The following is a 72,089-nucleotide window of genomic DNA, read 5'->3' on the forward strand; positions in this document are numbered from 1 at the left end:
GAAAAATGACTCTACACATCAGAACTGAAGTTTGAATACAGATGCCTGTTTCTTCTCACACACACGCCATTTTTCTTAGTATATACACACGGCTCTGGGAGTCACGTGCCTCTGTTGTGTTTGCATCTCTGCCCGGACCCTCTCCATGGTTCTCCCCACCGTCGCATTTAATCTGACAAACACTTCTCGTAAGCGTTTGGCTGAGGTCTGTAAGGCCCAGAATGACAGTACAAGTGCCTGCTTGCCCTGAGCAGGGATGGGGAGCAAAGTCCAGCATCTGTCTCTACATCAGTCTTCATGTTACCACAGCCAGTCACCAACCTAAGAGTCTGTGAACTTCGGGGTCCTTCCAGGCACGAATGTTGCCCAGCACTTAAAGATCACGTTCAGAAGAATACGGGAGCTAACAAGACATTGAGCATCTACCAAGTCAGGGTTAGGACTAGAGATGGCAAGACAGTGACACCATGCTGTTTTTGAAGGGACCGGGGAGACTGGCACAAGACACCCCAAGACCAAGGTCTGAGCAAAAAGATTTATTTGCCCCAGAGGGACGAAGGGCTGGGAATCAGACAAAGAGAGGAGATAGATGAGGGAGAAGGGGAAGGGAACAAGGGAGAGGGAGGGAGGGGGAAGGACGGAGGACTATCTCTGGATAGAGGGTGTGGCCCATTTACAAAATGGCGGTTTGTAAAGGGAAAAGGGGAAACGCCATGTTAGAATGAGTTGGTTTGTTTTGACTGGGCATGTTATTAAGTAGGTGAATGAAAGGGGACTTTTGGTTGTTAGAATTCAGTATTTTCATTGCTGGACCTTGGTAGCCAGTCTCAGGGGGAGGAAGTGGCCAAATGAGGGAATAGACCTTGGGGGCCAGCTTTGGGAATGTAACGTTAAGTGTTTTGAGCAAGGCTAAGGAAACAGGGGAAGGTTTGTCATGCTTGGGCGGGCTAGAGTCTTTTGCTTCCCTGTATTGACGTGAGATAAAGAGGAATGTTCTGCCTGATTACTCTGGGAGCTCCATAAAATTACCTGAGAGGGAGGCATCCTCCAGAGACTCCTGGAATGCGACCCTCAGCCCTGTGACCTCAAACTGTGGAGGTGAAGGGATTGAACCTTAGAGTCCCAGCCCCATAGGCATGGTTCAGACCACAACAGCTCCACATTCAGGTGGATGGAGAAGCCAGGTACTGAAAACTATGAGCAGTTGTCACAGTGAGTGTTGTCTCTGCCACCTCAGCTTTAAAAAGTGAGTTTTTGGCCAAGTATGGGATCCAATCAGTAGATTCTAATTCTAACTGACTTTGGTGTGTGTGTGTGTGTGTGTGTGTGTGTGTGACCTGTTCATGTGTGTTCATGTGGGGGGGGGTTACTTGACTGTGTACATGGATGTTGGAGATTGATTTAAGGTATCTTCTGCAACTGCACACCACCTCTTAGAAGTTATAAATTTATTCAATCACGTATTCATTTGGGAGGGGTGTTTTAGTATCTCTGTTGCTGTGGTTAAAAAACAACCAAAGCCAACTTGGGTATTTTATTTTATCTTACAATCTGTTGTGAAGGGAAGCGGACGCAGGGATTCCAGCAGGAACCGGGAAGCAGTCTCTGAAGTACAGAGGCTGGAGGAAAGCTGTTTGCTCCTCCTGGTTAGCTCCGCAGCCTTCCATACACAACCCTGGCCCACCTGCCTAGGGAGGGCGTGGCCCATTGCACAGGGCCCTCACACATCAATTAGCAATCAAGTAGAGGGCTCACAGGCTTGGCCACAGGCCAGTCTGAGGTAGGCAGCTCCTCGGTTGCAGTTCTCACTTCCCCGGTGATTCTAAAACCAAGCCGACAAAGAAACTAACCTATACAGTAGTGCACACGTGTGAGTGTGGGAGTGCACACGCCACTGCATGTATGTGGGGGCGAGAGGACTTGTGGGAGTCGGTAATCTGCCATCGTGTGGGTCCCAGAGATGGGATTGAGGTTGGCAGTGAGTGCTGTATATCTGGGCAGCCTTCCTCTTTATTTTCTGATATAGAGTCTCCTAAACCCGGAGACAGCCAGTTCAGCTAGACTGACCAGCAAACTGGGAATCCTCCTGCCTCCACCTCCCAGCACTGGGATTATAAGTGTGCACCACTACCAAGTATTCGCACAGATGCCGGGGGTTGGATTCATTCAGGTCTTCCTGCTTTGGATTTAGGAGCTGATCACCCAAGTTATTTCCCTAACCCCTGACGTTGGGTTTGTCCCCCACCCCATCCCAGGACTGAGGGAGAATGTTTTGTTTTCTAATGTATTCAGAAGCTCATTACCTCTCATCACCTTGGGGATACTTACAATTAGAATTCTTAGAAAACGTTGTATGTTATATATGTTCAGACATAATTCTCTGATGGGAACATAAATAGATGAGTACCACCCTTAATCACACCAGGGTTTGCAATCCTGAGTCCCCCTTCAAATGCTTGTGGGAAATCCGCTATTTACTGAAGCCAGTGGTGACTTCTGGGGGGAAGACGTTCACCTTGTAATGGGAATGATCACAGTCTACACATCTGGATCGGAATCCGAAACCTCTATTTATCTAAAGTTCAGATAACAGAATTTACCAAAAAATCCCAAAATGCAAGTCTCACAGAGGAACACTCCCCGCCACAGCAGTCTCATCTCAGGAGACAGAGCCCTCGGCAGACATGGTCAGTGGGTTTGAGACACTCCCACAGAACTAACCTCCACAGCTGGAGCTCCCAGCAGCTGCTGGATGACAATCTTCCTTCATTTGCTGAACGTGAGTCAGGGAAGGAATCCATTGTGTAATGACACACGTTTCCTATCTTTTCAGATGCCAAGTGTTCAAAGTGTAAAAATAAGCAACAGGCCACTCACAAGCTAGGCAGCCGTCCCGTCTTTAGCTCACACGAAGTGACCTCACGCTTCAGCCAGGGCTGTGCAGTTTATAACCACTTCACTGTGGAGCTTAAAATAAGTAGCCTCTCCCAAACCCCCCACCCCCACACTATCATCCCCCCCAACCCCCCATTCCCACCACCCACTACCCCACACCCTACCCCAGCCCCACCCCCCACTCCCTTCCCCACCACCCCACCCCATACCCACCACCCCCACACTCCCATCCCCCCCACCTCATCTTCCTTCACGGAGCCTAGAGTGCTTGCTAGCTCGAGTTGACAGGGAAGTTCAGGGATCTAGATCAGTCCATCAAGTTGAAGAGAAAAACAGGTTGGAGAGGGGGCCACTTTCATCTGCATAGGTGACAAGAACGGAGGCACCAGAGGGATGGATTACAGAAAGCCGACAGCAGGCAGACGCTTGCCCACCGTGCTCTACCTCACTACCTGCAACCCATAGGGAGAAAGGGAGCTCTTCTCTGCTTCATATTTTCTCCCCTCTGGATTCTAAAGAAAGAAGAGAATGATAAAACCAAGAGCTTTCATATCCCAGGAGACATTGCCGTTTAAGCTGGACTGAGCCCTACCCCCGAATCACAGGCAACAATTTCACCCTGGCCGGGAAAGGTCTAAGTGACTTAATGGATATTTTCCATCTCTAATTTCCATGATTAAAAGAAAGAGGTTGAGAGGGGTACATGTGGAGCCTATTGTGAGTTTGCCAATGAATCCTAATTTAGATCAAAGAGAGTCCATGAGACACCGAACCATAAACACCCTAGTGTGCGTTACTTCAAGGAAGTTGTTAGTGTGTTCCCGATGGCTATTATGTGATATAGTTGCGCTCCACGGCCTGCACCCTTTAATTACTAATACAGAAGAAAATCCCATATAAGAGCGAGGAATGTAAATGAGACCTCTGCTCTTTTGAACCTTTTATGCATTTGCCAAATTAGAGTTTGCCGTGGACTTTGGTTTTCCCTAATCGCTGTTGGCAGTGATCATTTGGCTCGTGGGATTAAATCTGACTTTCTGAAAGACTATTTCCGATCAGCGAGCAGATTTCAGACCTTTATGTGTGCTTTGCGCTGAGAGAGGTGTATCATCAGAACCAGATTGAGGACAACTTTGAAGTTTTCAAAGGTAAGGAAGAAATCCTCCTCTTTCTCATCTTACCTCATTGCTCTGCCTCAGGAAGAGCAGACGGCCGAGTCCAGGGCCACGTTCCGACGCCACGTTCATTCGTGCTCACGGCTTCCGGGCGGAACGCTAGGCACGTGAGTCTGGACCACTACGTACACAGTTTTAGAAGTTATGCACATCAGGCTTTCAAGCGGCACTCAAGAACAGCCACACACGTCAGCTTGAACAACTGGAGTGGAACGATCCCGCCTTCTCTATGGTTCTGGTGCCTGACACCCGTGCGCAGAAAAAAAGAAATGGCAAAGGCTTTGCGCACGCACTGAGCGCCGAATGTAGGACCAGGCCCTGTCTCAGAGCAAAGATGTTTATTAGCCTGAGTGAGGGCTGAAGTTTTAGCCATTCAGAGCCAGGCTATGCCCAATCCTGCATCTCGTTCAATAAAGCAAAGTCCTCTGCGATCTGTCTCTTAGTACAAAGAGATAAGAATAATAAAATCACTGCTAACGAGTAAACTAAGTACAGCCTAATTCCCTGGTAGGTCATTTTGGTGTTCCTGTCCTAAGATGTCGTGTTCTCAATGAGACAGAGAGCACAGGAGGAGAGATGCGATTGCGCGCAGAGATGCCTAAAATCAAAAGCCAAGGCAGCATATGTCGGCATTTAAAGCTCCATCAAAGAAACATCCAACTTTTCGGCTGTAACCCAAATATAAATTTCCCTTACCCTGTCAATTAGCAGATTACAAAGCTTCTGTAGCTGGAAGACTACTCTGCCGTCAGAGCCCGAGTGTTTGGAATAGGTCCAGGTCAGACAGATGGTGTGGGAAAGGGGGCGCCATGAAACGTTCGCTGTCTGCGACGTCAACAAACGGTCCTTCCCAGCAGTAAAGGTGACCTTCAGAGGGCCGGAGCACGAGGTGAAGACCTTCGGCACGTGTATGTCTAGGCGCACGCGTGAGAAATGCGGGGCACAACAGCCTGGGGTCGCAGAAGTACTTAAAGAAGCGACTGTGCATGGCAGATTGGAAGTCATGTTATTTGGCAACTAGAAGAGTCTCTCTTCAGTGAGCACTGAAAGTGGATTCAGTATCTTCCCCACGTTTAACATGATTATTGACATTAGAATAACAGAGAGTGCAGAATGTGTTTGGGATGCTGACTCTAACCACATACAAAAAAAAAAAAAAAAAAAACGGATATGATTCTGGGGACCATGGAGGATGTGGGTCACCTCACACCAACCCAATTGCACAGAAAAGTTTAATTCAGAATTGATGGTTAGTAAAACTGTTATACATAATGATAGCAGCCGGCTGGCTTTAGAAGACACGTTCTGTAATGGAAACATGAATTGACCAAATAAATAAATAAGTAAGTAAATAAATAAATAAAACCTTAAATTCCCTTTCACGGAGACCCCAAAAAGCAAAGCAAAACCAAGTCGTGTTGATTTGAAAAGAATCTTAGATAAAGAAAAGTGTGGCTCACAGCTCTGGAAGGCTCTAGTCCATGAGGACAGGGGAAGCATGGTGCAGCCTACAGCCAGGCTGTCCACAGCAAAGCAGACCAGGGATCTGAGAGAGAAAAGCAGGCAGCACCGGGATATAACTCATTTATTATCCTCGTGACTTTCTCCAGCGGCCCCTGCCTCCTGAGTTCTAGACCACCACCTCACATAGCATCACCAGTGGGGAGAAAGGCATTCAGAAATGAATGTGTGAAGGACAGTTCAAGTTCAAACTGTAACAGCTCTGAATTGGTATCAACTGATGACTTATTTATAGGTGGCCACAAGGCACAAAGTGCTTGACCTGTGTCAGCTCACTCAATCCTTTGAAAGTCCCCAAAGATGGAATCCCTCTCGTTATTGTAAAGGGAAGACATTAACACCCAAGAAAGTAAGCAGACCCCACTCTGACACTGGCTCACACCCCTCTTTCCATGCCAGGGCTCCAATTTAACAGCCTACTTTCTTAGGATCCTAGTGCAAGGCCCTCAATAAGAAAGATAGCTACAGGTTCCAGGTCAAACTCTGTCCTCAAACGGAAATGTGCCCCCTCGGGGCTGGGCAAAGCTGCTGACCCAGGGCCAAAGACTGGTGCTGCTCTGTCAACACGGGATGTGACTAGTGGAACTGGATTTTGAATATGAAGGGTACTGTGTCCATGTAGAAGCGAGACTCGAGGCCAGGCTACAGGAAGAACCTCAGGGGTACTCCTGCAGGACAGGAAGTTGAGTTTCACCAAGCAAGGAACCAATAAGCAGACACAAAGGGTGGTCCTGGCTCTTAGGATTTCTGCGCTGCCCTTCCCTCACTAAACCCTGAATCTTCTTTCCTCAGCCTTCCTTTGCCTGCTCCCCTATAGCAGCTGGCAGGGAGGGGTGCCTATACCGAGCTAGCGTGAGCCCCGAGACCATTCTCCAGCCAGGAGTTAGAATTTTTTTTTTTTCTTAGTTACTTTCAATAAAAGCAGACTCTGGTGTATCTTTGGATTTGTTTGACACGATCCTGACAGACAAAACAGAACTAGATGTCCTGCCGTCTACAGCAGCCCTGATTAAAGACAGCACAGACCCTGCCAGAGCACTTGATGCTGTATGGTTTCCAAAACCCAAACAAGGGGTGGCCTGCCACACCTGGGGAGGGATTTTATAACTAGAACCATTGTTTTCAGTTCTGAATGACCAATAAAAGAGGCTGATTGAGCAATTAAAACAACAATTAACTTGGTCGTTGGTTTAAAAGTTTCAACTCCCGGCCTGCACCCTATACCCACACCCTATGAAGAAGTGAGTTTAAAAAAAAAAAAAAAAAAAAAAAAAATCTCAAAAGCTTCACTGGAGTAACAATTGCCTATTTTAATGTTGGCAACTTAAACTGACAATTACGTTGTTAATTGATAGTTATTTCACTGAGTTGTCATCCATGTAGATTGTGCAGATTAGCGATGTTGTTTTTGCATTGTGATTAAACCTCTGGGTAGTGGCACAAAGCTGTTGTATTCTATTATGGAGACATTCGAACCGAGCAGAGGAAAGGGCCCTCCAGCCTTAAAGACACAGCTGACTCAAAGAAAGCTGGGAATTACTAAGTCCGGCTAAAAGGCTGTCTTTAGCAGAGCATGACATCAATGAGACGCAATGGTAGTTAAGGGAATTTCCTTCTGTATAAGTAAAATATTGTTTAGGGGAGTGAGAGCCGGTGGCAAGGCTGCTGAGCATGCCAAGGAATGCTATTCCTCCAGACCATGAAGCAGGTAAATCTCTGTGGTTCCCAGGCCAGCCAAAGCTACATGGTAAGAGATAGGTAGATAGGTAGATAGATAGGTAGATAGATAGATAGATAGATAGATAGATAGATAGATAGATAGATAGCCTACTTCAAATACGCAAGCCCCAGTGTAGAAACAAAAGCAATACCAAAAAAGTTACACAATGACAAAGACAGCAAGAAAACACACACACACACACACACACACACACACAAATACACGCACACACAAGGGCCTGAAGAGATGGCTCAGCAGTTAAGAACACTGACTGCTCTTCCAGAGGTCCTGAGTTCAAATCCCAGCAACCACATGGTGGCTCACAACCATCTATAATGAGGTCTGATGCCCACTTCTGGTGTGTCTGGAGACAGCTACAGTGTACTTATATATAATAAATAAATTAATTAAAATTTTAAAAAAAGAGTTGCCTTGGTCATGGTGTCTTTTCATAGCAATAAAACCCTAAGACATGTGTTCATTGCTCCTCTATTCATAATATCCAAGACATAGAAACAACCTAGACATATACCACTGGATGAATGGGTAATGAAAACATGATACATATACACAACAGAATATTATTCAATGTTTAAAAAACAGAATTATTAAATTTGCAAGTAATGGAATGGGCTGGCCATTTCATTCTGAGTGAAATAACCCAGACTCGGAGAGACAAACATCTTGCATAGTTATGAGTATTTAAGCTGGAGTACTCACCAGTGTCTGTAAAGCAGTAAAGGACAGTATCTCAGGGGGCGTGAAATACAGTGTGGGTAGTATGAAGGAGGGAGGTAAAAGTAAAACAAGGAAGTCTGAGTGGGGTAGAAGGGGATTATGGGAGAGATGACTAATAAACTCCAAACAAATCCTATATAAGCCCATCACTGTTGAAGCAATATAAAATGCATATATACACATATAAAAAGAATTTAAGTGGAATCACCCTATAACAAGGGGTCAGTGCCTTAACCAGATATACTGCAGGCTATCAAATAAAAAGCTCAATGCCGGAAATTTGCTATCCTTTCTTTTCTAGTTGTTGGTCATTGGGGTCTTATTGTGCTGTCCCCAAAATTACAGGCTACTGGGTAGTGCTCTTGATGGCAAAACCATGTTGCTGAAGACATCCCAGAGTTGAGTTACAGGACATGGGGAAAACAAGCCTGTACTGAACTGAATGCTTCACCCTGACTATCTATGTTTGGAAAGTTCTGTGTATGTCACCAGGACAGAAAGGCAATGAGCAGTGCTCCCCCAGGACAGAAAGAAAGGCAATGAGCAGTGCTCCCCCAGGACAGAAAGAAAGGCAATGAGCAGTGCTCCCCCAGGACAGAAAGAAAGGCAATGAGCAGTGCTCCCCCAGGACAGAAAGAAAGGCAATGAGCAGTGCTCCCCCAGGACAGAAAGGCAATGAGCAGTGCTCCCCCAGGACAGAAAGAAAGGCAATGAGCAGTGCTCCCCCAGGACAGAAAGGCAATGAGCAGTGCTCCCCCAGGATAGAAAGGCAATGAGCAGTGCTCCCCCAGGACAGAAAGGCAATGAGCAGTGCTCCCCCAGGATAGAAAGGCAATGAGTAGTGCTCCCCCAGGATAGAAAGGCAATGAGCAGTGCTCCCCCAGGATAGAAAGGCAATGAGCAGTGCTCCCCCAGGATAGAAAGAAAGGCAATGAGCAGTGCTCCCCCAGGACAGAAAGGCAATGAGCAGTGCTCCCCCAGGATAGAAAGGCAATGAGCAGTGCTCCCCCAGGATAGAAAGAAAGGCAATGAGTGCTCCCCAGCTGTGAAAGCCTTCAGGCTACAGTAATGACTGACCTTGCAAGACAGGGTCACCAACTAGTTTTGTGGAAGTCACCAACCACTTTCTAATTAGATTTGAGAGGCCAGCTCCACGGGCAAACCTCATGCCTAGTATTATTAACTGGAAAAAATAAATAAATAAATAAAAACAAAACCAAAAAAAAAAAAAAAAAAACCTGTGGCTGACTAGACCATCGGCCCTGCTGAGAACCTAATAATTGTATCCTGTTAAATGGACATCTAATGAAATCCTGCTAAGTTTTTGTCTCTGTGTCTCTAGCCGAGTGCACCTCCCAACCCTCATCAAATGAGCTGCTTGCTTTGTTTGCGGTGAATGGTGATTAATGCAGAAACACAAAACCGGTCAACAAGCAGAGGATGAGAGGCTACAGAGTGCTCATCTCTAAATAAAACACCCATATCACATTCACCACCCCCCCAGCTCAGGATCATCACAGGAGAGAGGAGCAGAGAGACTGTGAAAGCCAGCGTTAGTGGATGTCTGCCATGAAACAGTTGCTGGACGCAACAGTGCCATTGCATACGAGACTTCAGCAGCTGCAGCAAGACCTTTACAAGATCAAGCCAAACAAAATATCCCAGCACGGATAGGTGAGCGCCTCCTCGGCTGCTGGGAAAGGAAGAGTCATTTTTCTTTATGGGTGTAGAAAACACACACTCTCTCTCTTTCAAATACAAATAAAATAAATCAACCTTTTTTGTGTGCCTTTTCTGTGTTCTCTTAAATAAGTCCAAGGCCATTGTCAGGTGCGTTGACATGCATTCCGGAATACATGAGAACCAAAAAAACCAGGTCTTCCATGGCACCCCTGCACTGGAGTAATCCTTAATCACTTTTCACCACAGACGAGCAAGAATGGATTGGTATTTGCTGGTCACATGATCCTCCATTTGAAGACGTGGCAGAACTCAGCCTCCACTTGAGCTGTGTCCTCCAGACTACAGGTCACCCTCCTGACACAGAGGTGGCAAAAGACAGCAAGATCTGCTGTCCTGGAGCTTTTCTCATGCAAGAAAGCTCCTCCCAAACTGATGCCACCACACAGGGTGCTTGAAAGTAATGTATAAAGGCCCAAGGAATCCCAGGAGAATCCTCACTGAAACTCCCCCAAAGTCATCCCTGTCTCTGTCCTTTTCTGCCGAGTGATTGCTGCAAGAATGCAAAGAGTCATATTGGGCAAATCACTGTGACCTCTTAGGACTTTCTCTCTTCCACCCTATGGGCAGTGGCCATTTGCACGGCCACTTCTAACATCTTGCTGAAGAGAAAGGAGCATTCGTGTGTTCTCTCTAGAGCAGTGCAGACACATTCTCGCTCCTGTTAGCTCACTGACGGACGGAGAAAAGCCTACCAAGCCTAGAAAGTATGTCTCCTGATGGAGGGAAACAACTCATTTTACCTTTGTCTCTGGTGCGGCTTTCCCCAGCGCAGAATCAGAACTGAGGCTCACCCTGGGCTAGTGGTCATCATCGTCCCTCAGGATTGTTGCTGCCTTCACAACGCACCATATTTTCTCAGCGGCAACCCAAAGCCATTCAAAAAGAAAGCTTAGGATGGAAGGAAACACTTGCCTCCTCGGTGCCAAGAATCAAGGGGTTTTGAATGTGAAGCTTCACAAAATATCTACACTGGGTTAAGATGCCACCAGTCTCCAAATGGCCTGATAGCAGCATGTTTCCTTGTTGGGACAACACATTAATCCCATCTTAGTTTCTGTTCTGATGCTGTAAAGAGACATCATGACCAAGGCAACTCTTAGAAGAATGTGTTTAATTGGGAGCCTGCTTCATGTTGAAGAACAATAGCAGAGAACTATACTTTCTGATCCAAAGGCAGCAGGCAGAAAAAGACAGGTCTGAATGGGCTTTTGAAACCTCAAAGCCCCCCAGTAACATACCTCCTCCAATAAGGCCTTCTCTAACAAGGCCACACCTCCTCATCCTTCTAATCCTTCTCATATAGTTCCCTCACTGGTGGCTAAGCATTCAGACATACTAGTCTCTGGGGGCCATTCTCATTCAAACCACCACATAACTCATTCCTCAATCATACAAGTACTTATTGGCAGCCTTTTGTGCCAAAACAGATACCAAGACGGTCTGAGAAAATAAAATAGACATGTAGGCTTTCCTGACAGGGTCCCTCTAATATCCCAAGATGGCCTTAAACTGACACCATGCTGGCCTAGAATATAAACAACTCTTGCCTCCACAATCAGAATGGGCCACCCAGCCCTTTATCACCAGCAACGTCTCCCACTCACCCGGGAGGCTGCCAATGGACCCTGATCCGGTTTCAGCAGGTCCCTGTTCTAGCTCTTAGCACCCTCTGTACTGAAAGGGAATTTCTGGTTCCCAGGAATTCAGAGGTGCAATGTTATTTTGTATAAAAATCTGTGACATTCTCCTGTCAGATGTAATGGACTATATAAAATAAACCTTGCATATTCAGTGAACAAAATCTGGGGACGGGGGAATGGCATTGGTGTGGTGGTTGCATTTAAGAGACACCATCAATGTTGTTTTCAAGGGAAGTTTTTGGTTTTCCCCATTAAGTTCAGGCTCACCAAAGGAAGGTAACTGTGGTGAGTGAATACATGTGAGATCCACAGGGATCCTTAGCTGCCTTCATGCAAGCCAAAAGCTAGAGGCATGGATGAGCGCCACACCTCTCGGTCCAGCTGAGCAAGTCAAAGAATGAGCTGCCCAGGCAGACATATAGAAATCTCTTTGCTTTGAGCTGAGTCTGGAGATCATTATCTATTCCTGGTGCGGCCTTGGATGGGAACACCAGATCCACTCTCTGCCTCTCTGCTCTGTGAGGCAGGGCACATCTTGCCAAAGGACGCGTTGCTGGCCGGGGCTTCCAGTCTCATGGTAAGACAAACAGGTCAAAAGAATACAATCAGGCACACCTGGTGTCAGGCCAAAGCTCACCAAACATCTAAGAATCCAGAGAACTGTTCGTATTTTCATTTAAAATCAAGAGCACAGCCTGAGGCGAAGGGGGGGGGGTGCCTTTGATCCAAGCACTTGGGAGGCAGAGGCAGATGGATCTACAGAGTGCCAGGACAGCCAGAGCTACACAGAGAAACCCTGTCTTGGGGGAAGGGGGAAAGGGGGAAATCCAATAGCACAACAGATCCAGCAATTCTACTCCTCAGTGTATTCCCAAGATGTTGAGACAGAAATGCACATAAATACTTGTATGAAATATAGTAAGTTTATTTAATATATAGTAAATATATAAATGTACATAGCAGCCAAACTCACAATGACAAAAGGATGGGAACAACCCAAACGTCCATCAATTGAATGGATAAACAAAAGCTAGTAAAATTATAATTTGAATATGAAACACCTCTACATGTCATGTTTTCTTCTCCCCTCCTGCCCCCAGGACAGAGTTTCTTTACGTAGTCTTTGCTATCCTGGAACTCTCTTAGGCTAGCTTTGAACTCATAGAAATGCACTTGCCTGTCTTCTGAGTGCTGGCATTAAAGGTGTGCACCACCACTGCTCTGGTAGACTCACATTTTGAATGTGTAGGCATCAGTTGGTAGTGCTGTTCTGGAAGCTGTGGAAACGTCAGGAAAGCATCTTAGCTGAAGCAGGTCACTTCCATGGGGAGAAAAGCCACCTGATCTGGACACCCTACGTGATAGCAGGATTCAAAGGTTTAAGTGGTTTGTAATTCAGTGACAAGAGGCCACTGTTGGCTTCAATAGCATTTCCGATGTAACAGAGCAGAAACCAGAAGATAAAGTGAAATGCTCTGACTGGAAAAGGTAGCGTGTTGCTGATTCTTTCAAACGCTGGTCCAGAAGCTGAGACGTGGGTGATAATACAAGTCAAGCCTCTCATTCAGCTGCCTGCTGGTCAACTGGAGACCAAGGCAGGAGTTGCTAAAAAACAAAGGAGTTAGCAACCTGCAGCTGCTGACTTAAGAGCTCAGTGATGGGAAGGACAGAGCCCCTCTGCAGCTGTGGGGGCGGGGAGGGGTGTCTACAACCTTCGGGAAGCCATGATCCTGTTACTCCGCCTGTTCTTTGGGGCTGATTAGGAGAGGAATTTAAGCTTGCAGACTGCTTTGCTAATACCTCTCAGAGTTGTTGGGAAAAGCTTCAAGAACAAAAGAATGACCACAATGGATGGGAAGCCAGAGGCCAGCAGGACTTCCTGCAGGCAACAGGCAAAACTCTTCACATCTAGGTTGTCAAGAGATGCAATACCAGTTCAGGGTACCAAGCCTACCACCAGTCTCCAGCACATCCCATGCCAGTGGCCTCCTCCATGCCTGCCAATGTAAACTCTTCTCCTCCCTCAGCCTCTGTCCTCCCCAACACCTTCCCCATCCTGAACTTTCATTCTGGAAAACGCAATGTCTCAGAAACCCTTCAGAAAAGAAGCCACCATACAGAGCCCAGGTGACATACATCTTTGGTTCCGGTGGCATTTACACCTACTGACCTTTCTACACTGCATCAGCCGAATCTTCAAAGGTAGATTCCCCTTTCCCCTTCACCAGCTGATTTAAAAAGCACGTTTGTAACTATGCTGCGGCCTCAGGGTTCCTAGTTTACCTTTCAGGGCTGACACTGATTCCCAGTGAGAGTAGATTCAGATTTTTTTGGTATTGTTTCTTCCTGAATTTGGCCTATCAATTAACCATCAAGTTCAACACCAGAGTGTGTAAACAGGGAAGGCCCTCTGTTCGTCCTGTGGGTGTCATAAAAGTTCACTAGGTGACCATATGAACTGTGCCAAACAAGCAGCCTCAGGGATACACTTCAGCTCTCCCTGCTTGGGGGTAGACATTCCAGATGCCACATCTGTGGACAATTAGCAAGGTTATGCTGTAACTCCTAAAGGATCATGTTCAAGGAGAGAGGAAAACAAAAGCTAGCCTTTCCCTAACTTTAAATAAAGGGCTGTACTGTTATAATGAAACAAGCACATGAAACTAGAGAAACCGCATAGAATTTTGTTAAAGTCAAAAGGGTCATTGTAGTCCTAGCATTACCCTCTACCCAGAACGCTTAGGATAGGAGCCACAAAATTATCATTTTTTCCTAAATGCTGAGCATACATGTGCTCAAATGTCAGATGAAGGGAAGAATTTCATTAGTCCTACAAATTCTATGGAGCCTAGGATACTAGACCTGTATGTCTAGACTTGGTCAGAAAACATGGGGTCTGTGTTTCTTAACTGCTCACCTAAGCCAAGTCCACCCATTCCAGTGTAATCCAGTTTTGCTTGTGTAGGCACACCACATGTGGCAGTGCACTGAGGCCTTAACAGGGGCTCATACCTCCTGAAACTGCAATTACAGATGGGAATCAAACCATGGTCCTCCGAAGAAAAAAGTCAGTGCTCTGAACATCTCTCTTCCCCCAAGACATTTTCTTAAAAAACAAAATGGCCAAATTAATAAAAGTTAATACATAAAACAAAAATAAAACTATGGAAGCCCACCCAGCTTTAACCCTTTAGGGGCTGGAGATGTAGCCTGGTGACAAAGCGCTTGCCTAGGACACTCAAGGCTCCAGGTCGGATTATAATGGTCACAAAATATGAAAAATTTGTTTTGAAACAGGATCTCACTGTCCAGCCCTGGCTGGCCTTGAACTCAGATCTCCCTGCCTATGCCTACTAAGTACTGGGGTTAAAGCCATGTCATAACCAGCCTGAATGTTTTACAATACATATACTGGAGACTTGGACTAAAAATGTCTTTAAAACTTAAAACTGTTATAAGGAAACCACATAGTGGGTGGTAGCTTAGATTTATTTTGATTTTTGTATTATTTGTTCAGTCCTCAAGTGTTTAAAAAAAAACCTCTTCTCCAATATTAAAATTCACCAATCGACTCCTAACCTTTAAGACTCTCTGTCCTTGTCTCTGCTTTCTTCCCACACCCTCCCTCAAGCAAGTCTCCAACTGCTCAGTCAACTATGGTTGCCTGTGATGCCTCCCCCCAGTAGTGGAGTCTCCTTGGCTGTTCTTCCAATCCCACCATCTAAGTGCTCCTTTCCCAAGGTTTAGTCCTCAGTTTAAAAGTAGTGTTTGAAAATTCTGGACTTGGATTAGTTTATTTTTTCTGGGAAGAAGAAAGAAATGATCACCCAGAGTAGAAGAAATCATCAATTTTTTTTCACAGCACTTTGCAAAAGCAACAAATGCGCATGTGAACATTTGGTAATGTGTAAACACGAGCAAAGCAGAGACCAGTCTTTTTAACGTTAATACTGAAGATGAGCCACTAAGACCAAATCTGTTCCCAGAATATCGACTGCTTCTTGGACACCTAAGGCTTACACTAATCCATAGCTGTGTTTTAAGCACATTGGTAAGTTTACAATGAAAATATTTCTCCCCAACCTCATAAAATTTAAAGAAGTACACAGTATGTCAACTTTTAAAATCAAACTTCCAAAATTCTAATTCAAATATCAAATCCATCATAATGACACAAAAACTTTGGAAACTGAGGTTCGAGGGTAAAGGGAATACCCACTGCCCTTATTTGCCCCACAACTTATTTGGTCTTTACTTCTGCCTTTAAAAAATATACAATCTTTACAGGCAAATGTTTGCCAGGGTGCCAAAAGATTCAGAGGTTATGAACACTGGCTATTCTTCCAGAGGTCCTGAGTTCAATTTCCAGCAACCACATAGTAACTCAGAACAGTCTGCAATGAAATGTTTCCCTCTTCTGCTGTGCACAAAGGCAGAGCATTCATATATTAAAAAAAATAAATTTTATACATAAAAAATGTTTGTAATGTTGGCCAGGTGGACAGAGAAAAGCAGTTAAGAGCACAGAACAGCAGCAGTCAGCAGCACTTTTTTTTTTCCTGGAGGACCAGAAAAATTACAGGTTTGATACCAAGTATCTACACATTGGCCCACAACAGTAAACTCCAGTCTCAGGGGACCCAACACCCCTTCTTGCCTCGTTGGGATCAGGTATGCATGTGGCACATATATATATATATGTGTGTGTGTGTGTGTGTGTGTGTGTGTGTGTGTGTGTGTGTGTACATGCAGGTAAAATACCCATACACATAGTTTTTTCCCCCAGGACCTGAAATGGCTGAGGCTAGATCGCTTTTCACACAAACCCCAAGTTTGACCCCTAGAACCTACGGGTAAGAGACAGGCAGAGTGTTGTCCTCTGACACCTACTGTAGGTCACAGAGCACTGACACATGGATAGTTTCTGACCTGAAAATTGTTCTAGTGCAAACCAGTATGGTGGAACTGATGTGCAATTCCAGTACTTGGGAGGCAGAAGCAGGAAAAGCAGGTCATTTTCAGCTATGACAACTTCAAGGGAAGCTGGGCTAAATAAGGCTGTCTCATAAAAATACAACTGATTTCTGGGATCTCCTGGTGGACAACAGTGGTTAAGAACTATTTTCTTTTTACCTACTAGTACACATGTTCATAATGACTGTCAAAGCATGCATGTCAATCAAAGTCAGGAGGCAACACTATGGGGTTGGTTCTCTCCCTCAACCTGTACAAGAGTTCCAGGCCCAGAACTGAACTCAGGTTGTCGTGCTTGTAAGCAAACACATTGATATATTAAATCATCTTGCTGGTCCTAAGCACTATTTTCTATAAAATATGACACATTCCAATTTATCTAACATGTTTTTTTAATATATTAAAGCACTTTCACTATTTTGAAGGTCAAAGTTGTAAGGCTTTGTTGACTTTAAACTCCTTTTAAAGCAGTGAATAGTGTCTTTAAGGCACACTGGACATGCAGCTCAGCAGATTAACTGCACTTGTATAGACATAAAATGTAAATTCTAGCCACTTATAAAAACTGAGAAAACTATTGGAGGGTGTACATTGAAAAACAGTCCTGTCCACTAATACACATTTTACAACTAAGAACTTCACTTCAGAGCAATCCTTCAAATACTTTTCCCAAAAATTAGGTTAGGCCATCCAGCCTAATTGGGGAACCCCAGGTCCAACATTCAAAACTATAAGAACAGAAGTACTTACAATCATTACACTAGAAGTCCACAAACACACTTTCCAAGATGATCAATTCAATGCATTCAGTCTCTAAAATATGCTTGGGAATTCTTGTATCCAAATGTTTTGAAACTTACTGTCAATTTTCACTTGCCTAAAAATATTTTGGCACTGAGAATAAGTCAGCAAAGTGCTTACCTTACTGCGTAAGCATGAGGACTCCAAGTCTGAGTCTCCAAAACTCACATAGAGTGAGGCGTGATGGTTCTGGCACCACAGAAGTAGGGGTCCTCCCCAATCCCCAGGAGAAGAGGACCCTGAGACCAACCTAACCTAACTGGGGAATCCAAGGTCCTAGCAAGAAACCTAACACACACACACACACACACACACACACACGACCAATCACTCCTGAGGTTAGCCTGCCTATATCCCCCACTACAACCTCACACACAACCTAACTTCTGAGTATTTGGTTCAAGTAAGCAAGTTCTACTTGTAATCTTAATAGTAAACTATTTAAATAGTTCCTGTTTCACATTCTAAATTGAAGCCTCACTTAGATTGCCCATGATGACCGTGTGCCTAGAGTTGGCCTAGAGATGTGCACATGGGAAGAAATATGCTACTGCCTGCCCCCCATTCCCTTCCTCTACAGCCATTTCAGTCTCACACACATTCAAAACAACCTTCTGAATAGCTTCCACTTGCCATGATTACCACAGCTTGTCTAGATTATCATTTTCAGGAGCACTTATGTAAATTCAGAACTCTCATAAATCAAAAGGGAAACAGAGTAGTGTGCAAAACAGTGTTGATAAAGTTGATACAAATCAATGTAAGCTAAGAAATTAGACTTTTTCAAGTTATATTTTTCAAGTTTCAAGTTATATTTAATAAATTTATTTTTAAGTGAAAAATTAATTGCCAGCACCTCTATATACCTCTTTTTAAGTAAATATATTTATTTACAATTTCGGCATCTGAAATCAAGAATCTAAAAATAAAAGTCTAAAGTAAAGAAAAATAAGCCAGACTTTCTTATCCATACCATTGCAGTACTTTAAATGCATCGGACTACAACAAACTCAAAAGAAAAAAAAAATAGTGTTTTATTAACTGCCACACTGTTATAATACACTTTAAACGTACAATAAGGTAGCCTTTAAATCTGAGGTGATCTGAAAGATAACAAATGAACAGAATCCAACTTGTTGAAATAGATGAACGGCTGTAGTTATAGGTACATGTAGGAAAACTGTAGAGCTCTTACAAGACCAGCAATGTAATTTTATTTTGTACATTTTTAATTGAAAATATAAACAATAATTAAAAAATAAAAAGAAAATACAGCATAATAAAAAACATACGTTTCTCAATTAAATGTATTGGATACATATAAATTTGAAGGGAAGAAGCAAAAAAAGGAAAATGGTTGATATTTAAGTGCAGACTACCTAGATTTAAAAAAAAACTTAAAAAAATATCATGAAGTCTCTAGTTCCTATGACTACTGTCACATGGTTGGATAGTCACTGTGGACGTGACTGTTAGGTTTGCATATGTCATACTTTATTGGTAATTTACAAGGATGGCTTTTAAGGCCCTGGCAGACATAGTTTTGGGAAACAAGATTGGATTTAAAAAAAAAAAAAAAAAATCTCTGCTAAGACGCAATACACCTTATTATTATTTTTTGGTCCTCCAAACTTCAGGAAAAGGGGTAATTCACTAGAACATTTTACCACCCAAATGCTTCAACCTACACATTGAAACTTTTTAAAAACATCGGTTATATTGCCCAACTTCATTATTGAAAGAATATTAACAAGACATTATTTTGGCAAATTAAATCTTAAACATGGCTTTTCAACAGGATTTAAAAGGTGACTATCCCTACAGGTCCATGTTAAAATGTAGTTTTCAAAATCTTACAAGAGTAATGCTTAAAATATTGTACAGTTAACCTAATTAAAATAATTAGCTTCAAAATGACAAATTGATAAGCTAAGTAAAGCCTACACTATGTAACATTTGCTTGGAAACTTGATTTGTCAGTTATGCATAATAAAAATTCCAGTCATCAAGAAAATTACAAAAATTTATAACATGATTTCTTTCACCCACCAACTTTTTTTTTATCTTACAATAGATAAATACCAACAGTTTCTCATTTTTACACTAAACCACACAGGATTGATGCATTTGGTTAGACTACCATTCGCATTGTTAAATTCAATTTTCTCTTTATATAACTTGGTAAAATTTCATTTCTTCTAGATTCCAAAAGTACCTACAAAACCCATGCAAATTTTACCATTTTTAATATACTATGGAATATCATACAAAGTAAGGCATTTCAGTGTCATGTATAACCAAGTTACTGTCAATCCAAAAATTTTTGCACATCAATAAAAAGATATCTAAGAACTTAGGAACAATATTCTTCTCACTACTGTATAAAAATAACCACAATGAATAAGTATTTGTGTAATGTTTACTCCATTGTCTCATTTCCAGAAACTGTGACAAGCTGTAAAGGTATTTCAGTGTTGGTGAGGATGTCTTGATTGCTGGTGGCAGAAGTATTGACAGTTCCTATCCCTGACACAGACCCCTGTTGAATATTAGCAAGGATAAGTGTTGTTCCTCCTGCAGTAATCAAAGCATCATCTCTCCCAGCTTCCACAGACGCTAGCACTGTGCTGCCAGAATGAATGACTTTTTTATTCTGATGTGTTTTAATGTGTTTGGCAAGGTGGTCACTTCTCATAAAGCGTTTTGAACATTCTGGACAAACAAATTTCTTCTCACCTGTAAAGGAGAGCAATTAAACTGCTTAGTATTAAAATTCCACTTTTACAGATTGATGTTGTCTCTCCTAAAACAAAAGGTCTATTAAAACTGTACTGGTTTCATGAGCTGCCCCTGTAAGATTTCCCTTGTAGAAATAACTCTACTCAAAATATTTGTCACTCTTAGGCTTGATGAAAGCATACTGTATGACAGAAAGCTGAATATTCAAACAAGACTTTTAAGCCTTCATGCTAAAGATCTGGTCTGAATCTGTGGAACACTGGCTTCTGTGCCACTTCTTTACAGTCTAAACTGTATTCTTCTAAAAGGCATTAATGTCATATTCATAGTAAACCTTCGATAATTATGAATTCAAATAAAAATGAGAATAGTTGTAGATCAAAGCAAAGACAGACTTGAGTATCCAATGGGATTAAATTCAAGACCTATTGTGGTTGAATATCAAGGGCAAACTAACACAGCAAGGTCTACTGTTTATTAAAATACCCACCTTAACACGTTACCCCTAGCTTATTTTCTAGCTTAAATTCTCAAAAAGAAAAACACACACGACACTGAACCTCAATTATGTTCAAGACCTACTATGCAAGATTATTCACAGAAGGCAAATAAACAGCCAACCTAGCAGACTCCCTCCAAGCTGTAAGGCAGTAAGTCTAATAAAGCATCTTCTTTTCTCTTCAGATTGCTTATGTGAAAGGGTGACTCGCAGATAACTGGACTGTTCAAATGTTTCCTACCTAATTCATACAGATTCCTATGTCTCCGTCTTACTTAACTGAGGATATGTAAACTTAACTGAGGATATGAGACCTTCCTTGTCTCACCACTACAACAAAGTTCTCACTTCCAGCAATGTACCACCATTTCTCTACCACCATGTTTCCCACAGGCAGGAAGAGATGTCCCACCACACACTATCAGGAAATACTACACACATTACACCCTAACCTAAGCCACTGTGTTTACTGAACACTCAATATCAAAGTTTTAAGAAGTGCTATCTTATAGGTTCAAGCTCTCTCTTTAATCTATACTCACTAGGGTGATAAAATAACTCACACTTATTTGATCAGATTTTTCTTTTCCATATACATTATTCTTTTTCACAACCTACTGATAAAATACCATCAGGAAAAATTCTGTTGGGAGCCATTTTAGGGTCTATACTCCAATTACTCCATGTTACCAGAATGTTCCTGAGCATATTCAGCACAAATGTGACTTGTTACTGGTATACTCTTTTGTTAGTTTCAAAGAGGTTAGTTCATTTCATCTTCTATCTTTATAATAACAAGAAACAGAACTAAAACAAGCAAGAGGACCTAATGTGCATACACTGCCTCACACTCTGAGGTCATCTTGTATGATGTCTAAAGGCAATTAATAGTTGTGAAGCAGAGACAACTTATTTCCTTAACCTAATAGAAAAGGGAAAGGAGTATAAATGGATCAGACTTCAAAACCCCATATTGTTCCCTTGGCCATGCTCCTTCTAAAGCACTTCCTCATAGTGTCAATGTTCAATTCTTCAACACTGCATATGGACTGATGGGTGCTCAGAGGCAGAAGATGCTATATTGTAGTATGTTAAGACTTCACAGTTTGAGTCAGTCCTATACCCATCTCAGACAATCACCATATCAAACTATGTAAAAAATAAAAATGTGACAAGTCTCGAAATGCCTTTTATTCACCTCATACTCAACAGAAAAGATGAAATGTCAGAATTTAGCACAAGATTCTATTTGCTAGCATAAGAGACAACAGCAAATAATGTAATATTTGTCAACTGACAATACAAATATGTTTTATTTAACAGTCAATGAAAGCTAACCCAAGTCTATATAAATTAAAAACTATTTCACAAGAAAATCAATACTGGTTTGTTCTTTAAAATTTAGTTACTGAGTGAATTTTTTATATAATTAATCCCATTTTAAATGCTGGAAAAACTTCTATATATTTATATACAGTCTATACTTCATTTTGTCTGTTAAAACTATTAGAGACTACGGTTCAGTGTTCTTAGTATACACATAAATTCAATCCCTAACAAAGAAAGGAGAAAGGGAAGAGGAGAAAACATGAAAGTATTAGTAACCTGTATGTGTTCTTCTGTGCCTCTGTAATTCATCACTCCGTGTAAATCTTTTACCACAGAACATCCAGTTACAAATAAAAGGGCGCTCCCCAGAATGCCAACGCAGATGTGCTCTCAGATGTGAGGTTTTCCCATAGACTTTACCACATCCTGGTATATGACAAATGTGTTGCTTCTTTTTCCCAAGATTGGTACCTCTAAAAAACACACAGAATAATATACATTTATATCAAAGCATTAAAAACCATTTGTCATATAGCTTCTTGAATTTCAAACAGGAAATATTACCACCAACATATCAGAAACCAAAACCATTTTAAATCTATTTAAGTGAAAATTAATGGTTTTTAAACATACAAATTAATGTGTTAATTTAATTTTATCCCAGAACTGATTGTGGTCTGATATAGCTATACTCAATAATATAACTAAAGGGACACTGCATACACAAAGAATGCACAATAAAGCTATTAACTATCCCATCAGAATCGTTCGCAAATACTATGCACAGAACCAATTCAATTAATAGTACAGGAAACTAGTTTTATTCAAAGCCATGATGTCAGATATAATTTTTTATAATTTATTATCCAAAGAATAATGTACAAAAACTTGAAACAGGTACAGTTAGAAGGTAGGTAGACAGCGAAAGCAGGTTTTAAATTAACATGATTTAAGAACATGTAAGTGCTTCAACGGTCACACCCTGACATACACTGATTTCAAGATCCACATTTTTAAAAATTAGCTGAAGCTAAGTTAACTTTCCTAGTATCCCACACAAATACAAATCAAAATTATCTTTACTGTTAAAATTTCCCCCCAGAAACCATGCAGACACCCAAAATAATTCACAAGAGATATAACAAAATATTTTCTCCACAGTGCAAAAATTTACATTACACTTTAGGTATTTGATACAAAGGACAGTTTGGGAGACGATCTTAGATGAGTGAACAGAGACACCTTAGTCTAAGCAAAAAAAACTTTTTTGAATCCAGAAACTTTATCTCAATAGCATTAAATACTACAAAAACATTTCTTGAAAACAAAACTAAAATTGTTACTAAATTATTTTTTAAGCATGACTTTTTGGACATACTTATCAAAACTACACCGTACAAACTTTACAGTGTTTCTCTAAGATTTAAACAAAAAGGGGAAAAAAAGGGTACCCTTCCCCCAACTACCCACCTCCCTCAACTCAATTTAAGTGTAGTCTGTAAACCTTCCACAACTACTAAATCCTCCTGAACACAATATACCTATCGTTTTTCAAACTTCACTGGAAAATGCATATTCCCCCACATTTATATTTTAATGTACTCACACTCAGTAGCATGTGAAATTGCCATAGGACAAACAGTGCTAAACGGTGCAGTGCTGGCTGTTAGGTGCCATAGGTGTTCTGAACAGGGAGACATCAATGTGGGCTCCAGTAGTTAGAGAAGGCTTCGTGGAGGAGGTGGGTAGGATTTAGATAGAAAGGAGGGAAGGCATTCCAGGCAGAGGAATAGCATAAGTAAAGACAAGGAGGAATCATGCTGTTGTCTCAAGGGCATGGATGTCATAATCTAACACATTCTAGTTCCTGCTCCAGTCCACCCCCAATTTCTATGTCTCTTTAAAGAGCGCAGTTGAGAAAAACAGTCCTTTTTTTTTTTCCTGGCTTATTTCCAATGCTCAAGTCTTTCTATTAGTTAGCTTTTTAAATTTCGCTTTACTCTTAAGTAGACCTAAGAGAAAGAACAATGTCTTTATTGATATAAATATTGCGTTCACCATAGCAATTTCACAGGAAACCCAACTCAGTTCACTCATGACTTCACATCTCTCTGCTAAGGCTACCACTTGGGTGAAATGGTGTGATTTTATAAACTCTAAAGTGTAATTTCCAAACTAAGCAAAATTTAGCCTGTAAGCACCAACAAAATACAAGGCTGACAAATGAACAGCAACAAACATGGGTTCTCAAAGAACTGAGAAAAACAGTAGGAAGCTTGTTTCTTTCTGTTTAATTGTATGCCAAACAAAGAATAGTCATTACAAATGGGACATGCATCTAAGAGAAAAAAGAAATCAAGTTGCATACTTCTGTACCACAATTTAAGATAAATGTTTAACTTGCTGAAGTCCAAGTTAGTACTTAAGGAAATGTGACCCAAAGGAAGACCTAGATAGACCATTATGTGTTCACGGCCTATCCTATGAAGAAAGGGAAAGAGGTCTTCAGTGTAATCATGTTTCCATCCTGAACACATTAATGTCCACTATATAACCCCCATGTACTTAACAATTTTAAATTTCTGTTTCTGACTGCCTTTGTTTGTGCCCCAATAATTCAATGACAACACAGACTTAATCCAAATTCTGGACAGAGTTAAGGAAAGTTTTAAGAACTACCGCCTGTTTTGCTTATGGTGGCAAAAACACAAGCTGAAAAATGCTGACAAAACAAACTCTGCAAAATAATTTAATGGATTGATGCTTAATTCATGCAGAACTCATGTAACAATAATACCTTTAGATCATTTTTTCGTTATTACAATTGTTTCTTCAACTAGACTCTAGAGAATGGCTAACTGAACATTGTAATTTTTCTACTTAGGCCTATTATTTTATTTTCTATGTATGAGCCCTTTTCCTGCATGTAAGTATGTACACTACAAGCATGCAGTGACCACAGGAGCCATAAAAGGGTACTGGACTCCCTGGGATTCTATTTATGGAGGTTTGGGAGCTGCCATAGTGGTGTTGAGAACAACAAACCTGAGTCCTCAGGAAAGAGTCAATGCTCTTAATTACTGAGACATCTCTCCGGCCCCTGAAATGTTTCCTTTTATAGCTTACTCAAAAAAAGTTTTCTAAAAATGGATGAAATTAGTTTCCTAAAAATACTTATCTTACCCATTTATGTATATATTGAGAAAATTGTTAAGGGGGGGGGGAGGCCAATATTCTAGTCTTTAAAAACAAAAACGTTAAGTTGCAGAATGTCCTTAGACTATGTTAATGCTCCTAATAATTAGATGCTCTATTTATACAAGTAGGCCTGATACATTAATACTTCCTGAATTCTGTTCAAATCAACTCTAAGAAACTACTACCCTGAGAACCTTGATGATATTTGTTACTTAGAATTAGTTCACTACTAAAACAATGAAGTTAAAAAAAAAAAGAAAAAAAAAAAAAAACACTCCGAGAAGATTTACACTATAATTTCTGGTTTAGATAATTTTTAGCCTCTAAAAAGCTAAATTGTTTTTTAAATGAGCTCCTTTACTCATCCATACAGAGCCTTCTGCAGACCACTGACAGGAAGAGCAATGTACAAGAACTGAAAAAATACACTTGTACATGTGAAAGTTCACATAAATTAGCAGTTCCACAAGACAAGACAGACAATTCACAAAATAAAGTTTAAAAATAAGTACTGAAAATATTCAACCTCTTCAAGCAAACATTAAAATAAATGAGCTAGTCTTGCCCATCAATTTTTAAAAGGTATTTTTAAAAAGTATAAATAATTGGTTACACATGGTAACTAAGGCACTGCTAGTGTTAAGGAGAAAGCAGGACAGCTACTTAGCAAACAATTCCTTTTGACCCAACAATTCTTTTCTGTCAACATACATTAATGAGACAATCAGACAAATGTGCAGGATTATGACAAACCCCAAAGGAGAAAATTAAAGTATTATTTATCCACACACAATATAATACTATACATAGATTAAAAAAATGACACAGATCAGACTTAGAAATACAACCACAAAAACTTACAAGAGACATAAACAATGAGAATAAGATGATTCTACTTTAAAATATATGTTGCACAAAAACATTATGGTTGTGAAGCCTTGAGGCAGTACATTATTTGTGAGGCTTTTTTTGTGTTGTTCTCTGAATTTTGGGGACATGTTTAGCAAATTAATTTAAAATGTTTAACTTTAAAAAGTGACGCAAGGCCAAGTATGGACCTCCCGCAATTAGATTTGATGAATAATGTATCTTGAAAGTGCCTCTAAAAGAGTAAATTTCAGAAAAGTTACTTATCCAGAATTCAACAATAAGTATAAATATGTAACGGTCAGGTCCTCTGAGTTAGCAACAAAATGTAAGGGTTAAGATTTTAAAGTATAGAAATGGGTACAAAATCCAGTTGTGCAGTATTTTAGGTTTTTGCCTTCCCACTCTTGAGACATGGTCTTACACCATAGCTCAGGCTGGCCTCAAACTAGTGGCTATTCTATCTCACTGACTACACGTGTGTTTAAGTAATTCACCTATGTGTGTGATACATGTGTGCCACTTGTAAAAATATAGTAAGTTTTCAAATATTAGCAGCTATCAATCTCCCCTCTTTTGTGGTTTTCAGGCCTCACTGAGAGATATCTCTGTCCTAGTCATTCATTATCGTTACAAACTGATCAAATTACATATCAATCAATAGGATCAACCAGAGAGCTGAAAGATAATCAAGTTTAATAACCATGAGCGTTTGTATACAGTTCTACTGTTCAGCACATTCTGCATACTTAAAGTAGTAGTTCATAGGAGAAAGGTATTGTATGTAGCCTTTCACATCAATGACTGGAGACCTGGTTAGCACAACTTTAGGATTCTGTCTTTGCTTCATATATTCAAAAGTGAATAAACAGATACTAAGACTATTGAGTCTAAACAGAAATGTCACTGTTATCATTATGACATATAATCTTGACTAATACTTTCCAACTTAACTACATCTTGCTTGATACCAACATTGCTATCCGTTTTCTTTTTGCTAACATTTGACTAATCTTTTTTATTCCATTTTCAGTAACACTGTACCAATCAATTGAACTGTTTCTTATAGTAACACCAGGGTGGCTTTTGTATATTTTATGATCTAAGTCTATCTCTTAATAAGCTTACTGTAGCTATATTAAAGGACTTACCAGCCATCCTGAGCTCATTCTTACCTATCACAGTGTTTTTGTCTTAGAATACATACATTCTTACATACATGCATGCATACATACATACATACATACATACATACATACATACATACATACAAACTAGCTTTTAAAAAATAATGTGTTAAAATACTGCTAGGCTACTTTCAAAACAATAGATCCCTATCATTAAGGCCTTTCATCCCCATTTTTGTTGAAAACAGTATTTACACTTATCAACTATCTGTGAATATCTTATTTTTATATAGCATTCTCAAGCTATAATTTTTTTCTCTGTATTTAGGGCAAATTCATTGGTGGTTAGCAAACAGGCTAATAAAATTGCAATAGTTATATTCTTTTAAAGACTAAGCAAATTTAATTTAAAAGGCATGTGGATATAAAATTTGTATTTCTTTGTCTATCTTAAGCCACTCATATAGTCACATACCCAAAATGATCATGTAATGAATAATTTATCGTAATTAGGTGACATGGCATGCAATATCTTAAAAATTAGGGTGACATTAGCACTCCTTAAAACACATGGTCGATGTATGCATACCTCCCACCACCTTCTTTACAGTTGGGACAGGTGCAAGCTACCCTCCGGAGTCTTTTCCCTTCTTGATGTTGTTGGTCCCCTTCTTCATCTACCACTTGTACTCGTAAGTGTGTTAGGTCATTGGTGTTCAGTGTAGAATCACCACTGAGCTGCCACTCCTCAGGATCAGGCTCTTCTTCCTTGATTCTAATATCTAAAGAGAAAAAGGAATTGGCACACACACATGAGATGTAGCCTACTGCTTTAAAAGACAACTGTTAAGTTTTATTTAAACTTTTCTAAGTTAAGAGTATTACATAAAGAAAAAAATCAACTATTTGTAAAGCATATTCATTCTCCTGTCAAAGCAATGTATTTCGATAATTACCTAGTATGAGCCTACAAGCAGTCTGAGTTTCATCTGGTGGCTGAGAACTTAAAAAATATATTCAATTTGTCCCTGTGTATTTTTAATAGAGAATCAGACATAAAAATCTTTCCAGATGTTATAGATCATAGCCTCTGCCCTTCTGTAGTGTCCAGCTGTAACAAGACAGACATCACACAGATCTGCAGTTGTACAGTATTAGTTCTAACACTGAAATAAAGACAGCTTAGACAGGATATCCACAAACACTGAATGACAATTTTATCAGATAAAAAATGATGTCATTTAAGTCTCAATCTTCTGTGTTTACTCAACATCACTTTTTACACTTTCAAGAGGGGGAAAATGGCAGGGGAAGGCATTATAAGAATATATCTTAAAACTAAATGCTAAGATGGGATTGAGTTTAAGGCCACTATGGACTGTACAATGAATTCCAGGCCAGCTTCAACTTTGAGGCAGGTATCAAGGACTACACATAGCACCCTATCTCTCAAGAAACAGAGATAGATGAATGGAAAGCCTCCTGATTGAAAGAATGCAGACGTCAGAGCAGTGGGCCTCAGCCTTCCCAAGGCTGCAATCCTCTAATACACAGTTTGTGGGAAGCCACTGTATTCGCCATTACAAGATGGCGCCCAGCCCGAAGGGAGGGTGGCCAGTTTTGAGATAAACAATCTAAGTGCGCATGCACACCTGCCTGTTTTTGCTGAATCATGGTGACTCTGAGTATGTTAATTAGGGCGCACAGAATGCACCAATCAGGTGGCGGCACCGTCCTCTTAAGCATATATAAGGAGGGCTGGTTTCTGGGCTCGGGGTCTTTCGCTACTGCAATCAAGCCCGCAATAAACGCCTGTAGAAGGATCCTGTTGTGGCGCATCTTCCTTGCCAGTGAGATAGGCGATCGCTACAATTGGTGCTGAGATCCCGGGAACAAGAAACATCTGAGGCACACGCGAAGACCCCAGTACTCTGGAGGATTCAGAACTACACTGCATGGGTATAGTCCGGTAAGTATCACAGAAGGTGTACCGGACTGCTCTGAGAGGTATGCCTCCATTTGGTGTAGATCCGCTGTGGGTTGGGTTAGCTTTCCCTGTCTTGGTCGTAATTGTGCTGCTTATCTGCTATTGTCTCAATTGTCGTTGCCCTGGAAAAGAGTGTATTTGTTTGGTATAGAAAAGCTGGTAACACAAGTGTAGATAGACTCGCTAGCCCCATGTGTAAGTCCTTGTGTAGCTAAATAAGCGACATGGGAAATTCACCATCTAAAGCTATGATATCTGCTCTCGAAGCATTGCTAAAAGAAAGGGGATTGAAGATTTCGGAATCAAATCTTGGGACATTTTATAAAAGAAGTAGATAAGATAGCGCCTTGGTTTGTTACCACAGGTTCTCTCAATTTAACAAGTTGGTCTAAGTTGGGGCGCAATATAGAAAGGGCCGCAGAAGAAGGGACTTTAGCCTCAGGGATAAGGCCAATATGGAAGTTGGTAAAAGCTTGCATGCAAGACAAAAAATGTGAGGTACAAGTTAGACAGGGACAAAAGGTGCTATCGGATTACCAGGAGAGCATGTCAGAAACAGAGCGAGAAAAGAAATTAGGAGTGCTCGAGAAAAACCCGTTAAAGGGAAAAGAAAAAAAAGAGAGTGCACAAAGAACAAAAAAGACCAGAGGAAGAAAAGCGCGGAGCAAAGCCGCTTTACCCTCTGGCAGAGTTAGAGCTCCTCAAGCTGACGAGTTCTGAGGAGTCTGGGCTTTCTGAAAGTGAAAAAGAGGATTTAGAAGAAGCTGCCGCTGAATACGAAGTGGAGCACTATAGTCCTGAAAGCCTTGCTAAGATGGCGGCTAGCGCGCCACCGCCGCCACCTTATAATAAAGGCAGAAGTAAGTGTAAGTTCTCCTTCTGCTCAGAAAAGACGAGTAGAAAATTACAACAAATGTTTCCAGTGTTTGAGGATTCGAACAATGTTAGATTCCACCAACCTTTAGAACTTAAACAAGTGAAAGAGTTAGCAGAATCTGTGAGAACGTATGGCGTTAATGCTAATTATACACAGTCTCAAATTGAGAGGTTAGCAAGTACGGCAATGACTCCTGCTGATTGGATGCAAGTAACAAAGGCCTGTTTATCAATGGGTCAGTACTTAGAATGGAAATCTATTTGGCATGACTATTGTCTAACCCAAGCTCACGATAACGCGGAAGCTGGACAAGCTGCTTGGACCTTTGACATGTTAACAGGGCAGGGTCAGTGGTCCAACAATCCAAACTTATGCATAACCCCTATATAAAGTATATTAATGATTCTCGATTTTCTAGTGAAAATATTTCAGATTATCTGAAAGGAGAATGGTCTGCAGAATTGGAAGATCTACAACAAAGACTTCAAATACAGATCCTGACTTTAAATGGCACTCGAGTGGAACTAACTACCCTTGGAAATTTTACTTCTTGGCTTTCTTCTGCATTTTCTTACTTTAAAGAGTGGGTGGGAGTTGTTATTTTTGGTGCACTAATATGCTGTGGAGGTGTGTCACTTCTATGGTTGTTGTGCAGACTTATCGAGCCCAACAAAGACGAGATAAGGTCATCATTACTCAGGCTCTTATGGCCATTGAAGGTGGTGCTTCTCAAGGTATCTGGCTATCCCTACTTAAAGAATCTTAATTCCCGAAATGGTCAGCTTCCACAATCTCCAAAAGTAATCTAGGCCCTACCCTTCGTCCCTGGGTCCTTGGGAGGAATGAAAAAATGACCCAAAGTAGCCATTCTTGATGACGGGCAACTTCCTCTAGCCCCTAACCAACCTAAGACACGGAGCCTTGAGGACAACAAGGTAATCCTACGACAGGTAAGGCTCGGGTTCAAGAGGTCGATCCTAAGACAGAGATGGTTACAGATCGGTCACGTATTCCTCTACCCAGTTTTTCCCCAGAGGCCTCATAAAAAAGAAAAAAGGAGGAGATGTACAGTTCCTGTGCTGACCCCAACCATAACATTATTTGTTGCTACTGTTATGAATCACAATGTAAGTATAATATACAGAATATCTAATATGCCACCCCTGTGAGATGGTTGTCTGACACCCCCAAGGGGTCTTGACCCAAAAGTTGAGAACTGCTATTTTAGAACATTCCTAATGTTTTGTTACTAATTCCCTTTCTGAGTCTTCAAAACATGCTTAAAGATATGCCACTAAACTGATGTAACAATTTAGTTTTCTTTCTTATGTACAAACACAGCTTAGCCAAGTTAAAACTCAACACAGTTTGTCCATCCAAAACAAACCTCCTTGTATCTATCCCCTTGGCACTAATAACCACTCAAATCACCTGCAGCAAAGTCCTGTAGTGCATGCTAGGCCCTCTTCTATCTCTTAAGTCATCTTGTACTCGACCTGCCAAAATTTTGTTTCTTAATAAAAATACAATTATATCTATTAAGGTAACACATTCATTTTCTATTTTCCCCTGGATTAAGTTCCAAAAGTCAGGGAAGAATCCTAGAGGAGTAAAATATTATAATAAGCTAATGTGTTCTGTATCTAATGTGCACCACTAAGACACCTCATATAGAATGCATGACTGGCTGGTAATAATTTGTCAATATAGAAGTCACCAAACCTAACAAGTGTGCTACTCAAACAGAAGATACTTCCAAAATAGATAATAACTAGATATAGGAAGATTTATGTGCTGCTGGAAGAACTAATTTCTTGATCTGTGTTTAATGTGTTTATCTTTTAAGATATAAAGTTAAAGTTTAAAATGTAATTTTATTTGTTCAACAAATACATAAATAGCTGAAACATGTTAAGTCACTCTTCTAGCTTCGAAGGAGAAAAACTGTTAGAAAAAAAGTTAAAATTCATGTATTTATCAGGTTTATCTTTTAATTAGAAGAGGACAAATTAGCAGGCAGCACTTAGTAGGAATTAAGATATGGAAGAAGAAAGGCTAAAGAAGAATAGGAAGTTCAGAAGGGAACAATTACTATTTTTAACAGTGGACAGAGACAGTTTCTGCCAGAGTGGTGTATTTGACCTGCAGATGGTAATGGAGCAGGTGTGTCCAAAGCACAAAGAAAATCAAGCTGATGTCTGATGAGTTAAGGGGAAAAGACAGTCTGTATGGCAAGAGCATAATCAAAGGTAAAAATGGAGTAGGCAAAGGTAAAGAACCACATATGATATTATACATTATTATGCAGGCTAGTTTAAGAACTTTACGTTATTCTGTGAAGTACTGAAAAGAGTACTTAATATTAAACAGGATTTTATTAAACTGGATTGTCCTGGATGGCGAATAGAAGACAGTGGCAGACAAGCACAGGAACAGCAATTATATTAGGAAGTTATTATAAATTACTGCAAATTAGCAGATATAGTGACATAAACTTAAGCCCAGCACTATGAAGCAGCAGTAGGCAGATCTCTATGAATTCAAGGCCAACCTGGTCTATGTGATGAATCCTTGAGCAGCTAGAGCTCAAACTACAGCAAAAGATGGCAGTGTCTACTGCCTCGATGCACACCTGCAGTCCTAGCATTAAGGATGCTGTTGCAGAAGGATGCCAAGATCAAAGCCTGCCTAGGCTATATAGTGTATTTCAAGCCAATCTGATCTACTACACCGTGAGATCGGATCTAAAAAAAAAGAAAAGAGAGAGAGGGAGGGAGGGAGGATCAAAAATCAGGGTGTTGATAAGGAGGTTGCAGAATGACTCAGTCAAGAAATATTTTGAAGGCAAAGTCAAAGACAGCTGGGAATAGGTCTGATAATAGGCTACAAGAACACAAACAGGTTAACAACACTCAAGGGTTTGTCCTCAGTAACTGAAAAGATAAAAACTGCCACTAGCTGTAGATGTCAAGTTGTAGGAAAAGGGATGAAAATTTTAGACTCACAAATGAAGACAATGACAGCAAAGAACCCCAGCGTTAGGTTCGACACTGGCTCACCAGCCAAGTCTGACGGTCACTAGCAGACATAGTTGATATTAACACAGATGGAATGCAGTAGATAAAAACTGAGACACTACAAAATCAGTAATAGAGGGGATAGCTAAACATGGATATCATAAATTCCTATAACCCCAGCACTTCAGAGATATGGGCGTTCAAGGCTAGCCTGGGCTCAAAAACAAAAACTTTAGATCACCATGTACATATGCTTGAAGGACACACCTTAGAACTATGTGCTATCACACAAGAAGGCAAAGCACAGACCAAGACCTCTACATTTGTAAACAAACCTTTTCAAATTTGACTGTGCTAGGCATGGGACTAGAAACTAACACAGTGAGTTAGAAAATGTCAGGCCTGAGAAACAACTCTGTGGCTCATATTGTTCTTGCAGAGGACCTGAGTTCAGTTCCCACCACCCACATCAGGTAGCTCCCAACTTTAGGAAGTCGACATCTCTCACCTTGGAAACAGACACAAGTAAATATGTCAAGGCATTTCCCAGGCTAGTTCACAATAGTAAATCTAACATGTGAGATTACCCAAAATATTATACACTAGCTTTTTTATCAAGTAGCACACAAGTATCATACCTGTACAACATACATCAGAAGTTTTAAAAGTGTGCTTATTTAAATGATTTAGTATAGAAAGAAGAAGTTAAATTAAAAAAATTAAAAGACATAAATTCAAGGTTATTTTGTAACACATTTAAGAACTTTACAAAATAAGAGCTATTATCTTCTTCAAAATGTTTCCCTCTGGTCTGAAACATCACAGCACTGTATTTGTCCTATAACTGTGGTTGTTTTAAGACCTAACTACAAAACAAACTTATGAAGGATAGTAGAAAATGAATATTTGGTAAAAGTCCCTGCACACGTAAGAGCTAAAATGTCACATGCAGGCAGAGGCAGACACACACACACACAGGCATACAATATGATTGCAAAGATAAAGCTAACTTTCACTGTCAAGTAAGCACTAACTTACGCAGGCACATCTGGATTTCTATTAGAGGCATTATTTTTAAAGTTTTATTCACATCTTCCCTTTAATCATTCTCACCTGCTACAGACACCACTCATAATTACAGGATCTCCTACAAAATCTCATACATTTTTTATTTAGGTTTCAGATTCTTATGGACATTCCAGAGCTATCAAAAAACTTTTCCCCAATTTTTCTTAAGTGGATAGTTTTATATAATAGACATGGGTTTCTAGAAACTTAACTTCCCTAGTCTAATCAAAAGAATGCAAGATAGATTTGTTACTGTTTTGGTTTTTGTTTTGTTTATAAGGTCTCGTTCAGTAGCCCAGGCTGACCTAAAATTTACCATGTAGTCCAACTCCCTGATCTCTCCTGTCTCAGCTTCCCAAGTGTCTGACTCTAAAGAACAGATTTCAAAACTAAATTTTATTTAGGTACTTCTCAATATTACAGGAGAGAGATATATGCTGCATTACCTTAATTTTAAGAGTAAGCAATCTTCCCCCCAAACCCTAGCTAGCTCCTCAGATTTGAATCACCACATGCCTCCAACTACCTTTATGTTAATATTCTCTTCTAGATGATACCATAAAGATGTTGCCTAGCTGTCAAACATGGTGATACACCACACCTTTAATTCCAGAACTTAGAAGGCAGATGCATCTGAGTTTGAGGCCATCCTGATCAACAGATCCATGTTCCAGGACAGCCACAACCACAGTTGTCACACAAAGGGGAGGGGAAAGAAACAAAACAAAGAGCTAGTTTACCTTAAGTTACAGTTAAAGGTGATAATATAGAAAAATATATGTATTTAGAGGCCTTAATAAGAATTAATTTCTGGGGCTAAGAGATGGCTTGGTGGGTACAAACTTCATGTAGAACTGATTTCAAATCCTCAGCCTCAGGATGTAAAAGCCAGGTTCAATGGTATATGCCCATAATCCCAATGCTGAGAATACCAGGGGTTGGTGTGGGGAGAAGTGGGAAGCTGTTCTAGCGTGATCAGTATATTCCAAGTTCTTTAAGAGATGGTTCAGTGGTTAAGAGCACTGGCTGCTCTTCCAGAAATCTTGAGTTCAATTCCCAACCAGATGATGGCTCACAATCATCTGTAATGAGATCTGGTGCCCTCTTCTGGTGTGTAGGCATACATGTAAGCCGAACATTATAAACATAGTAAATAAGATTTTAAAAAAGAAGAAATACTATCTCAAAAATAAGGTTGCAGGCCATACCTTTAATCTCAGCACTTTAAAAGCACAGACAGACAGAGCTCTGTGAATTTAAGGCCAGACAGGAATATACAGTTAGACACTGCAGGGGAAGTGGGGTGGAGGTTTGGGGTTTGTGTAGAAAGCAACTGAATAAGATAGTTGTGATGGTTTGCATATGCTTGGCCCAGGGAGTGGCATTAGTAGAAGGTGTGGCCTTGTTGAAGGAGTGTGTCACTCTGGGGATGAGCTTAAAGACACTCCTCCTAGCTGCCTGAGGATGCTCAGTCCATTCTTGGCTTCCTTTGGATGAAGATGTGTAACTCTCAGCTCCTCCTGCACCATGCCTACCTGGATGCTGCCAGGCTTCTGCCTTGATACTGGACTGAACCTCTGAACCTGTAAGCAATTAAATGTTTTTATTTATAAGACTTGCCTTGGTCATGGTGTCTGTTCACAGCAATAAAACCCTAACTAAGACAGAAGTTAGTATTGCTGTGATAAGCCTGACCATGCTTTTGTTTAGAAGACTGTGGAAGGCTTTAAATGGGGCTTAATGGACTATCCTAGTAAGAATATGGAAGACTTTATTACTGAGAGTGATTTGAAATGTGCTGACTTGGATCAAGCAGTTTCAGTGGAGAATTTCAGTATGTGGCCAAGAGACTGTTTTTGTAGCCTTCTGGTGAAGAACATGGCTGCTCTTTGCCCTTGTCCAAAGAGTCTGCCTGAGTTTAAGATGAAGAGATTTAGATTAATTGCTCTGAAAAAGGAAGTCTCAAAACAGCCTGGTGTAAATTCTGTTGTGTGGTTACTAAAGCTCACTAAAAAGGAGCAAGTTAAGAAAGAAAAGATACAAAATATGTGGTTTGAGTATTAAAGGGACATTAAGAAGTGAAATAGAGCTGAATCCTGCATTCAAGAATTTCAAATTGAATTAAGGGACCTTGGGGCAAGACCCCACCCAGCTAAATTAGCTCCAGGCTCCCAGGAAGGCAAAGGTAAGCAGATCTCTGAGTTCGAGGCCAGACTAGAATAGAGCAAATTCTAGGTGAAGAAAGCTTAAACCCAGATGTGGTGGTACAGACCTTTAATCCCAGGAGACTGGCATACAGATCTTTAAATTCAAGGTCAATCTACTGAGAAAGATCCAGGACAGCCAAGTTAGGTGGTGAAGGAGTTAGAAAAGAGGAATCTGGTGATAATGTAACAGAACAAGGGGGCCATGTTCCAGCTCCTGCAAGCAGCAGAACTTGGCAGCTTTGGCCATGTGATTCTAGCCTTATATTTTAGAGGAGGAGACTCTGGGACAATTGATGCTGGTTAGCTGGAGCTAAGAAATAAGTGGTGATTAAGAAGAGACCAGCATCACTGAGGTGAAATCTTCTGGGAAGTGTTTTCTGAGAGGACAAAAACTGTGTTCCAGAGATAGCCAAGATGTACCTCATGCTGCAGCTGTACTTGGTAATGTGTAAGAATCACCCAGGTGGTACTCGTTTTGAAGGCATGAAGGTGTCATGGAGAACAGCTGAGGCTTGGGACTGTGGAAGGCCATGGAAAGCCATTGGTGAAACGTGCAGCCTCAGTTGTAGTTGATAATCCAAGTGATTTATTTGAAACCACCATAACTCACACCATTCAAATCCTAACAGAATCAAGCATCCCTATTAAAAGCAGATTCAATTTTTAGAAACTAGTGATCTGAAAGTGATTAGGAATATAAGGTTAAGTACTCCAATTTAAGATATAAGATAAAAGCTAATCTTGATTTATCATAAAAGAAATGGAATCATAATTTACCTTGCTTTCTTCCCATCTCCTCAAATGCCCACTTGTCAAAAAAAAAAATAACAGAATTAAACTGCTTTCTTAGTGTAAGTAGTTGAGAATAAATGGTCTTTTTAAAGTCACACCCACTATTAAAAACATAAATAGTTTATATTAAAACAGCCCTAAATTGTGTGATGTTTTGTAAATGTTCACTTCTCAAACTATGATCAAATATTTTGTAGTGTCTATCCAGTAGCTAGCCATCTTCCTCCAGACTCTTAGCCATGTGTTTCTGCTGCTCACCAAGAATATAAAAATGGAGCACTGGGCATGCTGGTGCACACCTGTACTCCTTGCACAACTGCAAACCCAGCACTCAGAAGGCTAGGGCAAGAGGATTCCAAGTTTGAAACTCTGCCTCAAAAAAAAGAAAATTTCATTATTAATCTGTTTTAATTGCACTGTAAGAACTTTTTCAAACCTAATGGTTTGTAATAACCTATTTAAAATATCTTTAAAAATAATAGATTTTAGCCAGGCATTGATTGGCATATACCTACTGTAATTCCAGCATTTAAAAGACTGAAGATCTAAGGCCAGTCTGGGCTGAGATCTGGTCTCCAACCAACCACCCAGATTTAGTAGTGTTCTCTAGGCATTGCATATTATTCTTATAATTTAAAATACAATGGCAATGACACAGTATATAAAGCCATTTTCTGAAACTAAAGTAACTAGGATTATTTTCCATAAGTTTAAATTACAAATTTTTAAAATCCAACACTGGAAGAGTATTATTTACTACTTCAAGAAATATCTTAAAGTACTTTTAAAATTCAAAACTCTCACGGCATGAACATAGAAAGTTTTGAGTAATATAATTTGCACGGAAATGATTTTAAAAAATCAAACACTATCTACCTTCTATATCAGGAAGCTCAGGATATTAATCTTTGTGTAATAGTCCTACTTTATTAAAAGTAACTTACAGTTATTACATAGGACTTAGCACTAAAAATCTCCAGATTCTAGGTTTTTTGTGGCTGGGTTTTTCTTAGATTTTTTAAAAATAAATGTGTTTTGTCTATATTCATGTCTGTGTATCACATGAATGCAGTGCCCAAGGAGATCAGAAGATGGTGTTAGATAGCTCTGAGCCCCCACATTGGTGGGTGCTTAGAATTCAACCCTGGTTCTCTCCTCAAGAACAAGTGCTTTTAACCCTGAGACATCACTCCAGCTCCTCACAACTATATTCTGCCATACCAAGTCACACACCAAGTCAGTACTAATAAGGTTGTTCTATAATAAACAATCCTAACATCCTGATGGTTTGACACACAAAATCCTTTTTTTATTTCTCACTAATTTTATACACCATCAATTCAAGGTAACGAAGATCTGCTCCCTTACGGTCCGTTAAGAACCAAGGCTCCACACAAGAGATTCCCTGACCAAGGATGACATAGGGGTATATGGCAAATTATACCCTTGTCTTAATTTTCACTCATTTTACTTGTCATAAAGAATGCTGCCACATCTAATGTCAGTGACTACAGGAAAGGGCAATCCTATCACGTGCCTACAAAAAGAAGTAGACTAAGAAGAATTTTGTCTCCCAAGTTCCTTTGCAGGCCACTCATTCAGATTCCTTCCTCCCGTATATAAACATTTATACACCACTCAAAAGCCAGGCTAGATCAATCTTGAAATTACACCTCTGAAAGAGGTGTGTCCAGGCCTGCGGTTAGGCTACACAACTGAAAAAAAGTTACAAGGTCTCATGGTCTTGAGAGTTCCAAATGTTAGTGTATAAACCACACCTTTCCCAAAACCTGTGCTTGGCCTTAGGTCAACCAGGTTTCTTTGTTCTAACTTCCCCAGACCGTTTCCTCACGGAGTTAAAGGCAAACTGCTGAGGCACTTTCATCTTCCCAGTTGTAACAATGAGAGTGAGCTATGGTCATAACTAAGTGTATCCTCTCCAAAGGACTGACTCAATGATTTCCTAAAATGTTTTTTCCACGTCATCTCTTAGTAACATCGCTGCTTCTAATCATAATTCCTTTAATCTCAGAATTCAGAGGCGGGGATCTCATCCCTAGTCAAAAGTCTGGTCAATTCTTTTCTAAGTCACCTCTTTCTCATAAGATTGCTGGAGCCAATGGCAGCTAAACTATCATTTGTTTCCCAAGCTCATCTCCTAAAACAAAGACAAGTCCTTGCCATCTAAGTTTTTGCAGCTAAGTTTTACCAAATGTTTCGACTTTACTCGTTACCAGCCTCTAACAGCTGTTTGCACTGAGCCAATGCTACAGTTAAGGTTTTTTGACAAAAACATATTCCTTCTATCAATTTCTAATTAAAACAGACTATAACTTAAGTAGGACCCAACAGACACATAATGAAAGTCACACACATAATTTCCAATTGTCAAGTAGGTAAAAAGCAGTAAAATTTGATACTATCCCACTTAACCCACAATCAACATAAAAAATTACTAATTTGAGCCAGGCAAGGTAGTTTATGCCTGCAATCACAGCACTTTGAAGATAGAAACAAATGGACAAGGACTTTAAAAGGCACCCTCGTCTACAGAATTCAAGGCTAGCCCAGCCTACATGAAACTCTGAAAATAAAAAGCAAACCTGAGATTTTTTTTTCTATTTTAATACTAAATCTTCAAAATTCAATTTGTACTTCTTCATATCTTAATCTACACTTTTTTCAAGCACTTGAAATTAACCTAAAATTATAGCAGCAGATAAAGATCTATAATTTTTTGTTACCCATCATGTAACAGCTAATGCTGTATTTCAAGCTTTCCCCACAAATCAATCATGCTGGAACATGGTATACACTTCAATAGTCAAAACATACTACACACTGTATTCAACTTGGGTGTGCTTTGGGAAGAGTGCAAAGTAGATAACAGTCCTGGCTACTAGACTCTATGGATTTTTTTCATGTTTGTTTGTTTGTCTGACTGTTTCCAAGACATGGTTTTTCTGTGGCGTGCGCCCTGGCTGTCCTGGAACTTAGAAACAAGAGATCTGACTGCCTCAGCCTCCTAAGTGGGATTAAAGGCGTGTGCCACCACCCAGACAGACATTTTTTTAAAGTCATAATTTAAAACTTACTCCTCTGCTCTGTCAGGATGTTAAGTTACAGAAAATTACCTGCATGTACTGATAGTAGTTAACTTAAGGTCCCCAGTCTACCCTCAAAATTGTCTTAAACAACCCAGGCATGGTGTCACATTCCTTTAACCCCTGCACTTGGGAGGGCAGAGGAATGTGATCTCTTTTTTAAAAAGTCTGAGGCCAGCCTGGTGTACAGAGTGAGTTCCAGGACAGACTACAGAGAGACCCTGTCTCAAACAGAAACTTGCTTAAACATATTAATCCTTGTAAAAAAATTTTTTAAAGATTTGTGTGTTCATCTTTATTAAGTTTATGTGCACTACCTATGTGCAGGTACAAGAGACCAGAGGATTCACTGCTACTGAAGTTACAGGCAATTGTAAGCCACATGATGTATGTGCTGAGAACTGAACTCTGGTCCTCTGCAAAGCATTCAAGCACTCTAAACCACTCTATCTCACCAACAACCCTACCCACTCGATCTTCTTTGTCAATTATCTTCTCTCCTGAAGATAATTAATATGGTTTACACTCTGAGCTCAGTCTATTACACTTCTATTTTACCATAGTCATTTCAAGGCAACAAATTACTTGTTGCACCACATTAATATTCTTTTCAAACTGTCAACAATATTGGATTCATCCATCCTATAAATTCAGTTTCAATACCTAATACTCTTACTTCCTTTCATCACTTTATCCTGTATGACTGAAACTGCCTTCTACCTTTACTACTAGCTTCTTCTAGTTCCAATTTATTCCTGAAGTGTTTTCCTGCATTCATTACTCAGGTTTATTCCTCTTCAAAAGTTGCAATCCTAAATTAAAAAATAATACATTTCTAAGTCAGGTGTAGTGTCACACGTCTTGAATCCCAGCACTGGTCTATAGAGCAAGTTCCAGGACAGTCAGGGATACATAGTGAGACCCTACCCCTACCCCAAGAAAAGATAAATTTCTTACCGATTTCCACAAATTGCACTGACTATCATATTCATGGCATGAAGTACATGCACTCATAAAAAATAACACCACTTCCCTCATCTGACAGCGTTTCTCTCTGTAGCCCTGGCTGTCCTGGAACTCACTCTGTAAACCAAGCTGGCACTGCACTCAGATCTGCCTGCTTTTCTGCCTTCCAAGTGCTGGGATTAAATGTGTGTGCCACTTGGTTAATAAATACAAGGTACTGAACAGTCCATATGGGCACTTATACTAACATTTCCTGATGAGGCTCCTCAAATTAACCCAGGGTCATACTGTTGCTTTCTTTCCTTGAGCAGGTTTGCCTGTCTTGAACCAGATTTCTCACAGAAATTTGCATATTACATCTTACACACCATTTGGTGGTTGGAGTAGAGAACGAACAAGAAGAAATGCTAAGTTATTAAACCGTCTCTGGGGCTGGGCATACCTGTAATATTAGCATTCAAGAGGCAGAGGCAGGATGATTCATAGTTTAAGGCCAACCTGGGATATACAATGAGACCTTACCTCAAAAAATACCAATGCACGACCCAAAGCAAAATACTAAGAAATAAACCCAGGTTGGAGAGATGGCTCAGCCTTTAAAGGTTATGTTTACAACCAAAAATGTAGGAAGTAAGAGCCCTAGCCCTGTCTCCTGAACAGACTACTACATCTTTTCACTCACTAGTAAACACAGTGCCATAGGATCTCTACCTAAGAATATAGACTTCCTCATTAAAGTTCTCCCTGTCATCAAAGACTCTATTTGTATCATATAATTTAGTAACTTAGCATTTTGCCAATTACACAACTTTATTGAGTACAACTTTATACACAAATCAGCAAACCAGAGAATATGAGCATGTACTTAGTCCTCTTACAGACTGCCCAATGATGAAAAAAGAACCATTTATTTATTTCAACATCCTTTTTTAAAACATCCTTTAAAAAAAAAAACAAACAAAAACCTATCTACCGTCCTCAGGTTTTTTGAGCCTTTTCTCTGTATTTATTCAAATAAGACAACCAAAATGTAAGAATCATAAAAATGAGCTTTCTCCTTCAGATAAGAACCAACACTACTATGAATTTCTACCTCTACACAAAACTCAACACTACTTTCTTCAAAATATAACAGACAAACCAGTACAGAGTCTAGAGGCACAATCCATTTTCACAGGTGATAAAATTCTCCCACTTTTAAGCCAAGTTCATAGTCACATACTTCCCAAGACATTACTAGGATGGGATTTACTTTACTAACCCGAGCATTATAGATTTCTCCCAACTAAATCAAAAGCTCATCTTTTAACAGCTTTTCAATAGCCCAAATTTTCTATTCATAAATGAGGTAATATAAGACTAAAGCAATGGCTCAGTAATTAATTAAGATAAGATCACTGCCCTTCTAGAGGACTGAGATTTGGTCCCCAGAACCTACGTGGCGGCTTACAACCATTTCTCACTCCACATCCATGGGACCCAAGGCCTTCTTTTGACCTCTGCAGGCACCAAGCATGCACATGGTGCACACATACATGCAAGTAAAACACTCCTATACATAAAAATATCTTTAAAAAATAAAGACTACCACTAATAATGGAACAGCTATAGCTTATAGTATCAAGACACAGCATAAAAATGTTGTAATTCAGGAGGATATATGTCCAGACCTGTCCAGAGAACAAACAGGCACGGTAATGTCTGTAAATTTACCCTTATACTAGGGAGCCTGTGAGTATAAAAACCGGTAACAAGGTCAAACAAATACTAGGAAGGAAAAGATTGTGCTTTATAAAGATGATAGATCCAGCAGGGCAGTGGTTACGCATGCCTTTAATCCCAGCAACTTGGTAGGCATAGGTGGCAGATTTAAGAACAGCCAAAGGAACAGAAAAACCCTGTTGGAGGGTGGGGGGCACCTTTCAATTTATTCCATCTGTTTTCTGCTGTTGACTTTTTGTTGTTTTCTGTTCTTCCCACCCCTAAGACAGGGTTTTCCTCTGTAGCCCTGGCTGTCCTCAAGCTCAGAGAGCCATCTGCTTGTCTCCTAAGTGGTGGTATTAAAGGCATACATCAGCACCATCCAGCTGTTATTATTTTATAACTTTATTTAAAAAGTATAAATAAAAATCACACCAAAATTAACTAGACCCAAAAATCTATATACAATTCAATGAATGTATATACAATTAATGATGTTAAGAATAGAAACTGTGAAGTTTCACATTAAATTTTACACTTTCAGTACTGAATATTTTATCCACGTATCCATTAGCACCAAGAACAAAAACAAAAAAACAAAAAAAAAAAAAAAAAAAAAAAAAAAAAAAAAAAAAAAAATCCATGACAGAATTAGAATCTGAAAAACAATGAGTTTCATATCCTCCTCCAGAACTCATGTCAATTAGTTACATTCACTCCTTCCTCATCCCAATGAGCTTTTCTTGTTCCATTTTCTTCATGTTATAGGTGGCCCACAGGTACACTTGCTCATATATATACATGTGTGTGTGACATCTTTGGCTAGGTTTCAATAAGAGAATGTGGTTTATTACTGAAATTATGTAAACTCAATATCAGATGAATTTACAAATGAATGGAAAATGAAAAATCTGATCTGTGTATATCAGTATATACACATTTATACTATTCAGGTCTAAAGAAAAATGAAAAAGAATTGCAGAAAGATAGTTTTTAAACTCCTTTTGTAGCTTTGTAATCTTGTGTTTTATGTGAGTATTCCTATTAAAATACAAGTTTGTCAGTCAAAGAAAGTGGTAAACACCGTTAATCCTCCACTCAGGAGACAGGAGCATCTCTATGAGTTCGAGGCCAACCTGGTCTATGAATTCTAGGACAAAAACAAAATCTATCAAGCAAACAAAAAAAGAAATAATATGTCTAAAGAATTAAAGGTACTAGAAAGAGAAAAGGTCTGGTGAGGAAGAGACAGTAAGTGTTTTCCGATTTCACAGCGTCTAAGAAGCAGACTAACAAGAGAAAAGAGAGGGAGCACCGCTTACAGCTCACCACCAAAAGCACTGGATGAAGTCTCTACTAAGGAATACTAGTGCTGTATCTGCACCTCCGCAGCTAGAAACAACTGGAAAATATGCTATTATTCAAGAGTATCTAATTCTAAAACTATTCATTTCACAGTTCTAATTTCTTCAAGCAACCATCTCATACCCTCTTTCTTAAATCTGTGCTATGTGCCCTCCTACCCATCTGGTTTCTATTAAAAACCAGGAACTCTTTTTGGCCCTGATTGTTTCTAATCAATTTATCTGTAAGGGAAGATCTGTATCCATAACCCTCCCCAGTCACAATATTGCCATCTCACTACAATATCCAACCCTATGCCTGTAGCCTACACTTATCCTACTTGTCCACTTAAACATCTTTGCTCCACTCTACCTTCTTTCTGGCACCACGAGTCCATTTCCAAGTACCATCTATCTTCTGTTAGATAGTGACCCTCTTAACAGAAAATTCTTTGATCTGTAATTAACACCACGGCTTCCTAAGTTGCATTAAGTTAGTAATTAGGCTATGTTGTATTAGAATCCTTGATCTCTAAAACTGCTGTTTTGAGTCAATGGTTTGAGTTTCATCTTGCTTTGTTTATCAATCAGATTTATATCAGTAAATTCTCACTCCACAATAAACTCAGAGCCAATTGATAGTGATACAAACTGCCCACCTAGATAAGACAAATTGTCCTGTAATAATCCATAAGTTATGAATCCTTCAGCAGTAGTGGATCCCAACAGATCCGCCACTTAAATTGGGATCCACCCCTACCTTCATGTTGTCTCCTTCCTGTCCAAAAGGAAAGCCTTTTTTTCCTGCCTCCCCTCTTCCTCTCTCCAACCCGGAAGTCCTGCCTAGTCCTCTTGCAGTGACTGGTCCCCTGAAATCTTTTTTTACTGCTCAATCACAGGCCTTGCCTTATCTTGTGCCTGCCCTCATCTGCATACCAATTCACCCTTTCTAATTATTTTAAATTAAATTTAAAAAATCTAATTAAAATTAAAAAAAAAAAATCAGGGCTCCAGAGATGGCTCAGCAGTTAGCATTGGCTGCTCTTGCAAAGGACCCGGAGTCATTTCCTGGAATCCATGTGATGCCTCAAAACTTTCTGTAAACCCAGTTCCTGGGAATCTGAAACACTCTTCTGGTCTCCACAGGCTCCAGGCCATACCTGGTACATGGGCAAATGTACGTATATGCACAAAAATTAGTAAACTATTTATTTAAATCATCCTTGTGTTGAAATTAGGATAGATTTTCCAACTAGACCTGAACTGTTTCATCTCATCACATTTATGTTTATGAAAGACACTCAATATCCCTAGTCCAGCCTGAATAGCAGATTTTAAAATCTAACAATTACTGAAGCCATTAACTTGAACACCTAAATAAAATCCCAATTTAATCAAGTTCTAACACTTATGGATTTCCTCTTACCCCACTCTTCCTCAGTTCCCTTCCCACTGGCTTAGTCAAATCCTCTTTACCTTGTGCTTACTCTGCACCAAGAGTCAGTTCCTAGAAAAGCAGGGGCAATGAAAGGAGCTTAGAAACATCAAGTTCAGTCAAGTTCATCGCCTTAAAAGGGCTGGAGAGTTGGCTCAGCAGTTAATAGCACTGACTGCTCTTCCAGAAGTTTTGAGTTCGATTCCCAGCACTCACATGGTGGCTCACAACCATCTGTAATGGAATCTGATGCCCCCTTCTGGTGTGTCTGAAGACAGCAACAGTGTATTCACGGATAAAATAAGTAATTTTTTAAAAAAGCTGAAATAAAGGTTTATTTTAAAAGGTTTTTTTGTTTGTTTGTTTTTGAAGATTTTTGGACAATTACAGAGCACTGGTTTGAGAGTTTCTCTAATATTTTAGAAAACTGACATTGAATTCTTATCTACCAAAACCAATATGTTAATCAACAAGGACATACTTTTTAAGCATTTTCATCTAAGTATCCATGCCTAAACAGATAAAAACCTTTTACTCTAAGGATGTCTTTCTATTCTTGCCCATCCTTTTTTAATGCTATGGATCAGGGCTTTGTACGTGATAAAATACCATTATACCACTAAACCCAGCTTTCATTTCCCCATCTTGCCAATTAAAAAGACAGTAAACAAAAGGTTTGTTTTCCGAATAGCCTAATATTTATTGGGGCTTGGGAAATGCCTGTCAGTAAAAGGTCTACAGCACAAGCATCAGAACCTCAGTTCAGATCCCTAGTACCCATGTTGTCAAAAAGAAAAAAGTAAAAGGGAGAGAAGGGAGGGGGAGCCAGACAGGGTCCCATGTGGCTGTAACCCTAGGAAAGGGGTAGTGACAGAAAGATCCCTGGAGCCTCATATCCACCCATTCTAACCAAGCTGTAGTCACCAGATCCACAGAGAGACTGTCTCAAAACCAAAGAAAAACAGGTAAGGTGGACTTTTATCATCAAGAAACTCAACATCAACCATTCTCTGCACCCACACCTACAACATCCACACCTACAAATACACATACTTAATGCTCTGCAAATGAACTTATACTATTTTTTATTACTTGCTTCTGAACTACCTATCAAAAAACAAATCCTACCTTGTATTTAAGCCAGTGCTTCTATTCAATAGCATCTGAAGGTAGCTTCTTGGAAGCGTTTAATGCATCCCAGCCTAGTCTCATAATCATCACAAATCCAAAATATGTGTCCTGAATGGTGGCTGTAACCCCAACACATGAGAGGCTAAAGAAGACTGATGTGCGACTGAATTGTAAAACTACTGAATTGTAGGCATGCTTTAAAAGACAAGACATTTTGTATGTGGATTATACTTCAGAATGTTTAAGTATTTCAGCTTGTGTCTTCAGATGTCTGTCACAAGTAGTTCTTACACATAAAAGGATTAAATCCAAAGCCTATTGTATGCTAGTAATACTGTATTCTCTTTTTAACTTCTTAAATAGAACTGCAGTTCTCAAGAACATTTTGTTCATATTAGTATTTCCAGGATGTCTTGTCTCTCCCCCACCCCAACACACTCAGGACAGTGGGGGCACATAAAACTGAAAAAAATAATAGGGGAGATGGCCCAGAGGTTAAGATCCAGGTTCAATTTCCCAGCACAAGACAGCTTACAACTGTCTGTAATTCCAGTTCCAGGCTTCCAGATATCCTCAGACTATACATGCAGGCAGAACACCAATGCACATAAAATAGATCATTAAAAATGCTTGTACAAAGTTGGAAAGTAAATCTTAAAGAGTACCTGCCTAAACATGCATCAGACCCCAGGTTTCATCTCCAGCATCAAGTAAATAAACAGCCAAACAAGCTCATCCCCATTAACACAGCTAACACTTAGGAAAATCTACTTAGCAAACAAAAGTCTTACAGGAAAGAAAAAACAAGCTGGGCATGGTGTACAGGTCTGCAAGCCAGCCACTCAGGAGGCTGAGGCAGAAGATCAATGCTGCAAATTAAAGCCCAGCCTGCCCTACCACAGTAGTTTGCACATCACCAGCCTGCAGAAACACACAATTCGTTTACAAACTATTACCTTTTCAAGTTATGCAGTGTGCAACAGTTAGAAATTTTATAAACATTTTGAGCTATCATGGTTTTCAGTGAAACTATAATTTTCTTTAAAAAGCAGTCATTAATAATACAACAAATATTCATATAGTTTGAAGTTTTTTTTCTTTTTAACATGTGTACCTGTGTCTATTTGTGTATGCACTCACATGAGTGTGCAAGTGCTTACAGAAGCCAGGAAAAGATGTCAGACCTTTAGGAGCTGGAGTTACATGTATTTGTGAGTCACCCAACAAGCTGGGATCAGAACTAGTGCTCCTAGCCACTGAGTTAAGATGTCCCCAGTCTTGAGTTTAAAATTTAACCCATTGGTGGACACATAAAAAAACTTTTTTAAGTATTAGGAAAAAGATTTCTGAAAGGACCCTCAGGCTCTCTAGAAGTCTACAAATCAAATTTTGAAAAATTCTATTCTATCAGTTAGTGGTGGTTAATGCCTTTAATCCCAGCATTCAGGAAGCAGAGAGAGACAGATCTCTAAGTTTAAGGCTAGCTGGGGCTAGAAGGAAACCTGTGTGAAAAAAAAAAAAATAGAGAGAGAAAAATTTCATTCTAACTGGTTTCTGAAACCCCAGATACAATAATAAATTTCTAAATGCAAATCTCTCACTCAAGGACAAACTCATCTTTCCAGGCATATGTAACAAATTCTTCAGAACACAAAGGAGAATGGGGAAAGGGATTCATTAAAAGTAATGATAGAAATTACTTCAATCACTTCAATTCTGTGCCCCAACTCAAGACTTTAGAAGCAGACTGGAAAGTTTAAACAGTATAATTTTCACAGAAATCCAAATATGAAGTAAAGATTAAAGTTATAAAAGGAATTAGTGCCAAACAAAAATATTCATTGTTATCTAGACAAATAACATTAATACAGTAACAATGATGCTAGCTTTTTAAGCTTCATTAGTTAATTGCGCTTGCAAAACATCCAATGAATAGACTTGAAACATCTATATTACATAATTATCAATAACTATTTCTGACAATCAAATTTAGTGGCCACTATCACCAAAAAAACAAACAAAAAACAAACAAAAAAAGAAATCAAACAATGTTAGGTGTGCAGTTTCTAGTTAACAGTTATCTGTCTAATGTCTACATTTTACACAGTGAAGAAATGAAATTTGCCAGAGAAAAATAGCTAAGTTAAAATCACATACCTAGTGGCTGAGACAGTTAAGTGCTCTCAAACCCCAGCACCATGCCAACCTGATATTCCACTCAAATATGGTATATACTACATTTAATTCAGACAGGCATGGTGGCACAAACCTTGAACCATAGCACTGAGGAAACAGAAGTAGTCATATCTGCAATCAAAACCAGCTTGGTCTACACAGCAAGTTCCAGGCCAGCCTTAGAGTAACTACCCTTTCATTCCCTCCCATAAAACAGAAGTCAAACTCATCCCATACCAAGACCAAGAGACATTCTCCTGCCAAATTAAAAAGGAAAAAAAAAAAAAAGTATGATGCCTGACAGTACCAATCAGATGTTAAAACAAATACCTGTCCTAGAAAATAAAAATATTGCCAGTACAATAGAAAAATCTTTCACTTCAAATAAAGTTTCAAAAAGAACAATTTGGAAGATACTATGATGCCTCATATATAAATACAAAGATACCTTTAATGAATGTGAGATGCTGATAAACACCTAAAGCAAAGTTTTCCTGTTGATTATCGTTGCACTTTTAATGACGAATCATTAAGACTCACCTGCAGGACTGTCAGCATTCTCTCCTGGATGCAGCTGTATACCAGTAGAATCTATAGAATTTACTGTAACTGTCTGTAGATTTGGCAACTGACCAGTGCTTAGACTAACTGGAGTTGAAGTCAAGGCTCCACCTGCTGCGACTTGACCAAGCGTGAGTGTCTGAACAGGTGTCAAAGTAATTTGTTGGGCAGCAGTATTCTGTATTTGCAAATTCTGCAAGTTTTGGACCCCTTGTACTTGAAATGTTTGCCAGGTTATCTGTCCAGAAGGGGTCACTGTCTGTGCCTGAATTAAAAAAGTTCCAGGATTCAGCTGCAACTGAAGGTTTTGCAAAGCCTGTTGTGATATATTTTGACCACTGGCTTGCACGCCATGGATTGTCTGTGGTGTAATACCTTGCACAATTTGGGCTTGACTGGTTGGCTGCTGAGAATCTTGAAGTTGTAGATGTTGTACAACAGGCTGTGCTGTAGAAACCTGAATATTCTGAGCCTGTGTCTCTTCAGAAACAGGCGACTGGATATAATTTCCCTGAAGATCTGAAGAATGGACTTGCCCACTAGTAGTAGTCAAGCTGTTTGTGTTTTGCTGTAGTATACCTGTACTATCGATTGTAACAGGCAACTGTGATGAAGAGGATGTTGGCACAAATAAATCTGTATCAGCATTAGTTTCATTAACATCGGGAGAAACCCGCTCACCAGTCCTTTCTGAATTGTCTGAACTATCCATAGCTTGTCCTGTGTTTATCAAATGTCCATCGGCATTAATGCCTGCAGTCATTGTCTGAGAACTTCCCGAGAGTCCCAAAGAATCTAGATCGACACTATTGATTGGTACAAAGGTAATATTTCCTGGCAGACCAAGAGGCACATTAGCAACTACTTGAGTTTGGCCAGGAAATGATGAGCCACCAATTGCAACTCCCTGAAGCTGGACTTGACCAGTCTGTGGTATGAGATTCTGGATATTAGCAGGAGGTGTTCCAGAGGCAAGTACGGTTTGATTAGAGCCAGGAATGATCTGAATTTGGCTGCTTTCTTGATTTATACCCCCATTATCTGAGGAGCCTGTGAAGCCAATCTGAACCTGCTGAGCGTCTGTTGACTGAATCTGTGGTATTACTTGATACTGAACATTGGACACTGTACCATTTGATGAATCTGATCCTGGTGCAACTGAAAATATTTGTTGATTCTGCAAATTCTGAAGGGGAAGGACATACTGCCCACTTGAAGTAGCAGCACCTGGAATCTGCACTAGATTACCAGCTTCATCTTTTATAGTTGTAGGTGTAGCTGACAAAACCTCCCATCGGTTTGGTGCTCCTCCTAACTGTGCAGAAGCCAAATCACCTGTCTGGATGAAGAAAATAAAAATGTTGTGATGTATTTGTAACAGCTTAACCCAATTTGCAATAAAGCCTCACCTGGTATAAATTCTACTATGTGAAAATAAAAGCCATCATAATAACACAAGAGTTTCAACACAAAACCAGTACTATACATACCATAAGTTTCACTTCTTGATGTAAGTTACTAAAAAACATAATACATCCTATTTAAATGGGGATATGTCTTAATCAGAATACTCTAGATTACATTACAGCCACACTTTTTGGTAGAGACGGGCAAGGTCTCACTACATTAGTTTTCTTAGAGCCCACATATTCACAATTCTTTAGTCTCAGTCAAAGCTGCTGAATAAACTGGGACTATATAGACTATATAGATTATAGATGCACATTGCAATGCCTGATAATACAAACTCATCTTTTAATCACTCATCTATAATCTTTAAACTGTATAAAACAGAGGGGCATAAGCAAGATTATAAACAGGACAGAGTACAAAGACTATTCAACTCACTAAAAACATTTAAATAACCTAAAATTTTAATTTTAATATTTAAATAATCCTGATGCCTGGGAGGCAGAGGCAAGTGGATCTGTGAGTTCAAGGCCAGTCTAATATACAAAGCAAGAGTTAGGACAGCCAGGGCTAAACAAAGAAACCCTGTTTTCCAAAAACAAAAAAATAAAAAACTTTAAATAAACCCAGATCGGATAGAACACACCTGTAATGCCAATACTCTGGAGGCAGAAACAGAGGCAGAGGACTGCCTCAAGTTTAAGACTAGCTTAGGCTATTGAGGCAAGCCTGGGCTATATATATAACAAGACTTTAAAAAAAATGGCATCAGGTACTATTGGGGGAAGAGAGAGACACAAACAGCATGGTGTTTTTTACCAAGTCATCTGAATTATGAGTAAATCTATATTATTGCTATGTCATAAATCTAAAAACACTAGAAGTTTATGATGTGTAAATCACCAAACAATTTTTTTCTTTAGGAACTATTGGGGTGATTAGGGAGGTACGAGTTAAGACCTAAAAAAACAAAACCAGCATTTAGCAGCTGGGTAATACTAAGGCTCCTCCCATCTATCATACGGGAAGCTGACACAGGATGGAATCTAAAGCCAGCCTGGGCTATCAAGGCTGTGTCTCAAAGACAAACAAAACCTATACACCGTAAAATAGCTACACCTATGAAGTTTTACTACTAAGCAAATGCTAGAGAATAAAGAATGTGACTGTATCTATTACTCTAAAATCACAGTAGAATATGAAGCATACATGTTTTACATCTGTAACCCTGAACTGTCATTCCCTATGGTTTATAGAGTCAACATTAGAAAAATGCCAATGTAGGCAAATAGAATGCCAAAAACAAACAAAAAAACCCTACATGACAAGGTCAATAAGTAGATTACTTTAAAGAAATAAAAATAGCAATATCTGACATTTGAGTTTTTCTTTTATATGCCAAATACCACAGTAACACCTTCAAAGCAATCTGTGTGTGATTGACACAATTATTAACATATATACTTCATAGATGAGAAATAAAAGCAACACGGCAGTTATCAAACAGCAGACAATACTTATTAATACTAAGGGTAAGCCCATCTCTAGAACCCAAAGACCTCTCAACTACTGTTATGCTCCACCATCTCTAATGACCAGGAGTAAAGTATACTAAGACCAATTATAAAATAGACACTAGAAAAAAGACCATATATTATTTACCATCAAAATAATGCCATTATGACCTCATTTTATTCCAGATTAATATTATTTTCCATAACTCTATATGTCACTCGTCAATGAAAAATACAAAAATATATTGTCCAGCAATGTCAAAGTAGATATATGACTGAGCATCAAGGAATCTTTGAACGATCCAAAACAGTGTATGCATTTCTTGTGAAGTGCTATTTGAGGGCAAGTCAGTTTAGTTTATAACTTATACTAACTTCTGTGGAAACTTTTTTACAACAGTATTTATTTTTTTAACTTTTTTTATGGTCACAGATCCCCCTTGATAATGTATAAGACACTTAAGAAATCCACTACTCAGTCAGTTTTCATGCATTTGAAAAGTCTATATTTCAAAGAACGAACCACAGTTCATTTCTGACTTAATGCAAACATTTGAGCACATTTGTGAAGATGAGAAAAGCGTGTAAATAAAAACCTTTGTCCACAAATGGTCACAACTCTACCCAAGCAAATGTAGACACAGGCGCTAATACAATGTGAAAAGTGGGAAACACTAGTCACATAACCAAAGCACAATGTGGGGACAGAGAGGATGGGAGATGGAGATCATACACACTAATTCTGAAGTCATATTTAGAACGTACATTTTCACTTTGGTGAGTTAGAGGCATTAATAAAGGTAGAAAAACAATAAAATCCACAAGACAAAAAAGAAACAGAGCAGGCTTATATCCAGACAAAAGCAATGAGGATAATTCTAGCAACTTGTAAATGGCTTTGCAGACCATGCTAAATTGTTCACACTTTATTCTGTAGAAATGTAGTAAATGAAAACTATACAAGATTTATGTGCAAGAGATTTGGTGCAATCACATCTGTATAAACTAAAGGCTTGGGACTGGAGAGATAGTTCAATGGTTAAGACTGACTGCTCTTCCAGAGGTCCTGAGTTCAATTCCCAGCAACCACATGGTGGCTCACAACCATCTGTAATGAGATCTGATGCCCTCTTCTGGTGTGTGTGAGGACAGTGACAGTGTACCCACATACATAAAATAAATAAAATCTTTAAAAAAAAAAGAAAATAAGGATGAAGAAACTGAACCCACTACAAATCTCCAGGCCTGAATTCAAATACACTTAAAAACTTAATCTTCAATGTTTATATCAAGGATCAGGCACTGAAGTCTCTTTTGGTCTGTTCTAATTTAAAATTGAAACTATAACCAGAAGTAATCTTTTCAAACATAAACAATGTGCTTTATTTCAGACGTTTGGCATTTTAAGTAAATTAATATTTACTTAGTCTATTTTGTATTAAAATCTGCATAAAAATGAAGAATATCTATTCATCATCTTAAGTTTTGTTCAACTAAAAATCAACAGTCAAATTTTTAGCTTGCACTAAAATCACAAACATTCTTGGGTTATTTAGAGGAATACAGTACTTTGTTATAAGCTAATTTTACAAAACTGTATTCTGTCCATTTTTTTTAAATGACAAAAGTACAATACATAAAAGATATGTATATAGTTAGGCAACTTTTACAAGAGTAATAATAACATAGATATTTAACCATGAGTGAACAGCTTTCTCATCAACAAATTCCTTAACTATACACAGCTACTTGAGTAGTTCAAGTTCATGTCACCCCCTCAGAGCTAACTACAATACCAACTTCCCACAGTATAAGCACTTAAATAAAGGGGAAAATCTGCGTATCTGAGGCAAAATAATATAATAAAACTTCTGTGAATAATCCTAAAGTGAAAAGTGTCAATATAAAAAATATTTTAAAGGCCAGATATAGTTATTTATACCTCTAATTCCAAACATTTGGCAGAACATAAATTTTAAGACCAACCTAGGAGATGCATAATACATACGCACATGCATATATATAAAGTTCCTACATGAAAAAGGGAAGAAGGAAAGCAAACTATATACATATATATATGCACACAGATGTTTACCTATATGCAAAGCATGTAATTCCAAGTTATAATTAATTACTAAAACTATATCAAGTTTTAAAAACACCCACTAGATACCTGGGGAAAGGCCAATAATATTTATGAATATATTTATATTAGTTTCAAAAAATTACAGAAAATATATATATAAAAAGAAATCATCAGTTAAACCTACTTATGTAATTCCTCAGTAAACAAGTTCCAGATAGTCCAAACACTACAAAGCCTGAACTTTGAAGCCCTTTCCTTAATAAAAGAAGTTCCACCAACACACCGATGGAAAAGATTAAGTACACTAAATACCAAACGGGAAAGTTATCTAATGCCAAAAGGCATTAACTGGAAATACTACAGAAACAAAGGGAAACTAATACAACCCAGGTAAGACCTTGGGTTGGCTTAGGTGCCTGATAACCCTCTATGTAAGTTTCCAAATAAAACTAAGTCTCAGTCACCCTAATATTCTTATTAGAAAATTAGCAAGGAAAACATCATCTAACATCAGAGTTGGTGTTGTAAAAGTTGTGAGGCATTTTCATTCTTCCTTGGTGTATACACATAACAAGGTGAAAAGGACCATAATCTACAGAGGCCTTGGGTGGTGGTGGCACACCTAATGATGTTGCTATAGCAATTCATGACAAGGGCATTCTCCAATGCAACTAAGCATAAAAATGATGGGTGGAGACTGAAGGGAAAGAAACAAACATGATCTGTCTTAGACTGTACCAGTGGAAAGAGAAAAAAATTCTCACTGCTTTTGAAAGAATGATTAACTTCTTAGACCCCATTAATGGCTTTATAAAAGCCAGAAGGGTGAAACTGAAAACCAGAACAAGTGTGAAACTAAGGTGGAGTCAAACACAATATTCTTGAGCAGATACTCAATAAAATTTCAATCACAACTCAAGACTGCAATGGCACTGTAAGGTCTTCCCCACCCCCACTCAGTATGTGGGGGTGGAATGGAAGCCAAGGCTTTGCAAATGCTAGGCAAGCACTGTCTGTCACTAAGCTACATCCTAGCCCTGTAAGGTCTTAATGGTAAAACTCCCTACTCTTGAAATGAAATCAGTATTCACTTTTTAAATGTGCCAACATTTACCTGCAAAACTAATGAGCATTGTAATTTATAACTTAAACCAATGATTCTTATAAAATTTATTTGTATAGTTTATTTCACAAAGCACAAATAAATTATCCACAAGGTTGTGCCTGTAATTTGGATATAATATGCAGAGATCTCATTTCCTAATTATTAATAATAAAACACAAAAGAACTTTGCTGTATTGTCTCTGGATGGCCATATAACAACTGGTCATTATACATGGTAACCTGTGTGACTATCTAATCTTTACAAGCTTGGCCAGGATCCTCTTTATAACAAGTTCCAAACTCAAATGGTAAAGCAAGTCTCTAGTGAACACTGGCTTTTCAAGGTACTTATCATCCTGAAATACCAAGCTAAACTGTTGTTAGACTGAACATCTGCGCTTGACTTTAGACAGAACACTTCAGATACCTTGAACTAGAACCTAGATCAGAAAATGAACATTAATGGAAAAACTGGCAAAACTCAAAACTTGTAGCTACTTATGTTAGTGATACACAGATTTGAAAAATGTGCCACAGTAACGGCAGCTTTCTGGGAAAACTGGGTGAAGGGCGTACCTAACTCTGACACTAGATTTCCTGCTTTGCTATAAACCTAAAACATTCCACAACTTTCAAGACACTAAGATCCACTAGTGATCTCCAATAATTTGGGAGTACTTAAAATAATTTAAGTGTAGTTTTAAATGTTGAAAATACCCTAATGAGTTTATCTGAATTCACTTTTTAAACATTCTGAAAAACTGAATCACTTTTAAACTGGAAATTAACTTTTTTCCATCAATGTTCACACAAAAAGACAGCTCTCAAGTGTTTTCACTTTATTCAACTTTCATCTCAGTTTATTTCAACTTTGCTCAAAGTGAGAAATTTGGAAGAACTCATATTCATCAAGCACTTAAGGATGCACCAAAAACTTTCAAGTTTAGGGACTTGCTCTATGGAACTGTATTTTCACATTATTACTTTTACTAATATATTCAGACTGTGTTCATCTGGCAGGAAACAGTGTTCTTAGTAATGATGGAAGTTCAGAGAATCCTAAGAAACATAAGAGCATTATACAAACACATTGTTGGAGTCAGCATAATAATCCCAAATGAGTCTAACGTGATGTTTTCATCTCTAAATTTCTTGTAACCACTCCCCTCTCCATCTGTAAACATTCCTAAACTTTGATAGGTACATGAAAATTTTTATTGTATTTAAAGTTTATTTTTCAATTTTTTTTCTGAGGTATTTTACTAAAGTAAACAAACTTATTCTGGGACTTTGGGACTAGGGACATATAACCTATTTTAAAAGATTACTAGTCTGCCTAAGTTTATTTAAATATAAGCTTTCCCAAACAGCTTTTGATATTTTAATCTGCTTTAAAAATACAAGACATTAAAAACACTTCCGTTGCCCATAGTATAATTTCAGACTAAGATGATCTATTCACTAATAATACAGTGTAACAATTAACATTGAATGACTAGTATGTGACACCTGACTTTTCTAACGGTGACGATTAAGCCACCGCTACATAAACTGACTGCTATACCCACCTCTGAAAACCCTAAATCGTGAGAAGTGTCTGAACGATAACAGGTAAAACACCGTTCCACAGTGAGCTAAGACAGCAGCGACATTCCACAGATGTGAAATTCACATTGTCTACAGCACCTCATTTTACAAGGAGACTTCCAGCTCCTCTCCACATCCCAGACATTCTAAAATTTGCCAAAGAACACATCCTTATCAGGCTAGTTATAATCAAAGTGAAATTTTGCCAACCAAACTCAACTCTAAGTATGGAGTGAACTAACACCATGTAAACAAAGTGACTTCCATCTACTTTTTAAGACTGATATTCTAGAAAACTTCAAAGGCCAAAGTTATCACTCCTCTCTAAATTTCAATAGCCTCTGTCTCACTTAATCCTACTCAGAAAAAAAAACTAGAGCAAAGTTGGAGTAGTCTGCAAAAAGCCAACAATTATGATCAGGTTTAAAAAAAAAAACACACAGTAATAAAAATGTTCGTCCCTGCATATAAAAGAACACGCTCCTTAAATGATCTTCTGCCTAAATTACCCAAGATCTGGAAACTTGCTCCAGATTCAAAAACTCTAGAAACTAAAGCCACTGCTTCGGTAGGTGATACTATCTATGGCCGACAGGCTGTGCTTGCTAATGTAGTGCAGAGAGCGAATGAGTTTTCAAGTCTTGATACGAATTACTTAAACATCCATTTTGGAGTCCTGCGCCCACCCCCACCCCCGCCGCCTCAGACTTCATTTTGTGAGAAATTTTGCGCGCGATGCGGCAGTGACAATCCCCGGAAAGCGCGGGCCGGCCCGGGCTGCCACCCAGGAGCCGAGCGGGCAGGAAAGCGCGGCAGGGCCGGACGGCCGGCGCGTGGCGGCCCCGCGGCGGCGGGAGGCCTTGGGCTGGCGGGCGGGCGCGCCGCAGGCCCGGGATGGCGGGCGCGGGGCCTCGGCGGGGGCGGGCCGCGCGCGCGGGACTTACCGCTCCGGCGGCGGCGGCGGGGACCCCGGCGGCAGCGGCGGCCGCCTCCTCGTCGTCGTCGCCCGGCGATGGCGGCCCTATCTTGCTGCAGGTAGCGGCCAGCAGAGCGAGCGGTGACGGCTGAGTGTCCTACCCGCGATGGGCGGGTTCAGAGAGGGAGACAGGGAGGGGGTGGCGGTTAGGGCCGGGCCCGCTCGCACAGGAAGTACGGCTCGCTCCGCCGCCTGGCCTCGCCGGCCGGGCCCGCGCTCTCCTGCTCCGGGTCGGCGGCGCCTCTCCCCGCGCTCGCTCGGCCCACTCGGCGGCCCGCGGCGGTCGGCTGCGCGCCGGGCCTTCCCTCCGCCCGGATCCCACCCGGGAGGGCGCGCACACTTGCACACTCGACACACGCACAGATTTTAAAAAAAAAAAAAAAAAAAAAAAAAAAGAGGCGGCGGGCGGGGGCGCGCGGGCGGGGTCGGAGCGTTGGCGCCTCGGGCGGGCAGCTCCCGGGGCGGGGGAGGGGCGGGCGCGCGCGGGAGGGAGGGAGGGAGGGCGAGGGGAGGAGAAAGCGGCGCGCGGGGAGCCGGGCCGCGCTCAGCCGCTCCTCACCTGGGCCGCCGCCGCCGCCGCGCCGTTTCCGTGCTGCTGCTGCTGCTGCTGCTGTTGCTGCTGCAGATACTCGCCGTGGCCGCCGCCGCCGCCGCCGTCCACGTCCAAGGCAGCCATTTCCTCTTGTTTCACGGGCTTTTCGGGAGCTGCAGGCACAGCGCGGGAGGGGGGGTGGGGCGGGGAGGAAGGCGGGCGCGGGGAGGGAGGGGGCCCGCGGGCCGCGGCCACATTAGCGCCAGCCGGCCCCGGCCCCTTCCCCTCCCCCCGGCCGCGGCCGCGGCGGCGCGCTCCCTCCTCCCCTCCTGCTGCCCCCGCCCGCCGCGGCTGTAACCCTCCTCCTCCTCGTTCCCTCCTCCTCCTCCCCGCGCTGCCCCTGCCCCCTCTCCTCTCCTCTCCTCTCCTCCCCTTTCCCTCCGCGGCGCTCGCTCCTCTCGCACCGTCAGTCACTCACACACGCCCGCCCGCCGCCCGCACACAGGGGGACGAGCTCCCGGCGGACTGGGCCGCCCGCCCCGAGCCCGGCGGGCACTCGGCGCTGGGGCTGGAGGGCTGGACGCTGGCTGGCGGGGAGGGAAGGGAGGCGGAGGGGAGTGCGGCTCTCTGGCCTCCGCAGACACTCGGTCGCACACTCGGGGCCGGGAGCCGGCGGTGGCGGCCCCGGGCTGGCTGTGGGCGGCAGTGGCGGCGGCGGAGGCAGCAAGGGTTGCTCTCTCTCGGCTTTACGTACCGGTCATAGTGTGTTTAGGACACCTCAGGCGGGGCTCCCCGCCGCCTTACACATGGTGAGAAGCGAAGGCGGCGGCGGCGGGAGAGGATGCGGGAAGCGGCGGCGGACACGGCCGGAGCGGTCCGGGGATTTTTTTTTTTCCTATTTTGATTGACTGTGCGGGAAACACAAAAGGTGGAGCCTCCAGCCCAAAAGGGGGGAAGAGGGTGACAGCCCGCCCGGAAGTTCCGCCCCTCTTCCCGGCGCTCATTTGCCGCTAGGCTCTCCGTCAGCTGTGTTCATTGGTCCGGAAGCCTGTCCGTCGCTCGGCCCGGCGGCGAGCTTCCTGTTTGCCCCCGGGTTGAAGGGGAGAGACAATGAGCGGCCGTGGCGCCGTAGGTTCCTGAGAACGGCCTCGGCTCGCGCGTTACCCCGCTGTGCCGGCCTCGTTCCTCGGCTACGGCTGCCAGGCCCGAGGCGCAAGCCTCTTCCACTCGTTGGCCCTTCGTGCAGGCCTCGCCAAGCTGTCGGGGAGCCGAGCCGGGGAGGAAGTCCGTCCCCGGTGGCTCCGGCTCCACTCGACGTTTCCTCCATCCTGGCAGCCGCCTAGACTGGATCTCCCCAGGGCCTGGGCTCTCGGAGCTGGCTCTTGCCAGCGCTGCCTGGAGGCCACCACCGCTCAGCCCCAGGGCTGCTGCTGCTACTGAGCAAACCGGACCCGCCCCATGAGCCCTGGGGGAGGGAGCTGGTATTGGGGGAGACACCCCCTCCGAGGCTGGAGGAGGACTTTTTCACACACTTTCTGCTCCTGGTCGCTTAGTCGATCCATCGCCTTCCCATCCCCCTGCCCCTAGCCCTTGGTTACCAACCCTCTACTTTTATGGACCCTGGAGGCAGACACTTCCAGCAAAAAGATATCTAAAGTCCCTTCACAAGGAAAAGGGATTTTAATTCTGGCCAGTGATATCAAAGCAAACTTAGTTCTATTTTATTCAGTGAAACACAGTCACCCTTTAAAATTAGTCTGCTGCACACACAAACTCCCTGCTTCTTAACATAAAGTAAGTCAACAATGCCAACATTTATTAAAATAGTAAATCTCACCCACGTATCCTTCCCTTGGAGCGTTTAGGTACAATTTTTTTTACTTAGTGATTTAGGTTAACACTCCTATTTTCACATCCTTAATGCCTTGCAGTCATTAAGGAGAAAAAAAAAATTGTCCCGCAAACAAGAGACACACAATGTTTATTCTAGATACTTTAGCTTTAAAAAGGTTGAGTTTAAGAGTAGGAAACACTATTCACAATACTTTTATTGTTTTATTAGAACTATCAAGCAAGAATAAACATTTCAATTGTAGTTATGTTTTGTACAATAAGGTTGTACAGGTTGAAGCATTTAAACTAGCTTTATATTCACTACCTTTTTTTTTTTTCTTTTTTTTTTTTTTAATCCATTTCCAGGGGAGAAAAAATAGTATGCATCTCAGTTCCAGAAGACTTTTTGGACTTTGGTGGTGGTGGTCGGTTGTTTTTTTTCAGAATAAGTTTGCATGTGTAGTCTTGGTTGTCCTGAGACTCTTTGTAGACCAGGCTAGCCTGGAAGTCACAGAAATCCACCCGCTTCTGCCTCCTTACTGCTGCGTAGTACAGATGTGGGCCACCTCCACTGACTATTTCCTGGTATTTTTTAATACTGATAATAACACATGTTCTTTTTCTCTTGTGGCATACAAGCAAGAACAGTCTTTGAGGGCCAAAAAAAAGTTAACTCAAGCTATTTTAAGGCAAAGCTCACAAAGAATGCACATTAGCAAAAGTATCACTGACAACTAAGGTGGGCCTCAGTAGATTCTTCCAACCACAGTTGAGTCATGTTAACAGCCTAATTAAGATGACCAAAAGCAAAATGGTCTCCTGAAAGAATACTTTTTTCTTAACTAGTGCAGATACACTCAAAGCACAAACATGCCTGTATTTAAATAAATACACACACGTAGTAACTTAATACAGTATAATTCACAATGTATTCATATGTTTTGGTACAGTTGTTAAATGAAAATTCAAAAGTATAAAAAATGAATAAATCTCAAAACAACAGTAAGATCTGTTTTCCTCTGTCCCTATGTCTTGGCCCACTTTTTTGTCATGTTTTCTCTCAAGATTTTCACAAGCTATTCCTGGCCAAGAAACAAAACCAGATCACCCTGTTCCCCAGTAGACTAGGACAAAGTTGGTAATAACATCAGCTACAACTTCAAGGAAAGGAAATCAAGCTAGATTTGCAAGGTGCCTCATTGATTCGCTAGAAACTATATGGAATGATGGTCAGAGATTAGTTTTACCATAACAAACTGAAATGTCAGTACTGTCTGGGTGGTTGGGCATTTGACTGGACTCTAAATTTTCTTCATCTATGAGTTGGTTCAGAATATGTAGAACTTTGCTTTTTAAAATACAGAGTGAAAAAACTAGTTACAGAAGGATGTTTTAAAACATACCCCAAGTTGTGACTATATATAGGTATACATAATAAATGTTAGGGTTAGTTTTAATTGTCAATTTAACACAATCTAGAATCACCTGAGAAGACAGTTTTTTTTGTTTTTTTTTTTTTTCTTTAGATGTATTTATTTTATGTGAGTACACTGTCAATGTCTTCAGACTCAGCAGAAGAGGACATCAGATCCCAGTACAGATGGTTGTGAGCCACCATGTGGTTGTTGAGAATTGAACTCAAGTCCTCTGGAAGGGCAGACAGTGCTCTTAACCACGGAGCCATCTCTGCAGCCTGAGAAGACAGTCTTAATGAGGGATTATGTGGATCAGGCTGACCTGTGTCTGTGAGAGACTGTCTTCATTAAATTAACTGATGTGGAAAGACATAATCCACTGTGGATGGCACCATTTCCTGGATTTATTTGGGTCCTGGACCATATAAGAGCAGAGACAATAGGCTGAGTTGTAAATATGCAAACATTTAACTCTCTTTGTGTATGGATTCGATTTGACCTGAAGTTCAGTGTGGCTGAAATTCCTGCTTCCTTGGGTTCCCCCCAAGAAAGGCCTGAAATAAACTTTTCTCCTTTAAGTTGCTCTTTGTGGGGAATTGTATCACAGCAACCAGAAGTGATACTAATGCAGAAACTTGCAGTAAGTCTTCAAGATGCTAAGTTTTGAACGGTTAAGGAGGAAAGTGAGGACCAGCCAGATGGCTTAGATCCGGAGGGCTTGTAGCCAAACCTGACAACACTTCGGTCACAGGAATCCATGTGATGGAAGGACCGTCCCTCAAGTTGTCACCTTACCATGACAGGTGCTGTAGCATAAAGCACAAGCACCATCAATAAATAAATAAAATGTAAGAGAAAAATTAGATTTAAAAGTGTTTCCTAAGTGCTGTGCTTACATGTGCAAGTTTTAGTTAAGTTAGGCCAAAGGTATCGCCGGAGTTCATATTGTGCTGTCTGAAATACTATGTAATCACTTTTTAACCTTTTAAGCAAATGAGTACCTGTAGAGACAAAACAAGCATGTCCTGACTGACCAGGAAGCGTCAGTGACTGCATATGACTAAGTGCTCCAGCCTTAGTCACTGGAAAATTGGACTGAAAGGAGGACTATGAGACTGGGAAAGAGTTAAGATACGTGGGTTCCGGGTGCCAGAGGACACCCATGGCCCACGGGTCAAAGGATTTCGGTGTACAGCTAAAATGAGAATCGGGGCAGTGCACAGCCTTTGCCACGTTCACAGTCCTCTGTCCATTTGTTCTAGACAAGAACAAGTTCCTTGGCTTTAAAACCAATTCCCCATGTAGGTCAGGCTTGGTAGCACATTCTTGTAATCTCAGGACTTGGCAGGTTGAGGCAGGAGAATCCCAAACTCAAGGCATGCTGGACTACATACACAGTGAAACCTCTCAAAATGGGGGGCAGAGAGGCCAGCTGGTTATCTCAGTGGCCAAGTGCTTATATAATGTGTCAGAGACGCTGCATTCACTCCCCATGTAACCCTGAGTATAAACCCTCCGCGGGATGATGCTGGTACCTCAGCGGTTGAACTGTTTCTGCCTTATGCAAGGTCTCCAGACCTTGTCTTCCTGACACCAGTTTCAACATTCAGTACTGAAATACTTCCTCCTGAGAAGGCTCTCCTCCCTAAACTTCATCTGCTTTCTGGTTTTCTCTCAAACGAAGTCTCTGTTTTTGTAACACTGTCCAATTTTTTTTAAAAAAGCTTGGGCAGTGAACATGCTTGTTGTCTGTTCCTTTCAGCATCCACTAACCACACACAATTAGTGCTGGAAACATGACCAGGTGGCCGGGCAATTGAGTTACTTTATTTTAATGAATGTAAACTTAAATGGCTGCACATGGCCAAGGGCAGATGTCTTGATTGGACAGTACTGCTTTGAGGATCTGCCCGTGTCCAACCCCTACATGTAAATACCAGTCCAGACTCGGTTCTGGGTTCCTTGGGCTTCCCTGGGGAAGCTCAGCCTTCCTGCAACCCCAGCCATTATCTCTAAACTCGGGGCCCATGTCTTACCATTACTAGTCTGCTGTCATTGTCACAAGGGTTCCATGTCTGTAGGTGCCGTAAATTCCTCCTGAATGTTTCACTTAGCCTCAAACTGAAAACGTGCAGAATTGAACTCCAACCTGTCAACAGATACAGCCCCGCCTCCCCTTTGGACACTCTGTTTCCAACAATGATGCCATCATTTTCTAAGAAGGAGAAAAGGCAGGGGTCAAGTTTGACACATCTCCCCAGCCTTCCCCCTAGCAGAAGCCACATGGTACTGGCAAGGTTTCCTGCATAATCTCTCTTAATGACTTGTTTGTTAAAACCACAAAACTTATTAACCCTTGTTCTGCAAGAGCACCGTAAGGCTCTTACCCTCCGAAAATATAAATGTACACAAATCCAAATCACAGAATTGAAAAATTAAGTCTAAAGCATGGTGCATAGAGGACTCAGAGTGTTCACAGAGTCCTGCACTCAATTCCCTGTACCACAAAAGATTAAAAAAGCAAACCAAATGGATTGCCAAAGAAGGTCTCTCCCATTTCCCTCAAAGCTCTCTCTGACTGATGCGGCGGCTTCTGGAAGGCATCAAACCTTTGCACAGCCCAGGTCCACACACCTTCCTGCCCCTCTGTGGTCTGTCTCCACTCTGTTGTCTATGTCTTTCTCTTCCTAGCTCAGCACCATGGTGGTCCTATGCAAGGACACCCCTCACTGTCCCACAGTTAACCCCTCTTGTGCCTCCTCATCAGGGTTTCCTTTCCTGGTCTCTGTGTTCCTGGCAACTCAGACCAGAATTTAAGCTGAAAGCAAACCTTCCTATAAAGCCTTTATTTGCTTCTAGCTCCCATCAGTAATTCCCTCCTCTTTACCTTCCCGTTACACTTCTCGTGTGCCCTGCAGTAGTTCTTGTAACTCACGACTTACCATTGTCAGCTATAACGTTACCATATGCATTTTGCTCAAATGCAGATCTTACCTTCTCTGGGTTGTGTTTTCTTTTGTTTTTGTTTATTTATTTATTTATTTATTTTAAAAACTGTAATGATCTGACTTTATTTTATACTAGGTAGGGGGCACAAAGCAATCCTCTTTAATAAAGTTGACAATTAGCTTCACTTAGAACATTTTAATAATGCACATTTAAAAACAGTATTTGTCTTACAAATTGCTCTGCAATCCAAATACACAGCAGCTTAGAAAACAACATTTAGAAAACAAAAGCCAATGTAAAAAGACAGATTAAAACGGCTACAGCAGTACAGGTTTGCTATAGCTCAGAGTTTACAGCTTTCTTCCTGAATCATCTATGTCTGAGATCAGTAACACCCCCACCACCACCACCACTGGCTCCACTGTTCCATGTTTAAAGAAATATCGTTTCTCCCTGGATTCATTTCACCTTCTGAGTCCATCCAATCGTCTCTAATATCAATTAGAATTTTTCCTTTAAAGTCCCAAACACTGTCATATCTCATCTTTCCAGTCTGGAACATGTTATCATCTCTGCTGCTGCTCTGCTTGGAGGATGCCAGAGCTCTAGAAATCTCCCCAGGCTTTTGCTTCTTCACAGGTTTCTCTGAAACAACTTGCTTTTTCCTCTTTAACTTTTTTCAAATTCGCTGTCAGAGTCACTGCCTGAAGAGCTTGAAGAAACAAGTTCCTTTGATTTAGGCATTGCTCTGCTCCAGCCATCCAACAGCCTCTAGCTCGCTTGCTCTGGACTCTTCTCTGGGTTTTTTAAATTTGTTTTAGTTTGGGGATTTGGTGTGGGGGGTTATTTTAAATACCAGGTGTAGTGGCTATTCCTGGTTGTCAGCTTGACTATATCTGGAATGAACTACAATCCAGATTTGAAGGGCTCACCTGTGATCCAGATCCACATCTTCAAGACACAAGTTTCTGACCTGGATCTTGGCATGGAGATCTTGAGGCAAAGTGGTCATGAAAAGGTTAGGCCCAGGCAAGGTAGTACACGCCCTTAATCCCAGGAGACTGAGGCGAGAAGAACTCTGAGTTCAATGTCAGCCTGAGACAAAGCTAGTCTCAGATCCAGGGGTGGTGATGCTCACCTTTAATCAGGGCCACACCTTCTGCTGGAGGCCTACATAAGGACATTGGAAGAAGGAAGATTCCATCTTCTTAGCCTGCTTGCACTTACTTGCCAGCACATCTGCTGGAATCAGCTTCTACAGAAGACCAGCTGAAACAACTAGCCTCGTGGGACTGAGCAACTACTAGACTCTTGGACTTCCCATCCACAGCTGCCTGTTGTTGGGGTAGTTGAACTGCAGACTGTAAACCATTGTAATAAATTCCCTCAATATACAGAGTCATTCCATAAGTTCAGTGACTCTAGAGAACCCTGACTGTCTCTGTGTAGCCTAAACTGTCCTGGCGCTCTCTGTAGACCAGGCTGGCCTCAAACTCCAGAGATCTGCCTGCCTCTGCTTCCCAAGTCCTAGGATTAAAGGTATGTGCCAACATTTTTGAACAAGGCATAAGTTTCAAAAAGCTACAAACTTGCTGTTTTAGTATCAGTGGTTCAAACTTATTATTTTAATGAAAGGAACTATTTAGTGATATGACCTATTGATTGGAAATATGCTAAAGAAAAACCTAATAAACAAACAAACTAAACAGAACTCACCAGTTGAAAAACAATCCAAACTATTAAGGAAGCTGGATAAAGGCCCTTTCTGGAATCCAGCCTGAGCCCTTGAGGCTGAAGAAGGTGACTGCAAGTTCCAGGCCAGGCTGGGCCATATGTCAACTACTGACTCGAGATATATCCTTAGAGATGTGGAGTCATTTCCCTCGGGTGTGTACCCTTCAGTGAACCACTAGGCTTCACTGCATAGTTTCATACCCTTGGACACAAAGGGTCACAAAACAAAAAGAGACATGAACAAGGGAGGAGGACCTTGAGGGAGGAGGGTGTTAGCCAGCCTGAGAAGAAGACAAGGGAGAGTATAGAATGAGAGTAATTAGAATAAATTAAACACACTTATGAAATTGTCAAGCAACATATTTAATTGATAAAAAAAATTTAGAATACATAAAATTATGTATAAATACATATTTATAAAGTTCCATCTTGGTGTATAGAAATATTTCATACCATCCAAAAATTATAATCCTACCATATTACCAAAACCAAATAAAAACAAAGCTGATAAAATAACTTACAAAGCAATACTTTATATATTATCTAATATTAAACTATGGGCTATATACAAATTTTAACACATAATAAATAATGAAGTGGCTCTGTCTTCTAATTTCAAGAGAAGTCTATGCTTTTAGACCATGTATAACTCAAGGGTTCTGTCATCCATGATGACAAATGACCCTAATTATATATTTCTGTGAGTTGTTTTCCTTAAGGCACTTGAATTATCATTTCTACCACTGTTTGCTGCTCTGCTTCTCCTTCTCCACTCTGCATGCTCTGACTTCACACTCCTGTGAGATAACCTTCCTACTTCCTATTTCCTCCACACTGAACTGAATAAGCCCCTTCTCTGCTTATGTTCCTCGGCGACTTGAGTCGTTCCGTGCCCCCTTCGTATTGACTGACCCTCCTTCTAGTTTTGTGTAACAAGCTTACTGCATGTTTCTTCTTCCAAACCATTGGCATAATGAATAAAATTGGTCCTAATATTGATCGCTGGAGCTTCGTGGTCCATCCGTCCAACCCGTTCCACACTTTGATATCAAAATCAATGTTTAATCGACTCAAGTAGCTCATTCCTGTGCCATAGTCGGCTGACATTGAGATCTGTCATTGTATGGTACCATTTCACGGCACTGTGTCCCAAGACCTAAGTCATTGGTTCTTGGCTTCCTCAAATATTATCATCAGACTCAGGAATTATTTCATAACAATGAGGCACATAAGATGAATTCATATGGACTTTCTTTAAATTAAATCATAACTTTCTGATGTTTCTAATTGTTGATTTTCTACAAAAATCTACCGATACCTTCTGTATAGACGCTAATCTTAGTAATTTTAAATCTTGTACACAGGGTGGGGAAAGGGATGTTTAGAGAATTTTAATGAGAGTTTTGCCTATTATACATTATAACTGTCAAAGACATAAGATAAAACATTTCAAGTCCCCTTTTGTCTTTATGGAAGAATCTGAACATCTATTAAGAAGCAAGAAGAAAACATTTGAATTACAATAGTAAAAACTTGGGATCTGTAACCCATAAAACGATGTTCTACTATATGTAAATTATACTTTGATTTCTAAAATACATTTTAATTTTATGTGTATGAGTGTTTTGTCTGCATGTATGTGTGCTGCTCATGGGGTAGGAAGTGAGCATGGAATCCCTTGGAACTAAGAGTTACAGATGGCTATGAGTCACCACATGGGTCCTGGAGATTCAGACAAGGTACGCTGGAGGAACGGTCAGTCCTAACTTCTGCCTGCTCCCCAGTCTTTAGTTTTTATGATGAGACAAATCCGTCAGTAAGTTCCTCATTCTACAAAGCCCAGCTGAAGGGCTGGAGGTGCTGCTCAGTAGTGGTGCGTCTGCCTGTTGTATGTAAGGCTCTGAACACAATCTCCAGCTCTGAAAAAATTGGAATGAACTACTTAAGTCAGTTAAGCATTAATTTTGATATCAAAGTGGGAAGCAGTTTGGAATGGATGAACCATAAAGTTCCAGCCATCACCTAAGATAAGTTTAGTAGACTAGAGAAAGGAAGAGCTTTTATGAAAATGTCACAAGGGACCTGGAGATATAGCTACACACACAAACACACATATATACACACACACATATATACACATACACACACATATATACACATACATATACACACTCACACATACACACATATACACACACATACAAACACATATATACACATACATATACACACTCACACATACGCACACATATATACACACACATACAAACACACATATATACACATACAAACACATATGTACACATACATATACACACATATATATATACACATATACACACACATACAAACACACATATACACACACATACATGGGGGGTGGTACAGATCCCTAGAAAGTACAACTTTGGCTATTTATTGTAGAAACTGTTGAAATTTGGTCTGTTACCATGTATTGCAATACTAATTTCTATATCCAGAAGGTCTAGGCCTGCATGTGAATTCTCACAATTACAAACTTGTGTTATACAAACCTTGTTCCTTAATATAATTATTCACATTTACAAGCTTGGGTTGTGCAAACCCTGTTCCTTAATATAATAATTCACATTTACAAGCTTGAGTTGTGCAAACCCTGTTTCTTGCTTTAAAACTATTGGTTAAATAAAATTGGCTACCGCCAATTACTGGAGGGATTAGAGGTAGGTGGCTTTTGAGTTACCTGGGAGACTGAGGAGAGACCAGGGAAGAAGGAAGAAGGAGAGAAGAGGAAGCTGCCAGGAGGGGAGGTGGCCCCCAAGCACATGGCCAGGAGAAACAGCAAGTATCTGGAGTACACTGCTGGGGAGGCTGCCAGGCCAGGCCAGCAGCTAGACGAGTAGATTATTAGGTGTGACACTCGTCCTCCCACCCCCATCCCCAAATAAAATGACCAAATAAAATGACCATAGTCTGAGCCTCATTTATTTGTAAGCTAGTCAGGGATACGGTTAAATGAGTTGTACTACAGGAAACCTTTCTAAAAGTACATTTGCCGTTTTATTTATTAGAGCACGTGCCCATGTGGAGCCAGAAGATGACTCACGGGTTGACCCTTTTATTCCACAGTGTGAGTCCCAGATATCAAACTCAGGTGGCCAGGCCTTGGCAGCAAGCTCCTTTAGCCATTCAGCCACCTTGCTGGCCCTGTGGAGACCTTTGGAAGAAGATGAGCACGCACAAGCTCAGAAATGAAGAGTTTGGAAGCAGGTTTTTGAAAAACAAATAAGACAATGGAATAGGAAGAAGTAAATCTCCTTAAAGCTTGTTTAATATACACTAAAAGTGAATACTTTAGAGGGCCAGATGGGAAAACATACAGAGTTCCCTGTAAACACACACACACACTTGCATCTCCTTTAATATGACAGCAAAACAGGAGAAGACACACTCGTGTGCACCCTCGTGTGCACCGGCCTTGTCCTGACATCAGGAAACCTTGCACACAGCAGGGCACAGTACATGTATAGACATTTAACTTCTTCAGCTCAGTTATTCTAACAGCTGGTCCTGACACATTTAGGGTTTTAGTTTGATTTTTTTTTTTTTTTTTTTTTGTCTTTGATTCCTTCCTTCCCTTCTTTCTATTGTGGTTTATTTATTTTTATGAGTGCTGGTGCCCATGGGAGTCAGAAGGGCACTGGATCTCATGGAACTGGAGTTAAAGATGCTTTCAAACCATCACGTGCCTGCTGGGAAACAAACATGGACCCTCTTACAAGAACATCAAATGCTCTGAACCGCTACACTAACATCTCTCCAGATGGCTTTTGTGGTTTTTTTTTTTTCTTTTGGTTGTTGTTGTTTTGTTGTTTGCTTTTTCCAGACTTCTCTGTGCAACACTATCGGTCCTGACACTCACTCGGTGACCAGGCTGGCCTCGAACTCAGAGATCCACCTGCCTCTGCCTCCTAAGTGCTGGGATTAAAAGTGTGCAACTAGATTCAGTTAGATTTTTGCTTCCTTATATAAGTGCACATGAGCACGGGTGCCCTTGGAGGCCAGAAGGGGACTTGGAATCCCCTGGAGCTGAAGTTCTAGTTGGTTGTGACTGCCTCGTATGAACTCAACCTCTACAAGAGCAGTAGGTACTCAACCACTGGGCCATCTTTCCAGCCCTAGGAAGGCTTTTTTTTTTTTTTTTTTTTTTTTAGAATGTCCCTAAATTTGAGTCATCTGGTATTTTCATCATGTTCAGACTATGTCATGAGTTTTGGGTCCTGACTTATTTTTATAGTCAGCAAATGTCAGCATTTATTTTCATGGTTACATTAACCATTACAGACTTTTAACTCCACAGAACACCATTTAAGTAAAAGGGATTAAATTAAATCAGTTGAGCAAGATCACATAATTAGAGTGAATCTTCTGATTCGAGATACAGTTCTCACATTACTGTCTCAAAAAGGGCAACATCAAAATTACTTCATGCTTTAAAAAAAAATTATTTAAACTTAGAAAATGACAGCACTCTTTGCCCAAGTTCCTCTGGAAGATGTAAGGCATTATTCATTTCCTATACAGATACATTCTCTTTTGTAAAAAATGGATTATAAACATATGCTAATTTTAATTAGTTGTTCATTTTTAATGATCATTTATAGCCTCTTGCTTTAGTTAGTTTTAATGCTGTGAAGAGACACCAAGACCACAGCAACTCTTATAAAAGAAAACATTGAACTGAGCCTGGCTTACAGTTTAAAAAGTTCAGTCCGTCACAGTTCATCACAGCTTGGCAGTGCTCAGGCAGGCTTAGGGCTGGAGTTGAGTTCTTGATCCACAGATAGCAGGAGGCTGGGTGGTGCACTGGCCCTTTAAGACCTCAAAGCCTGCCTCACAGTGAAGTCTCCCTCCAGCAAGGCCACGCCTCCTAGTGGTGGGTGTTTTGAATGAGCCAAGCATTTTGTTGACTTCCTTTGACTGAGTGGAAGAAAAAAAATTTTAATGTTTGAGCCTTTATGTAATATGCGTTCATATTTTTATTTATTTTTATTTTATGGGTATGAGTGTTCCGCTGCATGTATGTATGGTCACCACATGTGTGCCTGCGGCCGGTGGAGATTAGAAGATGCCAGTTCTCCTGGACCTAGAGTCACAGACAATTGTGAGCTGCCATGTGGGTGCTGGGAATTGGACCCAGACCCTCCAGAGGTACAGCCAGTGTTCTTAACTGTACCCCCTTCGTTTGCTTCTTGAAGTGACATTGAATTTTCTCTCAATGATGTCGTAATATTAGGAAGTATGAGCTGGACTCGTTAGTTTATGGTCAGTGGAAGGAGTTTTGGGGAGTTTGGGTTTGGAGTTAATTCTGCTTTTTAAAGCTTTTTGGGTGTTTTGCTTTTGTTCGTACATTTGTTTTATCGCAGGAGGGTTGGGCAGGCGGCTCAGAGGAAAACTTGATGACGTCAGTTCTCTCCTGTCTTGTGAGTCCCAGGTATCAAACTCTGGTCGTTGTACTTGGCCACCAGCACCTTTACCCACTGAGCCATCCCAACGGTCCTGGGCTTCGGCTTTAGTGTGGAGGTCCGCTCTGAACCTTAGTGTCCCTCAGTTCAGCCGCTGAGCCCTCAGGTTCCTCA

The 72,089-nt window shown here is 40.6% G+C and overlaps 1 protein-coding gene across 2 annotated transcripts; it reads right to left on the minus strand.

Annotated features, from left to right (window-relative positions):
* Nucleotides 1-18,220: 18,220 nt before the first annotated feature.
* On the minus strand, nucleotides 18,221-59,562 carry SP3 (Sp3 transcription factor). 2 transcript variants are annotated; one of them, XM_080927188.1, is made up of 7 exons: nucleotides 59,295-59,562; nucleotides 58,568-58,713; nucleotides 57,977-58,105; nucleotides 49,310-50,669; nucleotides 27,556-27,748; nucleotides 22,051-22,247; nucleotides 18,221-19,943 (listed from the first exon to the last, which is right to left on the minus strand). In XM_080927188.1, exons 1-7 carry the CDS (start codon nucleotides 59,299-59,301, stop codon nucleotides 19,627-19,629), a joined length of 2,349 nt encoding a protein of 782 aa, XP_080783314.1. In that variant the 5' UTR covers nucleotides 59,302-59,562; the 3' UTR covers nucleotides 18,221-19,626. The 2 variants fall into 2 exon arrangements, with proteins under 2 accessions (XP_080783314.1, XP_080783315.1); XM_080927189.1 differs by lacking the exon at nucleotides 57,977-58,105.
* Between the last annotated feature and the right edge of the window lie 12,527 nt (nucleotides 59,563-72,089).

Source organism: Micromys minutus, assembly GCF_963924665.1.
Source record: "Micromys minutus genome assembly, chromosome: 13".
Taxonomy (NCBI): Eukaryota; Metazoa; Chordata; class Mammalia; order Rodentia; family Muridae; genus Micromys; species Micromys minutus.

What these genes read in the sequence shown, in the direction of transcription:
- SP3 (XM_080927188.1), bottom strand. An exon ending in GAATGCTGACAGTCCTGCAG is followed by an intron (nt 27,749 to 49,309) that starts GTGAGTCTTAAT and finishes TTTTCTCTTTAG; the next exon opens with ATATTAGAATCAAGGAAGAA. An exon ending in TGTAAAGAAGGTGGTGGGAG is followed by an intron (nt 22,248 to 27,555) that starts GTATGCATACAT and finishes TGTGTTTTTTAG; the next exon opens with AGGTACCAATCTTGGGAAAA.